Source organism: Hemiscyllium ocellatum, chromosome 12, assembly GCF_020745735.1.
Source record: "Hemiscyllium ocellatum isolate sHemOce1 chromosome 12, sHemOce1.pat.X.cur, whole genome shotgun sequence".
NCBI lineage: Eukaryota > Metazoa > Chordata > Chondrichthyes > Orectolobiformes > Hemiscylliidae > Hemiscyllium > Hemiscyllium ocellatum.
Genome location: NC_083412.1, coordinates 17,893,074 through 17,965,162, shown reverse-complemented (window position 1 = coordinate 17,965,162; position 72,089 = coordinate 17,893,074).

Here is a 72,089-nt window from a genome sequence, read left to right as displayed (position 1 = left end):
CATTTCATCAATGTAGGTTGACTCTAAGCCAAGTAATAAATGTGAACAGCTTGTGCGGATGTAGGGGAATCGCCATTTTGAATTCTGAAAACAAAAACACAAGATTTCATATAACATTAACATTTATATGCAAAATATAAAATTGATGTGCCCCAGATCATTCGAGTACAGGAGCAAGAGATTTCATGCCACAATTATACAGGGCCTGGAATATCGTGTGCAGTTTTGGTCACCCCTTATCTGAAGAAGGGTGTTCTGTCCATGGAGGGAATGCAACAATGGTTTACCAGACTGATTTATGGGATGGCAGGCCTAACATATGAAAAGACACTGGATCAGTTGGGAATATGTTCACTGGGATTTCAAATAATGAGGGGCCTATCTCGGAGAAGCCTGGAAAATTCTAACAGGACTTGATATGGTAAGTGCAGAATGGATGTTCCCAATGACCGAGGAGTCCAATGCTAGAGGTCATAGTTTAAGGGTACCTTAAGGGTAAGTCGCTTAGGGCTGAGATGAGGAGAAATTTGTTCACCCAGAGAATGGTGAGCCTGTGGAAACCGCGCCCACTGAGGGTGGTCGAGGCCAAAATGTTGAATATTTTCAAGACGATGTTGGATGTGATTCTCGGCCTAAGGGAGTCAAAGGTTAGTGGAGAAAGCGAGAGCACGGACTGAGTTGAATGATCAGCCATGATCATATTAAATTGTGGAGCAGTCTCAAAGTTTTGAGTAGCTTATTTCTGCTCCTGTTTTCTGTTTTTATGTTTCTATTTTTGAATAAGTTAATTGTACAAAGACACCTTTAGCCTTAATGAAAGCATGTTGTGAACTTATCAACAAAACTGTCTTAATCAATGATCATCAAATTCATTCTGAATTACTTTGGTGGTGTCATCATCATAAGGTCGCAATCTGGGTCAGATTTCAGAACCATCCCTCCACAACAACACACTTCCTCTCATCCCTCTGAACTGGATGCTCTGTGTTTTGTGAACAATTTGATGATAGTTTGCAAATTAACAGAAGCCCGTGATGTGATGATGAAACCATGCAAAACATCAAATGTAGTAACAAGTATGTTTCCACTGTTTCTCTTCTTCAGTTATTCTCCCATTCCATTTGGACCGGACATGATTCTCAAATGATTCATTGAGACACACGGATTTTAGACAGTATGCCCTCCCTGTATAACAACGTGGGTGTCAATTTTTTCACAGGCATCTTCTGATCTTAGTAGGTATATGGGATCTGGTCATGTCCTGCATTATTTAACTGTATTCTCTACGTAAGTCACCAGGATGACCATTCCGTTCATTATCGATACATTTGTCTCCACCCTAATCCACCCAATTGTTGGCACAGACATATCCAAAATGTCTTATATTTCAGCAGGGAGTTTTGTTTGAACATAACCATGGAATGTAATTTTATTCCCTCAAGTTGGTACTCCATATATTTTGTCTTCTAACATGCTATGGTTTTCACTGGAACTGTCTTTGAATGTTTCCACTCTGTAGTATCAGATGCTGGATACTAGAGTTCACGGGGCTGTTTGGTTACCTATAGCAAAGTGTCCCAATTCAATAGGTTAGCAGCAAGACTTTTGTGAGTTCAAACTAAAGGTAACTCAGAAGAAACGTCTCACTCATTTGTCACACACACACACACACACACACACACACACACACACACACACACACACACACACACACACACTAGATATGGATAAAAGCAAACCATCATAACTCTCCACACACATTTAGTGCTGCAAGTACAAGCCACAACCCTATGTCTATGGCCTGCACAACTGACAACTACTCAACCAAGCCAGCCACACCAACTGAATAGATTAACCCATGCTCACTGATTGCTTCCCTCCATTGCAGGACAAGACGATGCACCATCTGAGGTACCACCAGTGTACTCGCATGCCACAGACCCCCCCCCCCCCCCCAATGGAAGGATACTATGCTGTGATGCCAGTTTTGCCATCAGTGGGTACTGGATGATCAAACATTGTAATACCAACACCTATTTTTGAGGACCATCAGGATTAGCTCCCCTCAGCACAAGCTCACCCCAACCCACTCTCTGTACTCCTCAGAGGAGAAGGTAAGATTCACCAGAGACTTGGCCGTGATTCTTCCCTCAGTCAGCATCATTAAAGCCAGGCTCATAGGCGACTCATTTGGTTTTTGACAGCTTGTTGCGTGCTGGAAATGATCAGGAGGCCCAATGCTGTGGCCAGAGGCTGGCCTGAAACATTTAACAATGATGGGGTGGTCAGGGGAACAGCTAAAGAAGACCACAACAGTAAAGAATTGTCACCATTAGATTTAACATTGATATCACCAGTTCAAACACTGTCTCTGAATGGACCTCTGCGCATTGCTGGAGGCGGGTTTGATACCATTGGGTTGTGGTGGTTACTCCTTGGCTGGGGAAAATGGCTCAGCTTTTCTGTCCCAGGCCCATTCCAGGGATTGTATGGCAATATCTAGGGGATCTCTCAGTCAGAGACCCATCACTACAGGAGGCAGGAGGCAATGCATGAATCAGAGGGCAGGCTGATACAACAGGAATTAAACCTATCACAGCAGTCAGGTTGAGCGAACTTTAAGGATTTGGGACCATTGCTGGATTCTGTCAAGATGTGGAGGTGCCAGTGTTGGTCTGGGGTGCACAAGGTCAGAAGTCACTCACCACCAGGTATTAGTCCAACAGGTTTATTTGAAATCACAAGCTTTCAGACTGCTGCCCCTTAGTCAGGGGAAGGGAAACACAAGGGCCCAGAATTTATGGGCAGAGAGATCAGTGGGCAGAGAGTTCACAAGATCATAAAAATGGCAGGGGTGGGGTGTCAATAGGCTGAGTAATAAATCTCTGCAGGTGATCAGAAGTGTCAGGCGATGTGAGTAAAGTAATGCTGGATAGCAAGTGAAGGGATGACCTATGATCTGATCAACTGAGGCAGAGCGATAATTACAAATAATTAAAAATAAGATGGTGCTGGAGACAAACCAAATGGCTTGAATAACATAATAGGTAAAAGAGTTGCATCCTGAGGGTCTAACCAAAGCAACATGTAATCCAAAACTGTTCAAACTAGTCAACAAACTATACAAACTAAGGTGCCTTGATAACTTGTTATGATCTCTCTACCTTAATTAGTTTGTACAGCTTGGCCTTACAGTTTTCATCCTTAGCCTTTATAGACAGAAGCTCTGCCCTCTTTGTGAGACCATTCTATTCCACTAGAGAAAGCAAGAAAGTCTGCACAGGTAAGTTCATAAAATTAAAAAAAAACCCTCCCTTCTTCAATGAATTTACCATTTGATCAGGTGAGGTACTGCACAGGGATGTGTTAAATGTCAATCCCTTCCAGGGAGCGTGTCAGCTTCTCATAGCGATCAGATCGAAATTCATCAGCAAGGAACAAACATACACTACGTCTGGTTCCTCACTCAGACTTCAATTGGAAAGTGAAGGCACCAGACTAGATACAAAGAGCTTTCTCTGGGAAGATTCTGATTATTCAACATTTAACAAATGTTCTTCTTTTGTTCTGTAGCCCTGGGAACTCTGTGACTACTGGCACCAGACATTTATTTGAAACATCTGCCAGTTACAAGAACCATTTGTTCATCTCAATTCCCCAAGTGCCTTTGGAGCAGTTTCCTGGAATAGATCTTTTGCTTGATTTTCTTATAAATGTATCAATGTGGTCTAACAGAGCCATATTTCCAAATCATAGGAAACACGGAATTGTGCTCTCTCAGACCACAGCTTCCGATATGCGCCCAGGATTTAGAATGGGGTTTACAGAGTCATAGATTACGTCTTTAGCCCAACCAGTCCATGCTGACCATGTTCCCAAACCAAACTAGTCACACCTGCCCGTACTTGCCCCATCTCCCTCCAAATATTTCTCATTCATCAACTTACATAAATGTCTTTTAAATGTTGTAACTGTATCTGCATCCACCACTTCTCCAGGAAATTCATTCCACACATGAAACACTGTCTGTGTAAAAAAATTGCCATGCCCTTTTTAAACCTTTCTCCTCTTTAAAAATATGCCCCTAGTCTTTAAATCCCCCACCCTAGGGAAAAGCCACCTTCTATTCACCTTGTCTATGCCCCTCGTGATTTTATAAACCTCTATAAAGGGTTAATTCACAATCTGAATGTACAGAACTGTGTAAAGATGGCATGAGGCAGAAACTAGGATGTCGTTCAGCCCATTGGCCTCGTGGTCACCTTTTGGAAAAGGGGCAATTAGTCTCCCTCCACCAAAACTTAACAAAGTAGGCGGCACGTTGGCTCAGTGGTTAGCTCTGCTGCCTCACAGCGCCAGAGACCCGGCTTCAATTCCCGCCTCAGGCGACTGTCTGTGTAGAGTTTGCACGTTCTCCCCGTGTCTGTGTGGGTTTCCTCTGGGTGCTCCGGTTTCCTCCCACAGTCCAAAGATGTGCGGGTCAGGTGAATTGGCCATGCTAAATTGCCCGTAGTGTTAGGTAAAAGGGGTAAATGTAGGGGTATGGGTGGGTTGCGCTTCAGCGTGTCGGTGTGGACTTGTTGGGCCAAAGGGCCTGTTTCCACACTGTAAGTAATCTAATCTAATATATTTGTCCAGTTTCACTACGAAGGTCATTGCTGAGTCTGCTTCCAGCAGCCTTTCCAGTTCATGGCTGGTGTTTAATTCAGAGCTTGGTTTGAACTAACCACCAGCAGGAGCAGAGCAGCCCCTCAACACAATCCCTCTTGACTGCAAACTGGAAGAGAATGGATATCCGCAAAGTGGCAGTCCAACCCTCCCTACGATATCTCAGCATTCGGGATGTTATGGCTGATGGGAATGCTGTGAGGTAAGGTGTACGGGTGGGAGGGGGTGCTCGGTAGAGGGTTTGAGACATGGTAATATCCCAATCCTCACAAACTCTGCCTGAATTGTGCCACATGTTTGAACTTTTATTCATGCATGCATGGGAGCTGTAGCTATCGAAGATGGTGCATAACTGAAACTTTACTACCAAAACAATGGTTTTATACATTTTCTATAGACAACAGTTACTCAGCCACGTATCTATCCAATGGTGTACACGTAGTCTACAGGCCAGGTTAGTACACAAGAGTATAGTATCCAATCTTATTAAAACTAATACATGAGATTATATTATCCAATCATATCACAATATGTTTAAATCTTCTAACCAGAAGCCCTTTGCTGGACCTTTTTCTACTCATTGCACACTCTCTGTGGAATTCGAACTCCATCTGTATTTACTGCACTGATTCTGTACTTTCCCCATGTTTGTCTGAATCCGACATCGATTTTGGCTCCCACCAGTTGATCGTGATGCCATTGCCATTGGTTTGAGTTGGGAGTTGGACTCGGGGGCTGTTCAATGAGGCTTGGGATTTTAAATCTCTTGGGCCTCACACTCTTGGAAGCAGAAAGATGCGCTGCCAATTTCCCCCACCACACCCTCGTTTCTCACGTCCCCCACCCCGAGTTAAAATTGACCCTTTTTCATGGTTTTCAATCCAACATTGATAATTGGATTGTGGATATTAATCATGTCTTTGGGGCTTCAACCTTAGACGATTGAGGCATAAGCTTTAAATTTTAAAAAGCCCAGCTTAACAGGGAAGCAGTCTTATTCTGTGAGGAAGAAAGCAAACTGATGTCTCAGACAAAGGTGTGATAGAATATTGACAATTTAACCTTGGCCCTTGTGAAGAATAAGCAAACACCTTCATCGAAGAATGAGCCTGACGTTCTCTTTGCAATAATGACTGGGTTTCCGAGATCACCAAATAGATGAAAGACACAAAAACGCTCTAGCTTGAAATCTCGTCAGAGCAAACGTACAGTTTAAAAGACTGTCAACTCAAATATAGCATTGATTAAAAGCACATGACAAGTGAAGGAAGACTGATGTCAGGCTTTGCAAATTGTATTCCAGATAATAGTTAATATTTTCTGTCTACACCAGAGGGAATAAGACATCAATTGTTAAAAGCACCAAGAACAAAAGACAAATACTGAAGAAATCAAACTGATGACCCCATTACCAAATGGTTTAGAAGCATGCTCCTTCAGGAATGCTCAAGCATTTGCACCAGCACTTTCATTCAACTCAGATTTTTAATGTTGGAAAAAATGCAAAGCTAAAATGAAATTTTGTTCTCATTAATTCCCCAATGTTAATTCAATAATTTGCCACATTTCCGACAAGCAGCCCCTGTTTCGTGTGACTGGAGTGGACAGGGTTATTTGGAGTTGTCTAGTTTCCCAGATATATGCTGTTTTAGCCCATGTGTAATCAATCGCCTGTTATTATTTGCAGTAAAGAATGTGCACCATTGTATCTTCATGCGTACTGCTGCTACCTCCAACTAGATAAAAACAAGGACTGCAGATGCTGGAAACCGGAGTCTAGATTAGAGTGGTGCTGGAAAAGCACAGCAGTTCAGGCAGCATCCGAGGAGCAGGAAAATCGACGTTTCGGGTGAAAGCCCTTCATCAGGTATTCCTGATGAAGGGCTTTTGCCCGAAATGTCGATTTTCCTGCTCCTCAGATGCTGCCTGAACTGCTGTGCTTTTCCAGCACCACTCTAATCTAGATGCTACCTCCAACGCGCCAACTAGCCATGTGGCTCTGTAATCATTGTTCTGTCATCACCATCTTTCAATAAAGTCCCGCATAAGAGATTAATGTGTCAAATTAAAAGCACTGGGGATTGTGTATTGAGATGATTATCAGGCAGTAAGCAAGGAGTAAGAATGAATGGGACTCTTTTGTCTTTGAATGACAAGGAGTGACCCTCAGGGTTCAGTACTAGGACCCCAGCTATTCACAATATGTGCTAGTGACTTAGATGAGGAAACTAAATGTAATACGTCAGATGATGCAGGTGACACGAAGCTGGGTGGGAGAGTGAGCTGTGAGGAGGACACAGAGATGATGTAATGTGATTTGGATAGGATGAGAGGGTGGGCAAATGCATGGCAGATGCAGGATGATGCGGATAAATGTGAGATTATCCATTTTGATGGCAAAACTAGGAAGGCAAATTATTATTTAAATGGTTGCTGATTGATGGAGGGGAATATTCAAATGAGACCTGAATGCCCTTGTGCACCAATCGCTGAAGGTAAGCGTGCAGGAGCAGCAGGCAGTACAGAAGGCAAACTGTATGTTCGCTTTCATAGCGAGACGATTTGAGTTCAGGAAGGGGGACGTCTTGCTGCAATAATACAGGGCATTGGTGAGGCCATACCTGTAATACTGTGTACAATTTTGGTCTCCTTATCTGGGGAAGGATGTTCCTGCTATGGAGAGAGTGCAGTGAAAAGTTTATCAAATTGATTCCTGGGATGGCAGGACTGACGTATGAGGAGAGATTGAGTCGGTTAGGATCGTATTCTTTGGATTTTCAAAGAATGAGGGAGTATCTCATAGAAGCCTATAAAATTCTAACAGGTCTAACATTCGAACAGAAAGGATGTTCCTGATGATGGGACAGAGGTCACAATTTAAGGGTAAATGGCAAAGCTTTTAGGACTGAGGTAAGGAGACATTTCTTCACCCAGAGAGTGGAGTTCATGACCACAGAAAGTGATTTTGTGTTTTCAATAAGACAGTAGATATAGCTTTTGGGGCTAAAGGGATCAAGGGTTTTGGGGGAGGATGGGATTAGGGTATTGAGCTTGAGGATGAGCCACGACCATACTGAATGGTGGAACAGGCTTGAGGAGTGGAATGGCCTACACTCCGCTCTGTCTCTATCATGCATGCTTCTGGTGTCAACCCCATTACACTACAAGTTGCACTCACCTCAACTGTCCCAGCATGCATCCCTTCACTCAGCCTGAGACATGAGATGTACAACACGTGCTATTTGGAAATTGGATCATAAATTAGTAGCAGAGGAATTTTGACCAGTCCTGTGAAGGATATTTTTAAAAGGTCAAAAGGTCATTCTGCCCATGAAGACGTTAAGAAAGTAATTACAGGCCGGTGTTGAACAGGAAATTATTGGAGAAAGTTTTGAGGGCAGGATTTTCTCACATTTGGAATAAAGACTTGTCAGCAATAGCATGACTTTGTGTGGGGGAGGGTGTTTCTCACAAAGTTAATTGAGGGTTTTTGAGGAGGCGAGCACTATTGAGGGGAGTTCCAGCTCACAGGACAGAGGTGGGTGATGGCAGAAGATGATCAGAATGAACCTGGATGATTGGAGGGTTGATGGAAGAGTGTCCATGAATGGATATGATATTATGATCCTAGCTGGTGATACTACAAGGCAAGTCTCATCCCAGGGCAAAACATGGCGCAAAAGATTTCTTTTAAGGTGGTTAATGCACTGGTGAGTCACTGAGATGTAACTGCAGAAGGCAGCAGATGTTCTTAAACAACAGGGGTCCCAGCACCAATCTTTGTGGAACGCCACTGCACACAGATCTCCAGTCAGAAGAACACTCTTCCACTGCTATGCTGTCTTCTTTGACCAAGCTAGTTCTGTATCCATCTGACCAGCCCACAGCAGATCCCATGTGACTTCACCTTCTGTATCAGCCTGCCATGAAGGACCTTGTCAAAGACTTTATTAAAGTCCATGTAGACAACATCTTTGCCTGACTGACTGATTACAGATGTGAAATGAACTGCCAGAGGAAGTGGTAGAGGCCGGTACAATTCCAACATTTCATAGAGACTTGGACAGACACATGAATAGGAAAGGTTTAGAGGGATATTGGCCAAATGCAAGCAATTGGGAATAGTTCAGTTGAGGAAACCTCTTTGGCATGGACAACTTGGACCGAAGGGTCTGTTTCCATGCTGTCTGACTCAATGACTGCAATTCAGAACTCAAAAATAATGTACGCCAGGTTTCATCATGAACAGGAAAAGTAACTTTATTTATTATAAACACTTATACTTTAACAAAATGACAAAGAAGTTGGATTATTATTTTCTAAGCTATTGCTATTAAACTTACGCGATACCCCTTTTATCTAAATACACACTTATTCATGAATAACACAAACAGGTGGTTTGGCACAAATACTACAGGTGGGGAAAAAAATAGATAGTTCTCTGCCACAAATCCAGACCACAAAAGTAGAATGGCTTGTTCTCATAGTCCTCTTCTTGGCGGTGATAATAAAATGCTGTCTGTAAATCAGATGGTCAGTTTTTAACTCACTGGTTGATCAGTTGGACCCAGGGTCTTTTTTTTCTCTGTTTTAGAATTCTTTCATTCAGTGTCTCTGAAGGTTGGTTTTCCTGCTCTTTCGACAGCGAATGGGGGAGAGAGGGGATGTTTCCTCTGCAGGCTTCCAGAGACTTTCTCCTACAGTTTCTCCCATCTGTGAGGCTGCCAATTGAATAGCCAATCAAACGTCTGTCTCTGGGCAGAATTCCCCTGAACAAGCAACATGCATTAGAACAAAGAACTGCCAAGGCTGGAGATCTGAAAATGCTGGAGAAACTCAGCCAGTCTGGCAGAATCATTAGGGAGAAAAACAGTTAATATTTGTGTCCAGTGATCCTTTGATAACAGGTAGTGCCAGATTTTCAGGACACAATTGAGATTCTTTGTTCCACTATGCATGATTCATTCCTTCTTTTTTACCCCCAAGTTGCATACAAACCCCTAGCACTAATTTTTTTCCTTTTTGAACCACTATCCATTTTTCCATTTATAGTTCATGGTCTAAAAAAAGGAGATCTTTGCACTATTGAAAGGACAGTTTAACTCAATTGAGAAAGACAAGTGATCAGATTGCGTGCCAGATTAATTGAACGTATGGTCAGGGCAAAGGCATATTGTCAAAAGGAACACAGCATTTTCTAGTTTAAAGTGGGACACAGTCAACCTTCTAACAAAATGCAAAATGGTTGAACAATGTTTTAAGAGCTATCGTCTTGTTTAGCAATGGGGGAATTTAAGGTCTACATAGACATAGCATGCCAGAAAAAAAATCTGAATAATTAAAGCATCTTCAAAATTTATCCTTCAAAAGACCAACTCAGTGTCCAATTAAATATATATATTTATTGGATAGAATTTATGTCAGTTGGACAGAGGCCACTGAATCCTTAGACTAGACTTAGGGCCATGTGATCGTTATGTGATCTTTTTAATGAGATGCCAACAAACAGAATTGTTGAGTTGGTGATTGCATTGACTGTCATGGTAGCCTTCCAGAAAGAGTTGCTGGACAAAATTAATCCTTATAGTATTGGTTAGCTACTGAACAATCTTCGCAGGTTGATGAAGTGTCAGGTCCCAAGTACAAAATTGACGAACGACACAACCTTTTGAACAGCAAGACATGTGGAAGATGTGGTCTTCTGCACGCACCAAGGAAATGACCAGCTTTCAATCAATTTTGTAAGACATGTGACAAAGAAAGGCCATTGACAGAGGCAGTGCACTGGAGTAAAGACTGGGCCAGATATAAAGAGCTGTGCACTGACCCAGACAGCAGTGTATCTCAGCTACATAAAATAATCAGCATCTGACGATGCCCATGATGAAATAAAGAATGGTGAACACATATTTCACTCTGTCAATCTTGTAGAAAGGAGCAATATCGTCATACTGTTTGCAAAATTTTAAATAATCTGCCCTCAGTAAACTGCTACCTGTTTGTTATTGGCTAAGGTTGACACATGAGCGTGTGAACTTGGAAAGAACTATATCCACAGACATGAGTAGCCATGACACGACCTACAAATGTAAAACCATCTATACTCAACAATTCATAAATTCCATGTGCAGAATCAATTGTACTGGAGTACGAGGATGATCAATCCACCCTGTAGATGTTGCTAGACCAGAGAGTGCAGATAGAGCTTGTACTAATCACAGTTTGAATAGTCAGACATTGGGTACAACACAGAAACAGCAGCAGACTGGTCAAGAATCACTCGCAGAACCATACATGAATGAAGAAGGGAATGGTTCACTTTTGTATGAATTAGTGGAGCTAAAATCTCACTGTTCTACTGTGGAAAGAAAACTTAAAATGCAGGAAGAGAAGGCTGAACAATGAGCTCAATCTAAATCCATAAACAGAAGTTGCTGGAAAAGCTCAGCAGGTCTGGCAGCCCATGACGAGAAATCAGAGTGAATGGCTTGGGTTAGGTGACCTTCCTTCAGAACTGTCCTGAGGAAGGGCGATCGGACCCGAAACATTAACTCTGATTTCTCTTCACAGATGCTGTCAGATCTGCTGAGCTTTTCCAGCATCTTCTGTTTCAGTTTCTGATTGAAAGCAACCACGGTTCTTTCCTGGTCAAAATCCCGACTGGGAGAATACTATCTCTGTAGAATACTATCTCTGAGATGATGAGGTCTTGAGGACTTACCCCCATACAACTCACAAAGACAAAGACAGGAAATAGGTGAAATGCAAACTCTGTATCATCAATCCATTGAAGTGGTTAATAGTTCACAGAGAGTCCATTCTGCTCCCTTGCTCCCACCAAGTGTTGGGAGGATACGGAGGAGCACAGATTCAATCAGCTGAAGGTGGATTGAGGCAGCTGGTAGTTGATAACAAACAGGCTTCCTTGCCCATGTTTGACCTGATGCTGTGAGACTTCACAGGATCCAGAGTCAATGTTAAGGACTCCCAAGTCAACTCCTTCCCGAATGCATCCCACTGTGCCACCACCTCTGCTGGGTCTGTCCTGCCAATAGGACTGGACATATCCAGGGATGGTGATGTCTGGGGCATTGTCTGCAGAGTAGGACTCTGTGGCAGGGTGTTGCTGCGAGACAACGCTCCCAGATAATCGTGAGGGGGACAGTGCAGGATCAACACAGCAGTTATGGTTTCTCATCATTGCCAGGCAGTCTGTCCAGTTTCATTCCTTGTTTTCGACTTTGGAGTGGTCTGTTACAATTGAGTAGTTGATTCGGCCATTTCAGAGAACGGTTTGAGGTAGCTGACAGTGTTGTGGGTCCATTGTCACGTGTCAGATGAGGTACGGATGACAGATTTCCCTCCCTCAAGGGCATTGGCGAAGCAGGTGAGGTTTTCAGAAGAAACAATGATCAAGGACACGGGCATTCTGCTACTGTTGGACATTGACACCCCACTGTACAAAGGGCCTCAAAGCATTAAGGAGCAGTGTATTAGGTTTAAGGGGGAGACAGTGGTGTCATGGTAATGTCATTGGACAGGCTAAAACTCTATGGAAAGGGACATAATTCCAACCATGGCAACAATTAATTAAAAGATAAACCTGAGTATACAGCTGCTGTCAGTGATGGTGACTTTGAAACTGTCATTGATTCTAAAAAAATGCAACTAATGCCCTTTGAGTGGGAAATCTGCCACGCCTACCCGGATCTGGCCTACATATGACTCCAGACCCACAATGATGTGGTTCACTCTTAACAGCCCTCTGAAAAGGCAAACCACTCAGTTCAAGAGCCATAACAGATGGGCAATGACTGCTGGCCTTACCAGGAATGTTCCAAATGGAAAGCAAAAGCATGATCTGGTAGATGTTTGGTGATTGGAGTGAATAAAAGGCAGGGGTGCTGTTAGGAGTGTGCGAACATCTCCACCAGATGGTCTTCTCTGCTCTACCTGAGTGCTATGTAATGCGCAGCTCATAAAGACAAAAGCTACAATCTGTTTAGCATTATGAATGCTGATATGTACATGTTCCTGGTATAAGTCAGCTCAAGCAATTTGTCTTATCGTCTCCCATCACTTCTCAGCCTTCCCCTTCCCAGCTCTTCCTCATCCCTCCCCCATCCATTCCCTGTCTCCACCCTTTTCCTCTGTTCCCTCACTTGCTGTACCTCATTATTATTTATCTCTTTATTCCATATGCCAGGAGCGGATTGTACGTGAGCAATTACGTTATTTATTCCCTTTAGTTACATGTCCTGATTACCTTTAACAGACAAAATAAATTTTGCTCCTTCCAATATCAACATTTAAGTGCTTTCTTTGGTCAGGAGAGTATTGCCTTGTAGCATTCTCACAGGATTTAAACATTTCCACAGATTCCTTGAGCTTGTTAAACTCATAAGTGCTTTGTAATCCACAGTCTCATTTTCCGAAAGTCTTGATGATTCGCTCAGTCTTGCACCAACTCAATTATTGAAACCTAAGGTGATCATTTCAAACTTTATCAAATTGAGCTTTGCCGAAGCGAATACAGGTTTTGCAATGTACAGGGGAAATTCCAGACTGTTGTTCAACCCCTTGCACTTTCTTGAACTAAGGAGGGATGAGTTTAATGTTTATCCTCATTTCCCTCGACCTGCGTTCCCATCTCTGAGACCCTCACTGCCCGCCAAATCAGCCTCTGAACTCTGGGCTCACCAGGTCCTCCTAACCCCTTCACTCCTCCAGCCCTTCGCCTACATGGGGAAGTGATGACCTAACAGTATTATTGCTGGACTGTTAATCCAGAGACCCAGGTAACATTGTGGGAACCCAGATTCGAATCCTGCCATGGTAGACGGTAACATTTGAATTCAATAAAAATCTGGAATTAGAGGTCTGACAATGACCATGAAACAATAGTCAGAAAATCACATCTGGCTCACTAATGTCCTTTGGGGAAGGAAACTACTGTCCTTACCTGGTCTGGGCCTACACGTGACTCCAGACCCACAACAACACGGTTGACTCTTAACTGCCCTCTGGGCAATTAGGAATGGGCAATAAATTCTGGCCTGAGCATCGTCCTGTAAATGAATATTAACGTATTTTTTGATCAGCCTCACACCCAGACCTGAGATAGCTCCTATGTTTATCACAGTCCTGGACTATCAAATTGGAGGAGGAATCATTTCACACTCCAACATCTCTCAAAACTCTGTGCTGGGAGCCTGGATTCATGAGATCTGGTACAAAATGTTCTCCATCTGTTTTTTTGTGTCAGGATATCAAGTATACCTCTCATATTCTTCTCTGAAGTCTTCAACACACTCGAAAGGACTTTTTAGTTCATGAGTTACTTTTGGAAAGGTAGTGACCTGACCTATTGATAAATGAGGCAGACAATGTGCAAGCAACAAAACTTCCCATGCAGGGAAAGCGTTTAGCGCACTTGCCTTCATTGCTCAGACCATTGAGTATAGGAGTTGGGATGTCATGTTGCAATTGTACAGGATGTTGGAGAGGTGATATTTGGAGTACTGTGTACAGTTCTGGTTGCCCTGCTATAAGAAGGGCACTACTAAATTGGAAAGGATGCAGAAAAGATTTACAAGGACGTTACTGGGACTGGAGGGTTTGAGTATAAGGAGAGGCTGGATAGTCTGGGACTGTTTTGCTGGAATGTAAGAAATTGAATGTTATAGACTTTTATAAAATCATAAGGGGCATAGATAAGGTGAATAGCAAAAGTCTTTTCCCTAGACTGGGGTTCAAAACTAGAGGGTGTAGGTTTAAGGTGAGAGGGGAAAGGTTTAAAAGGGACATGGGGCAACATTTTCACATAAAGGGTGGGTCACAGATAGAATGAACTGTCAGATGAAGTGGTAGGTGCAGATACAGTTACAATATTTACAAGACATTGAACAGTTATGTGGATAGGAAAGGAAAGGTTTAGGGGAATATGGGCCAAATACAGGCACATGGGACTGGTTTAGTTTGGGAAACCTGGTCAGCATGGACTGGTTAGACTGAAGGATTTGTTTTCAAGCTGTATAAATTTATGACGAGTCAGGAAAGATTTACAAGGATGTTGTCAGGGTTGGAGGGTTTGAGCTATAGGGAGAGCCTGAACAGGCTGGGGCTGTTTTCCCTGGAGCGTCAGAGGCTGAGGGGTGACCTTATAGAGGTTTATAAAATCATGAGGGGCATGGATAGGATAAATAGACAAGATATTTTCCCTGGGGTGGGAAGTCCAGAATCGGAGGGCACTGGTTTAGGGTGAGAGGGGAAAGATATACAAGGGACCTAAGGGGCAACTTTTTCACACAGAGGGTGGTCCGTGTATGGAATGAGCTGCCAGAGGAGTTGGTAAAGACTGGTACAATTACAGCACTTAAGAGGCATCAGAATGGGTACATGAATAGGAAGGGTTTAGAGAAATATGGGCTAAGTGCTGACAAATGAGACTAGATTAATCTAGGATATCTGGTTGGCATGGACGAGTTGGACTGAAGGGTCTGTTTCCTTGCTGTACATCTGTGACTCTATGAGTCCTAGAATCTATGAGTCTCCTGTTCAACGCTAATATTGTAACTTGTAAATTGTTAAGTAGAAAACAGGCAAATAAACTACTGCAAATTATGTCTAAGTCTTGCTTTAAATATCTCTCCATCTGTTCCTAGAGTTTTAAACATCCTACTCCATTTCTGTAGCCTTCTCTTTGACATCCAACGGCCTACAATCTGTGCTTGCGTTTTCTGCACCAGGTCTACATGCGTCTTGTGCCCCGCCAGTAGCTCCACCTCTGTTTCTTCCTGGGTGTTGTCGATGTAGATATTTGAAACTCCATCCTCTAGGAACGCTTTATGTACCTATTATTTGTTTCTTGGCCAGATGTCCACTCACTTCGTGAGTCTGCCTTCCTCCACTACAACAAACTCTTCATTCCCACCCTCTTTCTCTCTCTGCCTCTTACCACTTGCCTGACATTCATTTTTTTTTACTTGGCCTCTCCTTGTCCAGTTTTTGGGAGGCTGAATGGGAGGGGAGTTAGCTGCAGAAAACAGAGAAGGCAGAAAGAACAGATAAAATACAGAGATGGTGTGGAAGTAGGACTCAAAATACATGCACAGACAAAAGGAAGGACATCAAATGTAAAGAGCTCTTTTCATCACATATGTATAGCAGACCTGTCCCATGTAGTGGCTGACAGGATTGTTAATTGCATCCGGGAAATGCTCCAGGGATTTGCAGCAACTGTGAATCCTCAGATGTCCTGCCAATTATAATCTCTCTGGAGGATAGCCCTGAGAATCGTAGATCCAGACATTGGTATCGAGAGAGAGAGATAAACGTCAGCACATTATTAGCCAGGGGAGATCTAACCATCCCATTCTCATCGGGGAGCTGCTTTGCAGATGGAGGCAATCATTCTTTCGGGAAAATAATGTGATGGCTCTTGGGAGGTCCTGCATTAGCCCTAGAAAACACAGACAGTCATAACAACATTGATATGATCCATGTGTGCAGAGAGAAGCCCAGGTAAGACCTTCCCTAACTATGGAGAGATGGACAGAGGCTGTAAGTTATGAATAAGTGAGTGACAGAGACAAAGATCGACATGCTCAGAGGGAATGGTGGGTGATATAGGGTCAGGGTTTCATGTACCAGGACTTCAAATGGAATCAGTCAGTAGTTGACCTTGCCTTACCTCATTCTAGTTCAAATAATTCTCACTAAGAAACCAGTTGGAAGTGTGAGATGATGACAACATAAAAGACAAAACAGGACAATCAATATCTTTTTGTGCCATTCGACGGTTCTAGCACTGAAGGATGCTTTCCAACCTATCATATCCATTTTAAGCAAGTTGCAAAGCTAGTTGCTCAGAATGTTATTACTAGGAGATAGTTTTATCAGTACAGTCAACTTGAGAAAGAACAAATTTGGACACTTCATGGTCTTGCAGTCTCTTAAGTTAAGCCATAAATGTTGCTGACTCAGTTGGTGCTGCTGTATTTCTTTTTGTGACATAGTCTACAGACTCCCTGGGTCTTGGGGTAGTAAGATTCATCATGTGCAGTCAGAGAGGCCAAATGACCATATAATCATGCTTCTATTCATCAAATCCCTACAGTGTGGAAACACCCAATGAGTCCACACCAGCCCTCCGAAGAGCAATCTGCCCAGACCCCATCCCCCTACATTTCCCATGGCTAACCGACACATTCCTGGACACTATGGATTGTTTCATGCTACGAGATAGCGGTTCTTTGAAGCAGTAATTCTGAGCATCTGTTGAGCCTTGATAAGTTCACAATCAATCAGAAGTGTAAACTTCAAAAACATGTTTTTTTCATCTTGGTACATCCATCCAGGAGAGCCTCCACACCCACAACCATAAATAAGAATCTCCAGAGACTCGGAAATGCTTCAGTCACCTGACCCTCAGCCGCCATCTTGTTAATCTTTCAATGTCCACTTCTGAAAGTAAAAGCCATTGGAGAGTATCGTGCATTGGAACACCCTTGTTTAAAGTTATAGACCTGGCATGCTTTTATAGGGCATGACAAGAGATGCAAAATTAATTGTCCTGTTCAAATCAGTCCCACATTTCTACAGGGATTTTTTTTCTGAAAAATTTGTTTGCAAAACCATGAGAAAGTCCCTAATAAGTGCGAGTATAAGGGCTGGCATAGCTGAATGTAAAATTGGACCCTGGACTCCCAATCTAAGAGTATCTGACCTTCAGCTAAGCTCTTCTCTCTACTCACAGGGGACATGTAAGCTTAATTCAGCTCTATGTGTTTGTGCCACACTCACTTGCACTGATTCTGCAGCTATCACGTTTGCCCTTTGAGTTTGAGGTTCGTTGACAGTAATTAGCTTTGCAAGGCTACCTCAACCATGCCAGTAGTCAAAGGCAGTGCTCCTTCCAAATAACGCATATTGCTATTTCTGAACCCAAAACAGATATCCATGCTCAAAGGCATGTGTAAGGGACAACACAAACAAAACCTGACCTTCAAATGCCAGTTAACGTACATTGAAATAACGTCATGTGAAATAAATCTTAACTTCTGAAAGTCAGATAGTATTTAAATGAACTATTTAATAGTCAAGCCTCAGTCCACAGCAAGAGGCGTCTTCTGAATAATAAAACCCTTCCCTTGCTGCAGTCTCGCTCTCATACATACACTAAGCTGCTTCTGAAGCAACTTCTATACTCCCTGTGGGCTATTTCTTTGCTAATTAACAGTTGCCAGTAATACTGATTATATAACTCATCCCTGGCAAAGCACCATGGGCGATAAATGTGATTTTTCAAAAGAACTGCACCAGTTTGAAAGCTCCAGGGCACGGATTTCCGCTCTGCATTTTTAATTATTGTTACATTTTTAACGTCTTGTTAAAATAACTCCCGTGGATTCTTTGCGCAATTGGGTGCATCAAAATTTTACTTTCAAAGGGTTAAGGTAGACCTGGTGAGCAGCAATTGGTAACACAGGGAATCTTCTTTTGTTTGCCTGGCTCTTAAAATCATTCCTTATCGAAAGGGAGGATGACTGCAGTTTGCCTTCTGAGTTGCAATTTTATTGTTCCCATGGTGCCATAGTGTCCTACAGCCCAGAAACAGACCCTTTGGTCCAACCAGTCCATGCCAACTAGACATCTCAATCTGACCTTATCCCATTTGCCAGCACTTGACCCACATCCCTGTCAACCCTTCTTCATATACCCAGCCAGATGCCTTTTAAATGTTGCAATTGTACCAGCCTCCACCACTTCCTCTGGCAGCTCATTCCACACACACACCACCCTCTGCATGAAAACGTTGCCCCTCAGATCCTTTGTAAATCTTTCCCCTTTCTCCTTAAAGCTATGCTATCTAGTTGTGGACTCCCCTGTCCTAGCAAAAAGACCTTGGCTATTCACTCTATCCATGTCCTTCATGATTTTATAAACGGCTGTAAGGTCACTCCTCAGCCTCCAACACTCCAGGGGAAAAAGCACCAGCCTCTGTCTAAAAGTCAAACCCTTCAGTCCTGGCAACATTTTTGGAAATATTTTCTGTACCCTCTCAAGTTTGACAACATCCTTCCTGTAGAAGGGTGACCAGAATTGTATGCAATATTCTAAAAGTGGCCTTACCAATATCTTATACAGCCAAAACTCCTCTACTCAATGTTCTGACCAATGAAGACAAGCATGTCAAGTGCCTTCTTCATCACCTTGTCTACCCACAATGCTACTTTCAAGGCACTATGCACCCATACCCCCAGGTACTCTTGTTCGGCAAAACTCCCCAGGGCCTTACCATTAACTCTATAAATCCTGCCCAGGTTTGCCTTAGGCGTGTCTTCAGAGTGAGGCTAACAGTCATACTGCCCCTCTCAATACTGGCAGTGGTGGCCTGCGCCATTTACAAAGGGCCTACTGTTAGGTGTCCACAACTCCCGCCTGTTTTAACTTTGAAATGAGGTCCTTTCAGAATGCTCCCCATACACGGGCTGCAATGGTTCAAGGAGGCAGCTCACCACCACCGTCTCAACGAGCAACCAGGGGACAGGCAATAAATGCCAACCCAGCCATTGACTCCCACGAATGATTTTTTTAAAAATCATCCAAAGATTCCACAGGTGAAGGAAAGGAAAGCTTAAAGGTTATTCTGCTGGTTTATTTTTGTGGGAGAGGAAATATTCTCCAGGGATATAGCTGTCCTGGGAGTTCCACACCCCTCTAAGATGACAATTAAATGCCCCTAACACTGCCCCCCCAACCAACTCCTTCCCTGGTGATAGGCCTCACTAACTTTTGGTGGCCTGCAGTTTCACTTAGTGCATGTAAAAAAGGCCAGAACCTCAAAGGGGGTAGCCTTTCTTATCCGTCCAAATAGACCAGATTGTCTCTGTAATCTAGCTCCGTTTCCTGAGCAGCGCTAAATCATTTTTATGTATATACTTTCATACCAGCCCGACTGTTATTACTTCGCATATAAAATAGATATATTTCCAACTTTAAATCATGAGCACTTTCACAGGAGTGATCAAACTCAATGTCAAGGGGTTGGCCATTTTCTGGCAACATAGCCACAGTGGGACCAGCTGCAAAGGACTGAGTATTCTGGCTCAGATCCATATAAACCAAATTTACGTCAACTTGTTGAGGACTTTCAAGGACTGTTTGAAAACAGTCTTGTCGAAAATTATCCCAAAGTTCTCTGAAATGTCACTGCTGCATTTTACATAATGCAAAATGCACTGTTCATGAACGTGGCCGGATATTGGTATCTGTGTGGAGTTTACACGTTCTCCCCGTTTCTGCATGGGTTTCTTCCGGGTGCTCCGGTTTCCTCCCACAGTTCAAAGATGTGCAGGACAGGAGGATTGGCCATGCTCAATTGCTCCATAGTGTGCAGGGATGCGCAAGCTGGACAGGTTACCCATGGGAAACATAGGGTTGGAGGCTAAGTTTGGGTGGGAAACACTTAGATTTAATGGTCTGTACGGCTGCTTTCCACAATGTAGGGATTCTACCATCCAGAGGCCCAAGCAATTGCTCTTGGGTCATGGGTTCAAATCTCAACATGGCAGATGATGGCTTTTGAATGAAATTAATAAATGGAGATTTGAATGCTAATTAGTTGTTGTTAAGACCTGTCTTACTCACTTACACTCTTTAGGGGAGGGAATCCATCATCCTTACCTGGCCTGGACTACACATGACTCCAGACTCACAAACATATGGTTGATTCTTACCTGTCCCTCTGAAGTGGCCAAGGAAGGCCACTCAGTTCAAGGCTGATTAGGGATGGGCAACCAGTGCTGGCCTTGTCAGCAATGCCCACATCCCATGAAGGCCATTCAGTCGATCGAGAATCTGCTAGCCCTTATACTTCCCACAGCCCGCCTTGCAGCTGACTTCATCTCAGCACATCTCATTTTGGGAAAAAAGGAACTGGGAAAAGGTGAGTACATTTTCAGGCCCATTGTCTTTTCCACTGGGCCTCTGCCTCTGTCAAAAGTATCAAATCAAAAACATTTTCCAACTCATGATAGTTCTGCACAAGTGGCATGCTGGCCTTGAAATATAAGCACTGTTTCTCTCTCTTCTTAGGTACTGCCAGACTATATTCATCGAATCCCTGCAGTGTGGAAACCTGCCATGTAACCCAACAAGTCCACACTGTCCCTTCGAAGAGTATCCCAGCCAGACCCATTCCCCTAACTCGTGCACCTAACCAACACATAGCGGAACACTATGGGCAGTTTAGCTTGGCCATCTCACCTAACCTGCACATCTTAGATTGTAGGAGGAACCCCATGCAGACACAGAGAAAACATACAAACTGCACACAGACAATCACCCGAGGCTGGAATCGAACCCTGGCGCTGTGAGGCAGCAGTGCTAACCCCTGAACCACCATGCCACTTGCTGAGCTGCTGCAGCATTTTCTGTTTTTATTTCAGATCTCCAGCATCTGCAGTGTTTTTTGTTTCATGGCCAGGATTCGACTGGACCTTCAGCTCCACATTCTGTCATTCAGGCAGCAGCACCATTGCCCTGTACCCCTTGACTCCCTCGTCAATTTGAAATCTCTCTAACTCAGCCTAGATCATATTTAATGACCCAAACTCCAATGCTCTTTGGGAAATGCATTCCAAAGCCCAGCAGCCTTACGAGACAGGCGATACTTCCTCATTTGAAGCAGTTAGTTTATCCTCTGACTTCCTGAGTGTTATGTGGGTCTGCCTGATGCTTTTTTTTTGAGTAGATTCTTGAATGAAACTTGACCTAATTAACCCATTCATCATTTAAAGAAATGGTGCTACAGCTGCCTTTGCATTGTCTGAAGAACAATGATTGGTTGAGAGGAGGAGAGGATTCTGAGGGACTGGTGGATTGTGAATGGCTGCCGGGATTGCAAGAGTCGCAGTGCTCTGTGTCTCTTTCGGTCGAGTGGAAAGTCAACGGATTTGGGAAAACTTTTCCGTGGGAAGCTGGAGTTATTACCAAGGAGGTCATTCACCGTCTCGTTGCTTGCAGCTCCAGGTTCAATGTTCAGGCTTATATCGTTCCTCCGAGCTGGATGCTGAAGGAGTCTGCACAGTGAAAGGAGCCAGCTCCTGCTTTAAGATCTACGTAAAGAACCCATGGGAAATGGATGTAGACGTTTCCAACTATGGGGTCTAGGTGTACAGCTTGTGTCCTGCATTATTGGTTCTTCAGCCCAACCGTACTGTCTCTATTCTGAGTCCATAAGAGACCATAAGACCATAAGACATAGAAGTGGAAGTAAGGCCATTCGGCCCATCGAGTCCACTCCACCATTCAATCATGGCTGATGGGCATTTCAACTCCACTTACCCGTTCTCCCCGTAGCCCTTAATTCCTCGAGACAACAAGAATCTATCAATCTCTGCCTTGAAGACATTTAGCTCCCGGCCTCCACTGCACCCTGTGGCAATGAATTCCACAGGCCCACCACTCTCTGGCTGAAGAAATGTCTCTGCATTTCTGTTCTGAATTGACCCCCTCTAATTCTAAGGCTGTGTCCACGGGTCCTAGTCTCCTCGCCTAATGGAAACAATTTCCTAGCGTCTACCCTTTCCAAGCCATGTATTATCTTGTACGTCTCTATTAAGTCTCCCCTTAATCTTCTAAACTCCAATGAATACAATCTCAAGATCCTCAGCCGTTCCTCATATGTTAGACCTGCCATTCCAGGGATCATCCGTGTGAGCCAGAGGAGCACACCTTCTGACTCAGAACAAGGACATGGTTCCTGCAGATGCTGGAGATTAGAGTCAAGATCAGAGTGGTGTTGGAAAAGCACAGCAGGTCAGGCAGCATCCGAGGAGCAGGAAAATCGGCATTTCGGGCAAAAGCCCTTCACCAGGAACCCCCGTCTCCACCACCTGATTCTTAATGAAGGTCTTTTGCCTGAAACATCGATTCTCCCACTTCTCACTTGCTGCCTGACCTGCTGTGCTTTTCCAGCACCACTCTGATCTTGACTCTAATCTCCAGCATCTGCAGGAACCATGCCCTTGTTCTGAGTCAGAAGGTGTGCTCCTCTGGCTCGACCCTACTGTAAGGGACTACTGTCTGCCTCTCGGGTGTTCCTGTGAACTGGGTGTTCTATTTTCTCTTGGAGGACTGTGTGACTTTGGAACTCTCTGCCTCAGCAGCTGGTGGAGCCGGGGGAGGGTTTTTCGAAGAGTTTAAAGACAGAGGTGGATAAATTCCTGTTCAACGGGGGATCCAGAGTTATTGGGGAATGTGGAATCTGAAACAGGTCTGCGTATTGGATGGTGGGGCTGAATGGCCTACAGCTCCTGTTTTGTATGTTTGTAGGTTTATTGACATCCAGCTGGATGGAATATTTGAAATAACTGCACAGAGCCTGCCATCCCATTACCAAATCACCCTTTGTTCACACATGCATGGCACTTGACACATAGCCTAGAGGCAGCTCCTGGAGTGAACACAACCTCTGACATTCCTGTTTACATCTGTCAGCCAAGGATCCCCGATTGGACAGCCCCAATCAGGAACTCATATTCCATGAGCTTCACCCAGCTGACTTCATTACAAAAGCTGCAATAGTGATTCCAGCTCTCCATTCCAACTCTGTCATTCCCCTCTTCTCTGGGCCTCTACAGCATGTTAATGTCAGAATTGCCCCCCATTCTTTCCCATTATTGTACGGAGGTTCCTCCATCAACCCCCGACCCCATTCCACGTCACACCCTGTGGTGTACAAATCCTGGCAGACCGGTGTGTGTCATTTGCACGTTTTACTGCTATTCCATTCTGGGAGGCTGACCTGTATCGCGTGCTCCACTGGCCAGTTTTGGCTCCGTTAACCTTAATGGCCCTTCCTAACTCAAGGCTATCAAACCCTGATTTACAATTTTCAATTAACGCCCAGCCACATTGCCGCTTCTGACAATGATAGGGCTGCAGATTTCGGCTGCATTTTCTGTGAAGTTTTTCCAATGATCACCCTGAAGAGCCCAGATCTGGGTTTTGTGCTTTTATCCCAAACTTTTCCACCAGTGGAAATAATTTAAGAAGGCATTTTGTATGCTTGCATTGAGTACAGGAGTTTGGGAGGTCATGTTGCGGCTGTATAGGACATTGGCCAGGCCACTTTTGGAATATGGTGTGCAATTCTGGTCTCCTTCCTATTGGAAGGATGTTATGAAGCTTGGAAAGGTAATAAAAGATTTACAAGGATGTTGTCAGGGTTGGAGGGTTTGAGCTACAGGGAAAGGCCGAATAGGCTGGGGCTGTTTCCCTGGAGCGTTGAAGGCTGAGGGGTGACCTTGTAGAGGTTTATAAAGTCATGAAGGGCATGGATAGGGTAAATAGACAAAGGTAAAAACAATGACTGCAGATGCTGGAAACCAGATTCTGGATCAGTGGTGCTGGAAGAGCACAGCAGTTCAGGCAGCATCCAAGGAGCAGTAAAATCGATGTTTCGGGCAAAAGCCCTTCATCAGGAATAAAGGCCGAGAGCCTGAAGTGTGGAGAGATAAGCTAGAGGAGGGTGGGGATGGGGAGAAAGTAGCATAGAGTACCTTTCTTTCAGGGCAGAGAAAATGACCTGGGAGTTGCAGTGGGACAGGGACTCCCTGAGATTCTTGTAGAGAGAGGAGGAAAACTCCTTCAAGACAGGCATCCTTGTAAGAGGATTTGCAGTAGGGTTAAAATCAACGAGGTAAAAACAATGACTGCAGATGCTGGAAACCAGATTCTGGATTAGTGGTGCTGGAAGAGCACAGCAGTTCAGGCAGCATCCGAGGAGCAGTAAAATCGATGTTTCAGGCAAAAGCCCTTCATCAGGAATAAAGGTAGAGAGCCTGAAGTGTGGAGAGATAAGCTAGATGAGGGTGGGGGTGGGGAGAGAGGAGCATAGAGTAAATAGACAAAGGTCTAAGGGGCAACTTTTTCACACAGAGCATGGTGCGTGTATGGAATGAGCTGCCAGAGGAAGCGGTGGAAGCTGGTACAATTGCAACATTTAAAAGGGAACTGAAATGGAAGGGTGTAGAGAGATATGGGCCACGTGCTGGAAATGGGACTTGATTAGGTTAGGATATCTAGCCGACATGGACGTGTTGGACCAAAGGATCTGTTTTCCTGTTGTAGGACCCTTTGAGGTTCTGGCCTTTTTCACAAGCTCAAAGTGAAACTCCATGAGAACAGTAAAATTGCAACTCAGAAGGCAAACTGAAATCATCCTCCTTTTCGATAAGGAATAGTTTTAAAAGCCAGGCAAATGAAAGAAGATTCCCTGTGTTATGAATTGCTGCTCACCAGGTCTACCTTAACCCTTCAAAGGTAAAACTTTGATGTGCCCAATTGCGCAAAGAATCCACAGAAGTTGTTTTAATAATAAGATGTTAAAAATGGAACAGTAATTAAAAATGCAGAGCTGAAATCCAGTTGTAACTATGCCATGGAGCTTTTAAAGGGTCTGCTTCAGTGCTGTTTATCTCTGTGACTCTACGTCCCCCATCCAAGATAGATTCTGCCCCTCTGCCACCCCTAATGCTTCAATAAGGAGGAGAACTGATCTATCAGCTGAGGGAGGTCATCAGTAGGAGCTTTCCTTGTCCATGTTTGACCTGAAGCCGTGAGACTTCCTGGGGTCCGGAATCAATGTTGAGGTCTCACAGGGCAACACCCCCCTGACTGTATATCCATTGTTCTGTCTCCTCTGCTGGGCATGGCCTGCTGGTGGGACAGGACATATCCAGGCATGGTGATGGTGGTGGCTGAGATACTTTCTTGACGGTATGATTCAGTAGATACAACCATGACAGGCTGTTGCTTGGTCTGTCTGTTGGACAGCTCTCCCAGTTTTGACAAAAGCCACCAGACCTTTCAGGGTCAACAGGCCTGAGTTTGATGTCACGTGTCTGGAGTCTCAGGTGATCTATCTGCTTTCCTTCCTTTGTTTCAACTTGACAGAGTTTTGGAAAAGCTGAGCGGCCTGTTCGGCCATTTCTGAGCACAGGTAAGAGTCAACTTTATCGAGTCCCGACAATGTGGCAACAGGCCATTGACCCTGCGAAGGGCACCCCACCCAGACATTCCCCAAGGCTCACCCACTTAGCCTGCACTTCCCCGAACACTATGGGCAATTCAGCACGGCCAATTCACCTAACGTGTGGGAGGAAACCAGAACATCGACACAGAAAGGATGTGCAAACTGCGCACAGACAATCACCCAAGGCGGGAATTGAACCCAGGTCCCTAGTGCTATGAGGCAACAGTGCTAACCACTGAGCCACTCCTCTTCATTTCTGCAGGCCATACTTTGAGCAGACCAGTTAAGGAGAGGCGAGTTCAACACCATGTGGAATTTTACCACAATCAACATTGTAGTAATTTAGCCTTTAATATCCTCCATTTCACTGAAGCAGCATTTCCTCAGCTGCTGTTGTGGGATTTGATCTCCTGTCCCTCGAGCATTCACTGGATAACCAACCCTGTGAAAGTACCGTGATGCCACCACCTCCCCACTCAGCACACCACAAAGAGTCGAGGTCAAATAGGGATGTTAGTGGCTCACCTTGGCCACTAATACTCCTGAGGGTGCGTGCCCAGTTTCCCGTGTCAGGCCGATGGGATAATGCAGCCTGGGCTCTACTTGTTCTCTCGTGTCAAGAGCAGCAGCACATCCACTTCATTCATCAATTACCCAGCAGGGCGCTGGGCTGGCCAGATTTACCCAATCGCTTCGTCATTAACTGTCTCTATTGTAGTTTGACATTCTTTTGCATTTCTTCAACTCCATTTTTTTCACCTTGTGTAGCATTTCAAACATTGAGGTGGCCCAGTGGTTAGCACTGCTGCCTCACAGCGCTAGGGACCTGGGTTCAATTCCACCCTCAGTCTGTGTGGAGTTTGCACATTCTCCCCTGTGTCTGTGTGGGTTTCCTCCCACAGTCTAAGGATGTGCAGGTTAGGTGAAATGGCCACGCTAAGTTGTCCCATAGTGTTCAGGGATGTGCAGGTTAGGTGGATTAGCCATGGGAAATGCAGGGAGACAAGGTAGTGGGGTGGGTCTGGGTGGGATGCCCTTCAGAGGGTCAGTGTGGACTGAATGGCCTGCTTCCACTCTGTAAGGATACTATGATATTACAAAGCTGTGCAATTCATGTGGTGTCTGAAACAATTTTCGAGGAGAAAGTGAGGTCTGCAGATGCTGGAGATCAGAGCTGAAAATGTGTTGCTGGAAAAGCGCAGCAGGTCAGGCAGCATCCAAGGAACAGGAAATTCGATGTTTCGGGCATAAGCCCTTCATCAGGAACCTTTCATCATTCCTGAAGAAGGGCTCATGCCCGAAAAGTCGAATTTCCTGTTCCTTGGATGCTGCCTGACCTGCTGCGCTTTTCCAGCAACACATTTTCAGCTCTGAAACAATTTTGCCCCCTTGCAAACACTTTTATCTTGAGGCGATCGAATCCCTTTAAGATCTGGCTGCACCCAAGTGCAGTACCAGGCTTCTTTGAATGTGGAGATTTCAACTTCCCATCAATACAAAGATTGAGCACAACTTCAGTGATTTCTATAGAAATGGTTCATTTGGGTTTTAACTGGGTTAGTTCAGTTTTTGGACAAGTTTTATCTGTCAGCAATTCCAATGACTGGGAATGAGCCATTTTGGAGCACTCAGGGTGTAGGTAGCTTGTGCTGGGTAGCTGGCCTTGGTAATTAATGTATAATGTCAACCAATTACTTCCCACAGCAGCTCATCCATCCCCTATTTCTAACGTCTTGCCAAACCCTGATTTGCATCACACCACCATCAGCTATCTCGACCCACATCTCTTCACATTTCTCCATATTCTCTTCCCCATCTCTGTTTTCCCCTTTAACTTGCTCATTGCAAAGGAAGGAAGGTTTATGGGGGAAAGGCAAGAAAGTGCAGATCAGGCCTTTCAGAATGTCAGAGTCGATTCAATGGACTGAATGGCTTCTGGTCTTAAGGTCTGAACTCTCTTAGATCAATGTAGTTACCTGAACTATCTGCGATGTCTTAGGTCTGTTCACTGCCAAAAAATGTGTTGCTGGAAAAGCGCAGCAGGCCAGGCAGCATCCAAGGCAGAAGGAGAATCGATGTTTCGGGCATGAGCCCTTCTTCAGGAGGGTCCATTCACTGCCACCAACCTTTCTTGCTAACATTAATCTCATTTATTAAGAAGGATGGCTTTCTTAGACAGAAAATAGGTGCACTATTAACAAACTGTAAATAGGATCATTCCGTAGGACTTGATAACTAGTTATGATACATCTGAGATACACGAGGATCTCTTGTACAACATCAGGTTCAACATTACTATGTCAACATGATCATCACTGGTGGTCCCTCGCAGACAAGGGTGCCTCTCTTCCACTCTCAGGGTGAGTCTGCAGGTGGCTGTAACAGACTGATGGGGTGACCGCAGGCCCTGTTACACTTGGAGCAGAAGTTGGATGTGGGAAGGGTTGGGTGGGGCATTGCTGCGGTCGCGCGCTCCTTTCACTATTTGCGTCCGGCTTCCGCTTTCTTGCGATGACAAGTCTCGAGGTGCCTGATCCTTCCCTGATGCTCCTCTTCCACTTGGGATGATTTTAGGCCGGTGGTTCCCAGGTGTCTGTGGGAATGCTGCACTTCCCCAGTGAGGCCTTGAGGATATCCCTGAAGCGCTTCCTCTGTCCACCTGGGGCTTGCCTGCAGCTTCAGAGCTGGGAGCAGAGCACCTGCTTGGGGAGGCTTGTATCAGTTGTGCAGATGACATGCCCAGCCCATCATATCTGATCAAGGTGGGGGTCAGTGCCTCAATACTGGGGATATCTGTCTGGTCAGAGACATTGGTGTTGGTGTGTCTTTCTTCCCAATAGATTCACGGGATCTTGAACAGGTGTATAGTTCCAGCTGTAGATCTTCCACGACATTACGACAAGATGGTACCAGCTACGCATCTGTACCAACTCTGGTTAGTGCCTTCTGGGCAGAATCTATATCACGATGCCAGCTAACATTGCCAGCTCCTAACTGGCTTATATAACAACTCACAGCTTCTGTTGCTCATCTCAAACAAAAACAGAAGTTATTGGAAAAGCTCAGCAGGTCTGGCAGCATCTGTGGAGAGAAAGCAGTGTTAACATTGCAGGCCCAGTGACCCTTCTGTTGCTTACCCACCGATATGCCTTACATAATTCGGTGTTAAATTTGTCCGTTCAATTTGTGAGATGCCTTGGGGTGTTGTACTGAGTCAAAGGCACCATAGAACTGCAAGTTGTAGCTATTATTTGTCCAGGCTTAATGCAGCTATTTCCAAATAAACCTCAGTGTTGCAGAAGTCAGGATTGGAGTGGTGCTGGAAAAGCACAGCAGGTCAGGCAGCAGCTGAGGAGCAGGGAAATCGACGTTTCGGGCAGGAGCCCTTCATCAGAAAAGCTCAGGCCCAAAACATTGATTTTCCTGCTCTTCGGATGCTGCCTGACCTGCTGTCCTTTTCCAGCACCACACTCTCGATTCTGACCTCACTGTCTCCTTAAGTTGCAAGTGCTCAACATATTCTGGTGCATGGAAAGAACAGTGAGAATTCGGATGTGAAAGAGTGTGTGGGCCCCAAAGCTAGTAATGGTTACAGGAAGGTTCTGTTTATCCTGGAGTGTCTGTAGATGTGAAGTCAAACTCTACCAGACTTCAAAAGAGAAAATGCTGGAAAATCTCAGCAGGTCTGGCAGCATCTGTAAGCAGAGAAAAGAGCTGATGTTTCGTATCTAACTGACTTGAGTCTAAAGGGTCAGTTAGACCCAAAACGTCAGCTCTTTTCTCTCCTTACAGATGCTGCCAGATCTGCTGAGATTTTCCAGCATTTTCTCTTTTGGTTTCAGATTCCAACATCCGCAGTAATTTGCTTTCTTCCAGACATCAGTGTAGATCCCCTGACAATACTGCTGGAAAGTCTCCTTGCTGGGTGTTGACTCTTTCATACTTGGAAGGAATATGCACACAAGGTAGGCTAACGCATGGCTCAATGTCATAACACATGCTGATAACAATGGATTTCACTTTTCCCAGTGTGGGCGCCTCACGGAATGGAAACTTCCCTGGTCACTCAGGTGAGTGATGGGGGTGCACCTCTGCCACTTTGAGGAGGCTTGCTGGTTTGTGGGCTAAACAGACAATGGCACTTGAGAGGGCAAACAGCACCCAGAGGGCCAGGAACTGGTCTTTGGACTTTCCACGTCTTAAACTGGAAGCGAGGCCTCGGTGAAGTCAAATACTGAGCGGGAGTGATGGAGGAAACATGGGGAGCATCGCAGGGCCTTGAGGGTGTGGTCTGCCTGTCCCTGACGGGTAGATATGCAGGTTTCTGGAACCTGAGGAAGATGCCTGTTTCTGTGAGTCAACACTACTGAGAATTAGGCAGGATTCCCAGCACAGCAGCAGGATATTCAGCCCAACTAATTTATGCTTCCTTTGAGCCTCTTCCATCATTCATCATCTAAACCTGCCTCCTATTCCCTTCTCCTGCGAGCACTCTCCAGCTTGCTTTTCAACGCATTTATATTGCCCGCTTTCACTACTGTCATGGGTTCCACACACCCACCAGTCTTCAGAAGAATTCCTTTTCTGGTGACAATCTTATAGTGACAGCCTCGAGTCAAGCTATTCATCAAACATTCCCCCTGTACCCACCCTGTTGTTGCTCGGAGATGGGCAGCCACACATTTCTGGTATGACCCTGATATGATAGCCCTGGCTCCCGGTCAGCAGTAATGCTCTCGTTTGATATCACTTTGACAGAAGCATTTCAGTTCTTCAGGGAGGTAAGGGATGGACTCGAATCAGAATCCCTGTCAACTAGGACAGCTGGGTTCCAATTGTGCGTTCCCTGTGCCATGTGGGATCTCTGAAACACATTGTACATTCTGGAAAAAAAACTACACATGCAGGGAGTGCTGCCAGCACATAGGTTACTGGGCTTTATAAATAGAGCCATGGACTGTAATAGTGCAGAGATCAAGCCAGGGCTTTATAATCCGCTGGTTAGACCTCAACTGGGCTATAATGGAAAATTCCTTAGCTACTGCGAATGAGGCTTACCAGGGATGTGGGACTAATGTGAGTGACTGGAAAAATTAGGATTGCTCTCCCTGGAACAGAAAAGATTGAGATGTGACCTAATCACAGCTCTTCAAGATAAGGTGGCAATCTCTCTCTCTCTCTCTCTCTCTCTCTTTTCAGAATGGATGCAGAGAGAGCAAAATCGATTCCCTCTGGTGAGTGGATCAATAACTAGAGGTCGTGGATTTAATATCAAAATATTAAGAGTGAGGAGAATGTAGATTTACTCAGTGCTGTTTGGATTGGGAACGCGCGGATGAAGTGGAGAAGGTGATTCCACAATTAATTTCCAAAGGGAGTGGTACAACTACCTCAGGATTACAAACATATCCAGTAACAGACAGGAACTGAGATGGAGAGATGTGCACAACTGCTTTTTTTTAAGAGCCCATAGAGACACGACAGGCAAATGGCCTCAGATCGCAGCATAAATTGCAATGATTCTATAGGATGTTCCAGCTCTGAATTTAGCAAAGATTAAGACAAACCAGAAAAAGGTTTGTGCAAACTACAGCAGAAAAAAAAAGGATGGGCATGTAAACTGAAACAGGATAAAACACAAATAACCTACAGCATGTGCCTTTAGTATGTCGCATTATCCCAAGGTCCTTCACAGAATCACAGAAGTGTTAGGACACAGATGGAGACCATTTGGCCAGTCGTACCCATTCTCCAAGTGGGCATTATTACATTGACCCAGAAACCCTGAAGGACTGGTGACATTGTTCCAAGATAGTAAGGTGAGTGACTTGGAAGGGAACTTGCAGACAATGGTGTTCCCATGTATCTGCTGCCCTTGTCCTTCAGGATGGTGGTGATTTTAAGTTTGGAAGGCACAGTCTAAAAAGCTTTGATGAATGTCTGCACTGTATTATGTAAATGATACATATGGCTGCTGCTCAGTGGAAACTCACTGACACCGCTAAAGCTGAACACCTCTAGAGGAAGATAATGTTTTATAAGAGGCTTATGACTGTCATTGTTGATATCTGGGTGGGTTGCTGAGAAATTCTTGGGATCTATCTTTGTTTTGCCTGCCAGCTAATGTGGTGGTCTGTTCAACCACATTTAATGTATTAACCTTATGTGGATTCTTCATATTAGAGTATATGCAAGCCTTGCCTGCTTGGCAGCATGGTGGCCCTGTGGTTAGCACAGCAGCCTCACTGCGCCAGGGTCCTGGGTTTAATTCCAGCCTTGAATGACTGCCTGTGTGGTGGTTGCACATTCTCCCTGTGTCTGTGTGGGTTTCCTCCCACAGTATAATTTAACTAGTACAATGGTAAGGAAGGGGAAAGAGCAGAGGGCTGCATTCAGAAAGCTTTGAAAACAACAGGGAACATGTGAAAACAGAAAATAGTAGGCCATTCAGCTCTTCAGACCTGGGCTACCATTCAAAAAGAACATGGCTGATTTGGTTTGCTCTTTCAACTCCATTTTCCTATCTGCTGCCAATATCCTTCGAGCTCCTTGTCCATTCACAAAATTAACTGAGTCAGTCTTGAATAAAGTCAATGAATAGCCATCACTTCCAGAGGAGAGAATTCCATGTATTATTAATCCTCTGTGAAAACATAACTTCCTCTCACCTCCGTCTTCAAGGGCAGAACATGCACTCTGGAACTGTGTTCCTCCAGTCTTCATCTCCATCACAAGAGGAAACATTCTTTTGCTACCCACCCAAATGAAGTCTCCTCATGGTCAGCGATATGTTTCAATAAGATCATCTTTGTGAAGATGCTGTCATTTTAAAAAGGTTATTTGGCCCTTGGTATTTACAAAGCGAGGTCATAAAGGCAGAGGTGCAGAAGAATCTAGAAATGTCTAATTTAACAATGGAAGGGGAGTGGCCAAATCTCCCCGTTCAGGCTTTTTTTTTTGGTTGGATTTCAACTGTAGCAACCACAAGGTGTGAGAGTCCAAGGGAGTTGCAAGCTTCAGAAAAGAATTCCTCTGATCTTCTTCTGAGATCTCTCTCTTTCTCGCTGCTGTCCTCTCCTACCTGCAAGCATCTGTGTTTGAGCTTTCCTTTTTGCCAGGGGATGTGTTTATGGGATGTTACTGTTTTGGAACAGTTAATTAGTAACAGTTACTGTATCGGGTCAGTTAAGTTTTCCAATAGTTAAATTACTCTAAATTCAATTTTCCTTTGTTCGCATTTCAATTGTAATATTTAAATAAGTTCTGTTTTGCTTAAAGCCGAGTGGTTTGACCAGCTGTATCACACCTGGAACACCCACTTCACATCTACCTTTAAAATAAGAAGTGTTAGTGTCTAGGCTACTTTCTTAAAATATCTTGAGGGGGTCTTGCCTGGTCTTTAACTCCTCTCATTCATCTAAACTCCACCAACTATTGCCTCAACCTGTTCAACCTTTCCTTATAAGATGAGGCTTTTAAACTAGGCATGAAGCGAGTGAAATAGCAAAAGAAATTGCTAGAGAAATTCAGCAGATCTGGCAGCATCTGTAGAGAGAAAACAAAGTCAATGTTTTGTGTCCAGTGACTCCTCGTCAGAATTTCTCCAGCTCTGAAGAAACATTGGCTCTGTTTCTCTCCACGGGTGCTGACAGATGTGCTGAGTTTCTCCAGCGATTTCTATTTTCATTTTACATTTCCAACGCCTGTAGTTCTTCGCTTTCTATTTAATGAACCTTCCTTGCACTGCTCCTAACAAAGTTGGATTTTTACTGGATAAAGTGACCAAAACTCTCCATGGTATTCCAGCCGTGGTGTCACTGATGCCCTGTACAGGTGCAGTCAAAGTTCTTTACTCTTATATTCCATTCTCTTTGCAGTAAACACCAACATTCTCTTTGCCTTCCTTACCACTTGCAGTACTTGCAAACGAAGGTCATGTAGAGCATTAAGACTCATGTATCAATGCATCTAGATCCTGCTGTACCTCTAGTCCATTCTGTGATCTGTCTCCATCTAAATCATATACAGCTTTTCTATTCTTTCTATCAGTGTCAACTTCATATTCTTCCACTTTACACTCCTTTTTCTAAATTTCTGCCCACTCATCTAACCTGCATATTGTTCTGGACCAGGCCAGACCCCCTCGAAACATTTCAAGAAAGTAGCCCAGACCCTAACTTTGCCAGTTGTTTAAAGCAGGTGTAATGTGGATATTCCAGGAGGGATACAGCTGGTCAACCCACAAAACAAAATTTATTTACAAGATTACCGAATGAAGCACAAACAAAAGAGAACAGAATTTCGCATAACTTAACCTATCCAAAAACCCAACAGATTATCCCGATATAATGATGCTGTTCCAAATACTTGCAACAATCCCCGTAAACACACCTTGGCACAAAAAAAGATGTTATCAAACATAAGGTCTTACAGGAGAGAGAGAGAGATGGCAAAATGGAACACCTTCTTCCATGTAGCTGTGTCTTGGATCGCAACCTCTAGCTGACTGTTTGTTTCCTGTGAACAGCCAGACTACTAAAACCAAACCAAACCAGAGAGCAGCTGAGCTGGGAGAACTGGCCTCTCCCCTTTCACTGTAAAAGTGCTTTCTTTTAAACTTGAAAACATTCTCAAGTAGATCAACCTTAGACATTCCAGAGTCTATGTCTTTACGGTTCTCCTGAAAATAAAACCAAGGAAAACCTAACCTTGTTAACGGAGCAACATCATCACAACATATCCCTCTGCAAACTCTCTACCTCTTCTCAATGACTTCCTTTCTACCCATCTTTGTCTTAATGCCAAAGTTAGCTTCAAAAGGCAAGACATGAAAAAAACAAAGAACTTCCGTTGCTGGAAAGACAAACAGAAATTGCTGGAGAAACTCAGCAGGTCTGGCAGCATCTCTGGAGAGAAAGCAGAGTTACCGTTCAGATCCAATGACCCTTCTTCAGAGCTGATTGTAGCTGGGAAAAGGTGATATATGCTGTAGATGGAAGGTGGGTTGGAAAGGTAAAGGAGTAAACAGTAGGTGCAGGTGGACCCCAGAGGGAGAGAACAAATGGATGGATAATGGTGAATCAGGGAGAAAGTACATCTGTTAATGGGAACTATATGTGGGTGAAGATGGGGCGGTATGGTGGCTCAGTGGTTAGCACTGTTGCCTCACAGCACCAGCGTCCCAGGTTCGATTCCAGACTGACTGTGTGGAGTTCAGGCATTCTCCCTGTGTCTGTGTGGGTTTCTGCCAGGTGCTCGAGTTTCCTCTCACAGTCCAATGATGTGCAGGTCAGGTGAATTGGCCATGCTAAATGGCCCACAGTGCTAGGAACATTCGTCAGAGGGAAATGGGTCTGGGTGGGTTACTTCTTCGGAGGGTCTGTGTGGGCTTGTTGGTCTGAAGGGCCAGTTTCTACACTGTAGGGAATCGAGTCTAAAAAGCAGCCCATGTGATGACAGGGCCTGAGGTCTGGGCTGGGTGAAGGACATGGAAGAAGGTGCTCAGATCCTAAAAATATTGACTCCTTTAAGCAATTGGACACAAAATGGAAGATGGATTAATATGCGGTATCAGATTTAGATTGTTAGCTGTAGATATAGGGTTTATTACCATGTATTCAAGTACGGGGTACAGAGTACACTGAGAAATGTACAATGTCACCACACACAGCACCAACTTAGGGTCAAAGTAACGAGGTACAAATCTTAGCTACAGAAATAAAGAAACAAAGATATAAGTTAAAAGGTTCAGCATTACAATCTTCTTAGTGTAAAAGTGGAAAAACAAAGAAAACGTTAAAATGTCAAACAGTACACTCTGTTCTTGAGCCATGGGCCAGCAGATGCTGCAAGTGGGACTTCCCCAAAAGAGCTCGCTCTCCCACACACTGGGGATATTTCCCCCCGCACTGGGCTAAGACCTGTCACGGCACGCTAGCCTTCACCACCACTGACAAGGCTCTGGGCCTGACCACCCCTGACTAAAGGTGCGGTCATCACCCTTCGTCATCACCATCCCATCGTTGTCACCATCCAGGCTCAGGCGGTACACCAACCACAACCAGGCTCTACTGCCTCCCACTACTCACCTCTACCAGAATCTGCCATCACGGACGCCTCCCACTACTCACCTCTACCAGACTCTACCATCACTGTCGCCGTCCCTTACTCACCTCTACCAGACTCTACCATCACTGTCGCCTCTCCCTACTCACCTCTACCAGACTCTACCATCACTGTCGCTCCCCCTACTCACCTCTACCAGGCTCTACCGTCACTGTCGCCTTCACTCTACTCACCTCTGCCAGACTCTGCCGTCACTGCTTCCTCCCCCTACTCACCTCTACCAGGCTCTACCATCACTGTCGCCTCCCCCCTACTCACCTTTACCAGGCCCTACTGTCACTGTCACCGCCCCCTACTCACCTCTACCAGGCTCTACCGTCACTGCTTCCTCCCCCTGCTCATTTCTCTCAGACTCTACTGTCACTGATTCCTCCCTTTACTCACCTCTACCAGACTCTACCGTCACTGTCGCCTCCACCTATTCACTTCTACCAGACTCTACTATCATTGCTGCCTTTGCCCTACTCACCTCTACCAGGGTCTACCATCGCTGCTTCCTCCCCCTACTCACCTTTACCAGGCTCTACCGTCACTGTCGCCTCCCCCTACTCACCTCTGCCAGACTCTACCATCACTGTCGCCGTCCCTTACTCACCTCTACCAGACTCTACTGTCCCTGTCGCCTCCCCCTACTTTTATCTGCACCGGGCTCACTCAAGATCCCTTGCAAAGTCATTCAAACTGAAGAGGAATGTAAGATAGAAAAAAAGCCAGGGAAAATATTATCAGTTGTAGTTGAGGGCCTCCAGGTCTGGTGGTCTACTCTGCCACCATTGTGGTTACCTCGATTTATGAGGTAAAAGTTCCAGCTGGGACTGAATTTTCATCTCTCCCCATGAGTTGCTGCAGGTACGGTGGGTTAAACCTCCTGTGGTTTAACATTCTTTTATTAATGGGCCTATAACACGCAAAGCAATAGCTACTGCAACAAGAACGAATGAAAATTGGGAGCTATATGAGCCAATTCTTGCTGAGTGAAACATCTTATTCTTATTTTCAAACAAGGTCTTGTTGTAACGCGAATCTGTGAGAGAAATTCAGCCAAGTGGAACAAAGGTGTATCCAGACTGCTGGAGGACCAGCTCAGGATGAGATATATTGTAAAGGTAAGAGTAAGGTATCTCTTAGAGATATGAGTAAGGTATATCATAGAGAAATGGGTCGGGTATTTTTTAGAGATATGAGCAAAGTGTATATTAAAGATATGAGTCAGGTAATCATAGAGAAATGAGTATGCTTTACCATAGAGATGTGAATAAGATATCTCTTGGAGGAATCTCTTCAGGTATATCGCAGAGGATCAGATGCTTTGGGGAGTCTTAATGTGTTTTGATTGCGAGTGTTGCTTTAATTGGGAAAATTCCCAACCAGCTCCAGTTTGCTCAACTTCTACATTTTACTGGGTCAGGAATCTACCTCGTGCCCCATCCCCTATTCCAGAGGACGGTTGGTGTATTAAGCAACTCATTGAGAAGCTTGAAGGTATAGCTTCAGCCCCGTACATCTGGATCTCCCCACCCTCAGCTAACCAGGCAGCTACAGCACGCCATGGGAAAGAGAAATGTCCTTTTACAGTGCTCCTCTGGGCCAGAGTAACTTCCATTTTGAGAGATTTAACATACTTGTTTGTTTAAAGTCTGGTTGAAGATTTGTAGCTCGGGTGTCCGTTGTTGTGGTTCTGTTCGCCGAGCTGGAAGTTTTTGCTGCAAACGTTTCGTTCCCTGGCTAGGGAACATCATCAGTGCTATTGGAGCCTCCTGTGAAACGCTGCTTTGATGTTTCTTCCGGTATTCGGAATACCGGAAGAAACATCAAAGCAGCGCTTCACAGGAGGCTCCAATAGCACTGATGATGTTCCCTAGCCAGGGAACGAAACGTTTGCAGCAAAAACTTCCAGCTCGGCGAACAGAACCACAACATACTTGTTTGTCTTTGAAGAATGGTGTGGGGTTGAGGATAACTATTTTCAATCTACCTGCAGCATTCCAGGCCTGCCCACAATGTCAAGGGGGTCTTGCAGAGAGATATGTCGCTGCAGAATTCGAGTTGGAAATGGAAATTCCCTGATGGGGTTCTGCTCAACTGCATGAAATAGTGTAAAAACAAAGACCTGCGTGATTAAATAATATTACAAGTATAATATTACACTGCTCAAGGATCAAAACACATTGCAGAAGGCAGGCTTCTGAAATCTGAACACTATCCTAATTTCTTGTGCCGCACAGTTCAATTAACACCACACTCCAATCACTTACTCAATCATGTTTCAAACCACTTTGAAAACTTCTTCTTCTAGTTGGAAGACGAATAAAACTTGATAAGAGAGCTACACACCCCACCCAGCAGCTGATCTTACGAATTTGCTTTAATTGTGAAACCTTCCCTTTAACGTTTCCAGATTTGTTCATCTAATTGGAGTTGAGTCCCACAATGGATCAGCGAGACCAAGTGAAGGACAATTTGCCAGCATTAACTCTAGCAGCTGGAAGTCTGCGATTTTCTATTCATCTGGGAATGACCTTGTTTTCAAGTCTAATGTGGGCACGAACTGAGGCAATCTGTCGATCAGTAAGCAAGAGCAACAATATCGGAGCATGTCAGGGTCTTAAAACTGAATTCCAGTGAATTAAAGCAATTTACATTCCTTGAAGATAGCACAGTAATGTTTCCAGGGAAGCAGCAGAACTACCCTAGGCTATACAGCATTATCACAGGCACCATTTACTTTTAAGTGGCTTGATTCATTTTCTTCCAAACATGCGTTAGCATTGAGAAAGGGATGGGAATCAGATGATTCTTAGCACTATGAGCTGTGGTGTGTGATTCAGTTCACTCAGGGTTGCTGTGATATTTTTCACCCATCTTGTAGACTGGAGTTATGGCAGAGACTGCAATTTCTCATCAGCCAGGCCTGTCTGCCATTGGAGCGCATTGGAAGATAGTGCAGGTTGATACTCAGCTTGAGTAATTGCATTGATAATGCACCTTCCTTGACCATCTAGTCCTGGGATGCTCCACAAATGACTGCTGTTGCGAGTTGAATTGAACCTGTGTGTGGTTAGACTAGACTAGACTAGACTTACAGTGTGGAAACAGGCCCTTCGGCCCAACAAGTCCACACCGACCCGCCGAAGCGCAACCCACCCATACCCCTACATTTACCCCTTACCTAACACTACGGGCAATTTAGCTTGGCCAATTCACCTGACCCGCACATTTTTGGACTGTGGGAGGAAACCGGAGCACCCGGAGGAAACCCACGCAGACACGGGGAGAACGTGCAAACTCCACACAGTCAGTCGCCTGAGTCGGGAATTGAACCCGGGTCTACAGGCGCTGTGAGGTAGCAGTGCTAACCACTGTGCCACCGTGCCGCCCATAACTGTGCCACCGTGCCGCCCATAACTGTGCCACCGTGCCGCCCATAACTGTGCCACCGTGCCGCCCATACTGTGCCACCGTGCTGCCCATAAAGGCCATTAGGTCTTATCTACCTAATGAAGTGTCATATCATGGGCAACTCAAAATGAGGAAATGGAAACGGACCAAATTTGCTCCAATCTCATTGTGTATTAGAGCTACACTTATATAGAGTTAAAAATCACACAACACCAGGTTATAGTCTAACAGGTTTAATTGGAAACACTAGCTTTCGGAGCACTGCACCTTCATCAGGTGGTTGTGGAGTATAAGATCATAGGACACAGAATTTATAGCAAAAGTTTACAGTTAATGCAACTGAAATTACATGACCTGGATTGTTTGTGAAGTCTCTCATCGAAAAACTAGTGCTTCCTAAAAGATGAGAAACTTAACATGTTAGTTGGAACTCCCAAGAATCAGATAATAATCACCCTGGTTAAGGCACAGATTGAGATGCAACAGACTATGAGTGAAGAGAGTCAGCAGTCGGGCACATTGCAGGAGAGAATTTCCTAATGTCACACCTCAGGGCAGCTCAATCCATCAGGCTCATTCATCTAAGGGTCACAACAGTAAAGACGAATCAAACCAACCTACAGTGCGAAGGGCAAGGTGAGAAAGGGGGATTAAACCAATCTCATTCGGATTTTGTTCGAATCCCATCCAACATTAACACTGATCCTCAACATCCTGGCATAGACAAGCAATCCACTATCTGGCAGCTAATTTGGGAATGTTTTGGGAGCTATCAGAGATCACCGTTGCTTATTCCTTCTCATACTCAGACTAGCTTGGAACTTTAAAATGGAAACACCCTCTTCATTCAGGAACTTTTCAAATTCTCTTTGTAGAAATCTTACAGCACTCATATGTTCAGGAATTGTTTTTCCACAGGTTAAAGACTGAGTGAAAAAAGATGCTTTATGAAGGCGTGGGCACCAGAATCCCCAGTCCTCATGTCCTTATCGTTCTCAAGCAACCTATCCTCAAAAGCTAAATCCAATCCCTTCGCTGTTTGAAAGAAAAGTCCCAATCACAATGGAACCTGCACTTCTTTACAGCAAGTAACTTCAATGCTTTCAGCCCACTACGATGAAATCTTCAGGTAAACATAGTTTTATTATCCATCATGTGTACCTTCTCGAGGGTCTTGGTATCCTTCAAGAAGCAAACATGGGGCTTAAAAACCCAGTGGCCAATGCATGAAAGCCTTCTGCAGTAAAGCAGAAAGAACTGGCTTTGTAAAAAGTATGAAGAATTTATACTTATTTCAAGACCTCAGGGTGACCCAAAGTGCTTTACTTTCACTTGAATGCATCTTCATGTGCAGTGTGCTGGACAGATCATAGCTAGCTAGCTTGGGTTACCACAGTGGCTCAATGGTTAGCACTGCTGCCTCACAGCGCTATAGACACTGGTTTGATTCCAGCCTCGGGCGACTGTGTGGAATTTGCAAATTCTCCCTGTGTCTGCATGGGTTTCCTCCGGGTGCTCCGGTTTCTCCCACAGTCCAAGGATGTGCAAGTTAGGTGAGTTGGCCATGCTAAATTGCCCATAGTGTGAGGTGCTTTAGTCAGAGGGAAATGGGTCTGGGTGGGTTACTCTTCGGAGGGTCGGTGTGGACTGGTTGGGCCGAAGGACCAGTTTCCACACTGTAGGGAATCTAATCTAATCTAATTTCAGCCTTAACTCTCTGTGTGGAGTTTGCACTTTCGCCCTGGGTCTGCGTGAGTTTCCGCCAGGTGCTCTGGTTTCCTCCCGCAGTCCAAAGATGTGCATTGGTGGATCGGCCATTCTAAATTGTCCACAGCATCTATGGATGTGTAGGTTAGGTGGATGAGCCGTGGGAATTGCAACATTGTAGTGATGGGTGTAGTTGTTGGTCTGGGTGAGATGCTCTTCAATGAGTCAGTGTGGACTCGAAGGGCCGAATTCCACACTGTCAGGGCTCTGTGTTTTTTTGCTCCTAAGCTCAAATGATGTAGAAAGTTGAGTTGCTCAACAATTCAAAACACATTTGATTGTGTTATCTGTTTGTGACTCACCCTCCAGTCCATTATGTCGACCTTGCTGTTGAAAGTGTACAAGCTTTGAGTTGCAATGAGATTAAACAATTTACAGACATCAAATCCCATTGGCATCTGAATTGTATGCATCGTGCACAGTGTATCAGATTTTAGCAAATAGGTTTTCTTTTCAAAATTCAGAATGGAATCACTTTTTCTGATTTCCCACCAGATAGGACTTTGGGAACTTAGCAACGAAAGTCATCAGAACCTGATCTTAAAAATCTCTCAGAACTGTCAAACCCGGAGCCTCCAATCCTAGATATGGGAGTGAAACGACTGGCAAGGCTGAAGGTGGGGGACTGTCCGGGGTCAGTAACCTCCAAGTGGAGACAATATTTGATGGAGTGAGGCACAAAGAAATCGAGAAGAAAAGAAATTGGGAATGAATGGGCTTCACAGGAGGAAACCATCCATTGAGAGGCATCAGATCTGACATGAAGAAGGATGGTTTTAGCTGTCAGAAGCCAATTGTTACAGTGAAAGGACATCAATCTAGCATTCCTCAGTGAAGAGTCTGTGACCAAACCTTGTTCAGTGCTCCATCACAAACCTTTTTTGCTGTCATAAGGTCAGGGTTGGTGTTGAAAGATGGCGATTCCATACAGTTCAGTCCATTCACAAATCCCCTGCTGATGAAACGCTGTGCGAGCTGACAGCAGAAGCTGAATAAGGCTCTGTCTGACAAGTGACAGGTAACATTTGCATCATTACAGTGTCCAAACTCTCTGAGCCTGTTCACTTTACCTTCAGCAGCATGTCATTGTGCAGACCTCCATTAGCATATTGGATGGGTGTTATAATGAACCGAAACTAAAAATGTGTCAACAATGCCAACCCTCTGGCTTCAAGAGCAGGAGAAAGGCAGAGTACGTTGTGATGAGTAACTCACTCCCTGAAACCTCAAAGTCCCTCCTCAACAGCGGTGAAAATCCATGAGTCATAGAGTCTTTGATTCATGAAGTTACACAGCACAGAAACAGACCCTTCAGTCCTACTCGTCCATGCTGGCCAGATACCCAAACTGATCCAGCATTTGGCCCAAATCCCTCTTATCCTTTCCTATTCATATCCACTGTGATAAATATTCATCGGTCACCTATCCCTATTTGTTCATGGGATGTGTGCATTGCTGGCTAGGTCAGCATTTATTGCCCATCCCTAACTGTCCAGAGGGCTGTTCGGAATCAACCATAATGGGTCTGGAGTCACGTGTAGCACAGACCGTGAAAGGGTGGCAGGTTTCAATAAAGATGGGTATTAAATGTTGCCAACATTGCCCCCAAAGCAAATTGGAAGCGCACTTACTCCTCAGACCAATGTTCAAAACATTTTTGTTATCGGTGTATTTCCAGCCACTTCAACTGGCATAGGAAATCCCCCACCCTTAGTACATCCCTCCCTTAGTGCTTCCTCCAAGTGTTGTTCGACATGGAGGAGTACTGAATCATCAGCTGAGGGAGGACGGTACGTGGTAATCAGCAGGAGCTTTCCTTGCCCATGTTTAGCTTGAAGCCGTGAGTCTTCACAGGGTCTGGGGTCATTGTTGCGAACTCACAGGACAATTCTCTCCCGACTGTATACCCAACGTACTGCCTCCGCTGCTGGGTTGGTTCTGCAGGAGGGGCAGGACATATCCAGGGATGGTGATGGCGGTGTCTGGGACATAGTCTGTAAGCTATGACTCTGGGAGCATGAGTGTGTTGGGTCGTTGCTTGAGACAGCTCTCCCAGTTGTGACACCAGGCCCCAGCCGTTAGTTCAAAGTATTTCCTTTACAGAGCCGACAGGGCTGTGTTCACTGTTGGTGTTCGTCGGGTGGAAGTCGATTCTAGGTGTTCCACCCAATTCCTTTCTTTCCATCAGACTCTGTAATAGTTTCGTACAACTCAGTGGCTTGCATGGCCATTTCAGAGGTACTTGAAGGGTCCATCACATTGCAGTGAGTCTGGAGTCCCATGTCGGCCTGACCAGGTGAGCATGGAGATTTTCCCTCTGTATTAGTGAATAGTGAGGCAGCTATTGACATCGAGTCCTGCCTTTATGGAGCTTGCTGTCGGTTCCTTTAATAGGGACAATGTGTCATATAAATTGACGGATACAACAGGGGTGAGATTAGACTCAATATTACCTATTAAATGGAACTAGGAAGCCTCTTTTATGTACGGTGTGGTTGGTTCCAGATGTGAGTGGCCCGTGTAGGCACATTGGACTATTGAACATTGAGAATGAACGGAATTCCTAAGGATTAGTGGTGCTGGAAGAGCACAGCAGTTACTGAACAGAGAGGACAAGTAAAGGGGAGATTTCACAACAGGGGGCCACATCCTCAGAGGGTTTTTAGGGAACCAAGAGCTGCTGGAGAACCGACTGCAGGACCTGTTGGGAAGTCTTCAAAGCCCCTTTCAGAAGCAGCATGCAGAGCTATGTTGGAGGATCAAGCCTTTTTTCTGTAGCAAGCCAGGAGTCTGAGGGGGAGCTGCAGCACTGAGACATTGGGCAGCTGTCGGAAAGCTGCACCACCCTATCACGCTGGGCGCTGTCGGAGCGATGATGAAGTTCCCCATCTGTCCACGTTGCTCAGATCATGCTCCAAGGGCTGGTGCAAAGCCCTGCACAAACTGAATGCTAATGAGACCATAAACCGATCAGCTGCAGTGTTATTGAATAGCACAGTATATTCAAAGGGATGATTGGGAGTAGGTGAGGTCGGCAGATGCTGAAGATCAGAGTCGAGAGTGTGCAGCGCTGGAAAAACACAACAGGTCAGGCAGCACCTGAGGAGCAGGAGAATTGACATTTCAGGCAGGAGCCTTTCATCAGGCTGTGCTTTTCCAGCACCAGACACTCTCGATTCAATGAGATGATTGGCCTATTCCTTACTCCCAAATCCTATGTCTGTATGAGACGAGTATGTATGATAATGAAGAGTGGATTTCCATCAGGTACTCTGACTTGCTCCCACAGTGTAAAGATGCACAGATTCGGTGGGTTGGCCACAATAAATTGTCGTAGTGTGCAGGGATGTACAGGTTAGATTTATTGGCCATGCTACATTGCCCATAGTGTTCTGGGATATGCAGGTTAGTTGGATTGGCCATGCTAAATTGTCTCTAATGTGCAGGGATGTGCAGGTTATGTGGACTGGCCACGCTAAATTGTCCAGTGTGCAGGAATGTGCAGGAATGTGCAGGTGAGGTAGATTGGTCATGCTAAATTGTCCGTAGAGTCCAGGGATGTGCAGGTTAGATTTATTGGCCGTACTAAATTGCCTGTAGTGTCCATGATGTGGGTGGCTCGGTGGATTGACCTTTGTAAATGCAGGGGATGGGGGATAGGGTGTGGAGATGGGTCTTGGTGGGATGCTTTTCAGAGACTCAGTGCAGACTCAATGGGCTGAATGGCCTTCAACTGCACTGCAGGGATTCTATGATTCAATCATTTATAAGTTCATATAGGCAGAAAAAAACAAACTAAAATGCAGCACTGATACACTGACCGTTATGTAGCCTATGGGAGAGTTGTCGTCATCCAGAACGCTACTGTGTAACTGAGAGAAACGAAATCCAGTTCTGATAAAGTTGCCTTTTTTTTGCAAAGCCTCCTAAATTCAGTCACAGTCCACAGCATTGCAGCATGCTGTAAGCAGCAGTCACTGCAGTGGCCTTGATTCTGATTGGAGTTTGCCATCAAAATGAAGGTCAGCTACAAGACAAGCTGAGCACAACAGGCATGTAATGGACATATCCTTCATTATTAATGAAATTCAGTGTCAAATGCTGGGGATTCAACGTGGCCCACTCTGATTATAATGACACAACATCTTACCACCAGAAGCAGAGTAAATTTAATTATCCCATGTAAACCACGCAAATTAATTTATAACCAGTTTGGACTGGGCACAAATTGCAGAACCATTCACAGTCAAAGGAAATGTGAGTACAATTGATTGCTCGCATTCATTCCAGGCTGTAGTGCAGATTCCAATGAGCAGCCCGTACTAACGGCTCGACTTTCATTCCATCATGATGATTATTAATACGCCTCCAAATATGACCATAATCTTAAACTGTGACTTTTTTTATGGTAGCCATGTGTGGACTGCCTAAACTTAATAAGGAGGAAGTGAGCACTGCAGATGCTGGAGATCAGAGTCGAGAGAGTGTTGCTGGAAAAGCACAGCAGGTCAGGCAGCATCCGAGAAGCAGAAATATCGACGTTTCAATTCGGAGCCCTTCATCAGGTATCTTTTTTCTCTGAGGAAGGAGACATGGCCGTGGTCATGAGTCTGCATGCGGACATGGTTGAAGAGCTTCAGGGCAGAGCTTGGGGAGTACAGTGAGAGAGGGACTCACTGAGATCTTTGTAGAGAGAGGAGGAGAAGTTCTTCAAGGTAGGCATCCTTAGAAGAAGCTTCGCAGTCAGGTTATAACCAACTAGGAGAAAGGGAGGTCTGCTCCTTGGATGCTGCCTGACCTGCTGTGCTTTTCCAGCACCACACTCTCGACTTGGAACCTATTAGCAATCAATTCCTGCAGATAATTCTTCTGGATCATTTGGGAATATCTTATTCCGTCAAAAAAGTATACCTTCTCTATTGTTTTAAAGGTAAAGTCTATCCCACATTGTGACAATTTTAATTAATTATGAATTACGTCTTTCGGCAAGCATTCGGAACTGCATATGTAGCAGCAGTCCCCAGCTTTAAGTTATCAGGCTGTTCAGCACGAGTTAATATTTTTTCACAATTGTTGTATGAGTGAAACAAGAATATTCCCCAAATATTGAATTGATGCTCTGAAACTTGTTTTCTATTTATTGCTAAAACAATCCAAATGTAGCCAACATTTCCACAGGTTCAGCAAAGTAGCACCAACATAAAAAACCTAGCATGTGGGCACGTTGTCAAATGTTGCTAATTATTGCAAAGCTGTAGTGTTCGGTAAATGCTAAGGCAGCCAAAGGAAAAAGGAAAGCAAAGGAAAAAAGTTGCATTTAAGTGGCACCATTCACAATTTCAGGCTGTCGCGAAACACTTCACAGTCAACACGATGCCTTTGAGGTGTTGCATTGTGGGAAACATGGCAGGCAATTTGCACGCACCCATGATCCAACAAACAACAATACCCCGATGACCAGGAAATCTGTCTTTAATGATTTGGATTGAAGGGATAAATATTGGCTAGGATACTGAGGAAAAACGTCACAATTCTTCTTTGAGAGAAAGACACATGTCCGCACCTGAGAGGGCCTCAGTTTCACGACACATCCATAAGATGACACCTCCAGAACGGATGTGTGGGCCTGGAAGTCGTGTTCAAGTTAAAATAAACAGATCAGATGGGTGAGGATTTGTAGTTAAGGGCAGAATAATAACAACTAATTTTGGAATTAAATGGGAGCCAAATTACTCTTTCAAAGTGAGTGGTTGTTTGATGAGGATGCCCTGCTTGAGAGTGGATTGAACTATTCTCCTTCACTCATTTATGGCCAGTATATCCCCCACCCATAGCAGCTTAATCCCAGCATCCTTTGTATAAACATTTCACTGTCTGTGATTATTAAAGGTTATTCAGATATCTTTTGCCTTGAGGTTTACTGCTGCAGAACAGAAGTCTGCAGAAGAAGAAGTGCTTTATTACATTTTTCAGGGACAATATGACAATCAAATAATAATTACTAGCACCAAACATTCCTGCTTTGCAAACCGAATGAAGCTTTACAAGTTGCTTTCCTTTGCTTTCGATTCATTCAATTAAAGGGAAATTAATAAAATCTATTGACTTCAAGGCAATTTAATTGGATGGTATTTTCAACATGATGAATACAAGGCAACAGTTTTTGATGATAGTGTTAAAAATTATTCTAATGAGTTGCTCAGTTTGTGTAGCTGGCAAATAAAATCAGGGAGGATATTTTGATGGGGGTTGAAGAATATAGGTAGGAAGACGCCTGTGTGGATCCAGGTTAGACTAGTGGGTATATAGTTTCACAACTTGCTGGGGTAGTGCACTGGAAACCAAGCCCCACTATTCCCAAAGTCATCATAAATCTGAAAGGACTTTGTCAAACTATCCAAAGTCACCAGCACTGCAGTCTCACAGTGCCAGGTATCCGGGTTTGAGTCCAGCCTCAGGTGACTGTCTGTGTGGAGTTTGCACATTCTCCCCCATGTCTGTGTGGGTTTCCTCCGGGTGCTCTGGTTTCCTCCCACAGTCCAGAGATGTGCAGGTCGGCTGGATTGGCCATGCTAAATTGCCCACGATGAATTGTCCTGATGAATGCCCGAAACATTGATTTTCCTGCTCCTCGGATGCTGTGCTTTTCCAGCACCACTGTAATCTAGACTCTGATCTCCAGCATCTGCAGTACCCACTTTCGCCTAAATGGCCCATAGTGTCAGGTGCATTAGTCAGAGGGGAATGGGTCTGGATGGGTTACTCTTCGGAGGGTCGGTGGGGACTGGTTGGGCCAAAGGGCCTGTTCCCACACTGTGGGGAATCTAATCTTGACTTGACTGATGATCTCATATTGATATTTTAGAGGACGTTGGTGAGTACCACATCTAGTTTTGGACCCCCGTTATAGGAAGGATATTATTAAGCTGCAGAGGGTTCAGAAGAGACTTACCAGAATGTTGCCAGGTATAGAAAGTTTGAATTATAAAGATAAGCTGGGACTTTTCTCATTGGAGTGCAAGAGGCTGAGAGGCGACCTTGTAGAGGTTTATAAAAGCATGAGGGATATAGATAGGGTTGATGGTAAGTGCCTTTTCCCTAGGATGGGGGATTTCAAGATTAGTTGGTATATTTTTAAGGTGAGAGGAGAAAGATTTGAAAAAGGCATGAGGAGCAAATGTTTTACACAGAGGGTGGTTTGTGTGTGGAATGAGCTTCCTGAGGGAGTGGCGGTTGTGGGTAGAGTTACTATGTTTAAAAGACACTTCAAAAAGTACATGAATAGGAAATGTTTGGAGGGACCATGGGTCAGGAACAGTCAGACGGGTCAAGTTCAGTTTGGGATTATGTTTGGCATGGACTGATTGGACTGAGGGGTCTATTTCCATGCTGTATGACTCTATGAAAGCACTCATAAAGTTCCTGTACTTAAGAAAACAAAGTGACTGTTTATGAACAAGAAGTCATCTTTAACCACCGGCATTTGGAATATATAAATTGCTAACTTATAATTCTCTGTATCTTAAACTCTACCCCTTTTAAATCCTCTTCCACTCCCTGCTTCACAGACAAATACACAAAGACAGATGGACACTAAGGTTGGACCCTGACTCTGCTTTGAGCAGATTTCTAGATGTTAGTCCATGTAGCACATACCACAAAGAGTCAGGTTCTTGCTGAGACAGGTCTCATGAAGTTTATTAACACTAACCATTTACATGGCTACAGTACCACAGCCTTACACACACATTCTGGACTCTGTGCTTACTGAGGTCACTGGGCAGAAGGTAGCCGTACCTTGCAGACAATTGCATTGCATCACGTTCTGGTGTAAAGATGCCCGCTTCGGCTCTAGTCACTCTACGTGTAATAGATAGAGCTGTGTGTGTCTAATGCGCAGTAACCTCAGTAAAAACAGAGGTTAGGATGTAAGTGTAAGGTTGAGGGTATTAATGCTCTGAGTAGTTGGACTGTTTTGTATCACCTGCCCTTTGTGGAGAAGTTTATAAAGAAAAACATCTTTGACCACAAATTCATCAGGAAGTGATCAGCATGTAGTGTCCTTGAGACCCTTTGGGAAAAGGAGAGGGCAGATCCTATTGAGCGGTTCCCTGAGGAGACTGTCAAAACCATTTGGCAGAATGCCTCATTGCCAGAACTTTCCAACAAGCACCAAGACATGGCTTGGCTGGTGGTGAGAGGGGCTCTGCCTGTGAGATCCTTTATGCACGCCCGGACTCTCAGCCACACCGCACCCTTGAAGCGGCTGCGGGGGGGACGAGACTGTCACACACCTCCTTCTGGAATGTGCCTATGCAGAGGAGGTCTGGAGAGGAATGCAGTGGTGTTTGTCGAGTTTCGTCCTGAGCAGCGCCGTGACGCGGGACTCCGTGCTCTACGGCCTGTTCCCCGGGACGCACACCGAGACGAACATCAACTGCGCCTGGAGGATCATCAGCTCGGTGAAGGATGCTCTCTGGGCGGTCCGAAACCTGTTGGTCTTCCAGCTGAAGGAGTTGACCCCGACTGAGTGTCGCAGACTGGCACATTCCAAGGTACAGGATTACGTGTTGAGGGACGCGCTGAAGCTTGGGGCAGCTGCCGCCAAGGCGCGGTGGGGAAAGACCACCGTTTAACATCTGCCTGTCTAAAGAAGAACAGGGGGCCCATGCAGTCATTTGGGCTCTGCTGACGCCTCATCTAATTATATGGATGTAGGATTGATAAACCTACAGACCTGTATATGCAAATGATAAATTCTGATCTCTGTATGCAAATGTTTACGTATGTATGGCATGACCAACTGTACAGACTATCAATTTATTTTATGAATAAAGTATATTTTTGAAACAAAAAAGAATGTAATGGTTCAGAACTAACGGTAGGTATGAAAATGTGATATATTGTTAAAAACAGGGCTGTTGAAAGGTATAGATAATGGTAAGCCAGGAAGAAAGAAAGGCTGATAAAGGGACAATGATTAGGTGAAAATGAGTTGGATGTGCTGAAAGAGGGGTGGCTAGGTACCCACTCGGGCCTAAGTTATGTCTGTCTTTTTGTGTGGTACATGGAACATTCCAATCCTACCTCATGTACTCACTCTCAACTCTCCAGTATCTCAGTCAGATCAATGGTGCTACTTCCCTCCCTTGCCCGGAATTGGAAAAGTTTATCAGTTTTACTTCCAATTTCCCACCCTGCCCTCATTTCCATCTGATCCATCTCTGACTCCTCCCTTTCCTTCCTCGACATCTCCAGTTCCATTTCTGGGGATAGGCCGGCCACCAATCTCCAGTATAAACCCATTGCCTCCCAGAGTTACCTTGACTATACATCCTCACGCCCTGCTTCCTGTACAGACTCCATCCCATTCTTCCACGGTCTCCGTCCCTGTAGTATCTGTTCTGATGATACCAGCTTCCACTGGGGAAACTGAAATATCCAGCTTTACTTTAACTGAGGATTCCTCACCACCCTCAACCATGTCCCATCCATTTCCCAGAGTTCTGCCCTCACCCTCTTCCCTCCCACAGCAGCGATAGGATCCCCCCGGTCCTCACCTACCACCCCATCAGCTTCCCCAGCAAATGATCATCAGCTGCCATTTCCACCGCCTCCACTGAGATATCACCAACAGACACATATTCCCCTCCCCTCTCCCGTCAGTGACCATTCCCTCCGGGACACCCTGGTTCACTCCTCCTTCATGCCCAACACTGCCCACACATTCACGGCACCTTCCTCTGCAATCCTTTGCTTCCTCCCTGCTGGCTATCCAAAGCCCCAAACACACTGCCCAAGGTGAAGCAGGGATATACCTGCACGCCACTCAACCCGGTTTACTGCATTGGCCGCTCACAATGTGGCTACACTAGGGAGATGAAGCGCAAACTAGGCGACCATTTTGCACAACGCCGATGGTCTGTCTGCAGCTTCCTGTTGCCTGTCACTTCAACATCCCCACCCTGTGTTCCCTGGCCAACATCTCTGTCTCGGGTTTGCTGCAGTGCTCCAGCGAAGTTCAGTGCAAGCTGGAAGAACAGTGTCTTCATTTTACACTTGGGGACCCTACAGTCTTCAGGACTCAGTCTCAAGTTCGATAATTTTAGAACCTAAACACCTTCTTCCGTGTCCTTTAACCACCTTCACATGCCAATCCTTCTCAAGGCATGGACTGTGTTTAGTATAGCAAACCCATTTTCTCCTCCTTATGGTCCCCAACATCAGCTTCCTTTCTCTCTGGCTTATCCTTCCCTCTGTCTGTCCAGCTATATTTCCCTCCCTCTGGCCTCCATATCCCCCTATCCCTGGCTTCTGCCCCTCCCACCCCTGTTTTCAGCCTCTGTACCATCTTTTGCCGGCTACTGTCAGTCCTTAAAGAGCATCATTGGACTGGGATGGTTGACGCTGCTTTCTCTCCACAGATACTGCCACACCTGCTAAGTTTCTCTAGCAATTTCTGTTGTTGTGACAAATTCCGGCTAGCACCTAATCTATAACCCAGAATTAAAATTATGCCCCCTTAAAGTCACACGCACACTCAACAAACATCTCTGCAGAGATGATGGGTTTCTGAATGAAAAAGAGACATTGACCGAAGCTGTTATGAAACAGTAACCTGACAGTGTGTCCATTCTAATTCTGTAAAACTTGGATTTGAGTGGTTGAGAATTGACCGTAGTCCATAGTTTCAGATTGTTTTAGGTAGACAGAAATATGAATATTTGGAAAGTCTGTCCAAGTTTCGAGGAACATCTTCTAAGGAACAGGGTTTCAGGAGAGATGCTGGAGCATCCTAGTGTGTCTTATTTCCAAGTTCTTGAACAGAATTCTGAGAGTAGAGTGCACTGCTAGGCACCAATTAACATCGGCCCGTCATGCTCTCAAAGCTAGTTTATCCCTCCTCTAATTACAACAATAAACCTCATTCTGTAGTTTCTTGAAAGCTATATTTATCTACTCCTCCAAAGTCACTTCACTCCCAGAAAGGCAGCAGGCTTTCAGCATGAATTAAGCTGGGAGTTCACCTCCGAGAAACCATGTTGTACAACTCCACTTGATTCAGAGAATGTCCTCAGAAATTAAAATTTTCCAGTTTTTGACAAATATTCTTTATATATATGTAATGTGCTCCCAACAACACATTGAATGTCTTATTTAGTATATCCGGTGTCCTTGAATCAATTGTGTCTGATATAAGCCCACAGTACACTTGTGCTGAAAATGTGTTGCTGGAAAAGCGCAGCAGGTCAGGCAGCATCCAAAGAACAGGCGATTCGACGTTTCGGGCATAAGCCCTTCTTCAGGAATGAAAAAGAGACATTGACTGAAGCTCTTATGAAACAGTAACTTGACAGTGTGTCAAGTTCAGGAATCATTCCTGAAGAAGGACTTATGCCCAAAACGTTGAATCTCCTGTTCCTTGGATGCTGCCTGACCTGCTGCGCTCTTCCAGCAACACATTTTCAGCTCTGATCTCCAGCATCTGCAGACCTCACTTTCTCCCTACAGTACATTTGTGAACACTACCAGCATATGTGCAAGGAACATGGTATTTAATGTGGATATTTTAACAGTGGGGTAGTTAACATAAATTCCCCATTTACAATGAGGTATTTATCCTAACTACCTTTAGTTGAAAGGTCTCACATATTGTAGTGTTCATGTAATCCATGATCATTTACTTGCTACGATTTTCAGATGGCTATATAAAATTTATGTGCTACCCCTCAAGGCATGCTATGCTATGCCATGGATCCTAGACAGATCTGCAACTTTAAGACAATTATATAACATTACAAGGTGTGAAATTCTGGCATAGAGCTATCAACCTTCACTTCAGACACTCCCCCTGTTGTGGAGTCAGAGCTCACTCATTCGGCTGTGTGAATCTAGTGTGCAATAATCTCAGCGTACAGGACATAGACTGTGTGTGTAAGGCTGCAATATTGCATCCATGTGCACACTTAATGTTGTTAATAAACTTCAAGACACCTATCTCAACCTGTGGTTTATGTTACATGGGCTAACATATCGAAATCCACAAAGTGCATTACTCTTATTCGCAACCATTTCACGAGAAGGGACAATATTTTTCTGTCTGCTCTGTTCAGCTCTTGGAATATCCTTATTCAATTCTCCGGTCAGTGTTCTTGTTTCAAAGGAAAACATTCTCAACTTCTCCAAGCTATCTTCATAACGGAAGTTCCTCATTCCTGTCAGTGTCTTCACGAAGCTTTTCTGCATTCTCTCCAACCCCCCCCACTGTAGTGTGACGCTCAGAATTGTGTGGTGTTCTCCATCTGAGGCTGGTCTATTGTCCAATACATGTTCAACACAACCACCTTGCTTTGGCACTCCATGCCCCTTTAATAAAGCCTATAATACCGTCTGCTCTATTAATTGCACTCCCAATCTGTTTAATAACTTTTGTAAGTACAGCCATGCCCCTCTGCTCCTGCATCACGTTTAGAAATGTACCATTTATGTTATATTGCGTTTCCATGTCTTACATTCCATAATATTTCTCATCACATTTCCCTGCGTTGAATGTCACCTGATACCTGTCTGTCCATATCACCAACATTTCTACATGCTTTTGAAGTTCTACACAGTCCTCCTTACAGTTTGCCAGCTTCCTAGTTTTGCAGCATCTACAAATAAGCAAATTATGCCCATAAACCAAAGTCTACGTCTTTAGCATCTGAGGAAATATGTGAGGGTTCAAATATTTATCCCAGGGAACTCCATGACAAACTGCCTTAGAGTCCAAGAAATATCATTAACCATCATCCCATTTCTCTAGCAGTCAGCCAGTTTCAGGTCCATGCCGTCACTGTCTCTTCTATTTCATTATGTGCTCCAACTTTGCTCATGAAGCTCAGCTGCAGAAGATAATCCTGGTCTTCTGAGTAATCTTCTGTGGTCAAAGGCGTTGGCAATGGGGCAAGAAACAAAACGCGGAAGCAAATGTGTTTCTAACAGATAGAAAATCAGCACACAGCGCAACCAAAGAAAAGGGAATGGAATGGACAAAGAGATTACAGTCTGAAGTGGTTGTCAGGTATCACCATTTGAAATAGGATCGTAGTGTGGAAGCAGGCCACTCGACCCATTGGGTCCACAGTGCCCTCCGAACAGCATCCCACCCAGACCCATTCCCTCTATCTTATCCCTGTAACACTGCATTCCCCATGGCTAATCCACCTAGTCTGCACATCCCTGGGCACTATGGGCAACTTCCCATGGCCAATCCTCCGAACCTACACAACTTTGGACTGTGAGAGGATACCAGAGCACCTGGAGGAAACTCGCACAGACGCAGGGTGAATGTGCAAACTTCACACAGCCTGAGGCTGGAATCGAACCTGTGGTGCCATAAGGCAGCAGTGCTAACCACTGAGCCACCACACTGGTAGTAAAGAGTCTAAATGAAAGGTGTGGCCTTTCAGTACAGTTCGGCATAGCAAGCCGTGGACAGATGTGTCAGCATGTGAGTAAGGTAGGGAATTAAACTGACAAACCATGGGGAGATTAGGATAAGTGTTACAGACTGAATGTAAGCATTTCACAGAGTGGTCACCCTTTCTGAGTTTAGTTTTTGCAATGGACAGAACATTGTTCAGTCCATCTTGTCTTTACCTCGACTCAGACCTTCCTCTGTCCTTGTCCCACTCTCGTCTTTCTCAAATCCCATGTCATCTCTGGCTCTTCCCCGTTTTCATGTCGTGTGCTGCCTGCCCTGATGAACCTCTCCACCATTCCCTGGTTTGGTCAATGTTTATTCCAGGCAGACACCGGAGCAGGCAGGTCACCCCAGCCAGTCAGAAGTTCAACGGTCACTGCAGCCTGTAATCAGTGCCTCTGAATGAATGCTCCATCATCCATTTGAGATCAGAAGAGCAAATCCTTACTCTATCACAGTGGAACAGGGAGTATGAGTCAGTGAGTCAGAGCACTGGGAATTAGTCACCACTATCAGACACTAAAGGCCATCAAAATGCAACCAAAGCTCAGGAGCACAGTTCCAAGTACAAGAACATAAGCGTAATACATTTATGTTAAATATACACAGAATGCAACTTAGATCACACTGAGAACTATGCACCATTCTAGCCTCCAGGATGGAGAAGCACTTTTCAAGAGTAAAAACAAAATTGACATTGATGTTACCAGAGCTGAGAGGGTGTGATTATCCAGAGAGATTGAACACTCAAAAAGAAAAAACGGAGAGATCATCGAATCCTAGAAACACACAGTGGTGAAGAGGCCCTTCATCTCATTGAGTCTATATGCTGGAAAACACACTAAGTCTACATTAGTCACACTTCCCCACACCATGCCCATCGCTTCAAGTGCTCATCCAAGTACCTTTTAAAGGCCATGAGGTTTCACACCTCAATGTCCCTCCTAGGTAGTGCATTCCAGGCCCCCACCACCCTCTGGGTGACCAGATAGAGTGCCTTAAAATTCTGAAGAGGCTAGACGTAGAAGATTTCTCCACTCATGGTAAAGTCTAAAACAGGGGCTTGGAAGAAAAGACCTTTGCTAATAAACCTACTAGGGACCTCAGGACAATTTCTTTTCCCAGCAAGTGATTAGAATGCTAAAGTTAAGGTAAAACTGATAATGGGTGGGTATTCGATGAATTGTCAGTGCTTAAAGTTGGCAAGGCATCTGGACCATATCAGATGCAATAAATTGGATATTGAGAGTGAAAATCACAGAGGCACTGATAATAATCTTTCAGTCTTCCTTTGATTTGGGGGTAATGCCAAAGGATTGGAAAATTGCAAACGTTACAGCCTTTTTCAAATAATGTTGTAAAGATCAGCCCAGATGTATAAACCAGACAAATAACTTTGGTGGTGGGGAGCTTTGAAAAAAAAATTATTTGGAAAAATAGTAATAGTCACATGGAAAAGATGTGGATTGATCGGGAAGAGTTGGCACTGATTTGTTAAGGAAAAATCGGATCTAACTCACTTTCTGGAGTTTTTGTTGAAAGAGGTGGTAGAAAGGGTTAGTGAGGTCAATGCTGTCGATGTGGGATACTTGGATTTCCGGGAGGTATTTGATACAATGCCACATGACAGACTTGTGAAGGATAGTTATAGGTCATTGAATGAAAGGGTTGGTAACAACATGGATATAAAATTAGCTGGGATAGGAAATGGAGAGTAATAGTTGATGGAATTCAGTCTGGAAAAAAATGTCCCTGGGGCGATATTGGGACCTTTGCTTTTCCTGATTATTAATGATCTGAACTTTGGCGTGGAAGGATTGTATACTGTGAGGAAGAAGGTACAGAACTCTAGAAAGAACAAGTTGATGGCAGATGCTGTTCAATGCAGGGAGGCGTGACAAGGTATATTTCAGTACAAAGAACATGAAAGACAGCAGAATGTAAAGGGCACCATTTGAAATGATGTTCAAGTGCAGAGCTTTAGGTGTGTACGTGCATCATTGGTAGAAAATTGTTAATAAAGCATTCAGTATCCTAGACTTCATTCATCATTACGTAGAGTACAAAAGCTGGGATGTTATCCTGAATTTCTATATGGGCCTGGTTAGACATCAGCAGGAGTACTGCCTGTAGCCCTGGGAACCACAATACAGGAAAGATGTGAACATGTTCGAGAGAGTGCGGAAGAGATGCATGAGGATGGTATTCGCAATAAGTAAGTTCAGTTATAAGGACCAGTTGGGGCTATCTTTCTTGGAGAGGAGACACCTGAGGAGAGATTTGACATAAATTTACAAAATCATGAGGGAGCTGGATCAGACAAAACTGTTTCCACTCAAAAATGGATTGAGAACCAGAGAATGCCGTTTCAAAAAACTCAGCAAAACAGACAGGTATGAGGTGAGAGAAACACTCAGTGACTAATGAGTACTTGGGAATGACTGCCTGGAAATGTGGTGGAAGAAGTTTTAACTGAGGCACTCAGGGTTATTTATATTGAAACAATATGCAGGGTTACTGGGAGAAAGGCAGGAGATGGTGACTGAGTGAAAATGCTCTAAGAGCTGGTGTCAAGGCGATGGGTTGAATAGCCTTCCTGTGCTCAGTAATGGTTCTGCGCTTCTGCAATCCTGCACGTTTTGAAGAATAGACAATGGGGGAGATCCTGGTTGGCTTCCCAGTGGTAAGTAATGATCCCGTGACTCACTGTGAAAGCCAACCCCAGGAGAGAGCAACATTCCTCTCTCAGAACATGCCAAGGTGGAATCCTTATCCCCTCTGCCCCAGTGGTGAAATTGGTAGAAGATTGGGGCTTATAAATGGGCAGTTGGGTGTTTGGAAGAAGGAGACACCAACACCTTCCCAACTCTGCTCTGGTTATTTTCATGGGGACTGTATTCTTGAATGATCACTGCACGCCACTTCCTTCCTTAAGTGAGCTCTATCCAGCCACACTGGTATTAACCGTGTGTCAGATGAGGGACTCGCCATGTGGGGAGCGTGGCAAACAATCCTGGATGGTGTTGTCTTCTGGCTCCTGGCATAGGGTCTCATCCAAAGGCACTGAGGTCAGGAAAGGGCATGTGAGGTGCCAGCAGAAAGCACCTACCCCCACCTCCCTATTGCCTCGCTGGCAAAACTCTGTGAACCATGCCCCCTCCCCTCCTCCCTTAACATACTCTATCATTCACCTCTAGCATGGGATTCAGCGAGAATCCCAGGCCTGGAATGAGTTTGGTGCCAGGTAACCTGGTAGATGGACCTTACTCTCATCTCCCTCTGGCTGGAAACTCATTGTGGATGGCACTTGCCCAGTGAGGGAGCCCACCCCATGCCCTGTCATATGACCAGACGGAGGAAGACCCAGTAAGCTTTCCTACAAAGAGCTGACACAGGGCAATCGCTGACTCTCCAGCTGGCAGGCAGGGGAGACCACTCCTGTCCCTGCCCTCCCTCCGTCACCTCCGCAAGAGGCTATCACATGTCTGCTTTGTTGTTGTTGTTGAGTGTTGACGCACGTTAGAAAGTGACAGTGGCACGAGCAGTCTCTGTGAAGACGGAAGCAACATTCTGTACTCCAGGGGATGTCCAGTCTTACAGTATAGTCCGTATTCCCTTGTAAATCCAAAAGGCTGTGGAGAAACCTACCTAAATAAGACCACAGGCACTCCGAGACAAAGGAAATATGCATCAGATCACACGGTACCTGCTGAGGAATCCAACTAGGACCCAAACCACCAAGCAGTTGTGTGCAAATTAAATGTTGCATCTCCCTGTGGAGCATTAACAATGCATCGAAGGCAATAATTTCCATTGAAGCACGGTAATACACAACAATGTAGACTCTTTTAGATTAGATTGCTTACAGTGTGGAAACAGGCCCTTTGGCCCAACAAGTCCTCACCGACCTGTCGAAGCGTAAACCACCCAGACCCATACCCCTACATTTACCCCTTACCTAACACTGCAGGCATATTAGTGTGGCCAATTCACCTAACCTGCACATCTTTGGACTGTGGGAGGAAGCCGGAGCACCCGGAGGGAACCCACGCAGACACGGGGAGAATGTGCAAACTCCACACAGTCAGTTGCCGGAGACAGGAATTGAACCCGGGTCTCTGGTGCTGTGAGGCAGCAGTGCTAACCACTGTGCCGCCCGCAACTCTCTCTTTGACTGCTCATCACAGTGCACTGGGTGAGGTTGGGATTGGGATGTTAAAGGCTGCACGGTGCTCCATGCCTTCATTGTCACTGTGTTTCACTCAGAGATCAAATGTGGCATTTGAAGGACAGACCCAAACTAAGATCATCACCAGGCGGCACATTGATCAGGGACACCTCCCATTCTCCCACCCGCACAACAACTGCCGAAGGCACAGGAGTGGTAGCTCAGGCATTTGCAACTGCACTAGCATTATTAAGGGAGAGTGACAGGGGACACTTGCTCTCTTGTTACCTCATTCAATCTCATTGACCTGATCAGAGGCAGTGAGAGATAAATGATTGACCTCAAGCTACGTTGGCCGGCCTTTCTAATTTATATGTACAATTCGTGACCTCCGAGAACATAATTATTTTCACTCTGTCCCCAAGATTTCCTGAGCTGCTGAAGCACCAATTAACTCTCGAAATCGGAATTGTCATTTCATTTTAGCAGGGCGTCATTTAAATCGACATTGTCTCCAGTGCGAAGAGGGCTGAGCTAGCTTGGCTCTGTGTTTCGCTTCCCCTTTTACTCAGCAGCTCCACGGGCACGCTGCAACTTTTAACATGATCCTCTATCTGCCTAATCTCAATAAGACGCAGACACGTGGAATGCCCAATCTGAGGACTTGACCTGTACAGCACGGTGGGTGGCATGGTGGTACAGTGGTTAGCACTGCTGCCTCACAGCACCAGAGACCCGGGTTCAATTCCCGCCTCAGGCGACTGACTGTGTGGACTTTGCACGTTCTCCCTGTGTCTGTTTCCTCCGGGTGCTCCGGTTTCCTCCCACAGTCACAAAGATGTGCGGGTCAGGTGAATTGATCATGCTAAATTGCCCGTAGTGTTAGGTAAGGGATAAATGTAGGGGTATGGGTGGGTTGCGCTTCGGCGGGTCGGTGTGGACTTGTTGGGCCGAAGGGCCTGTTTCCACACTGTAAGTAATCTAATCAGCAGTACCTCAGCAAAAACAGTTGCCCCTTGGACGCAACTTTCAAAGGGCTTCAGAGAATAGTGGTGGTAGCATTGTTCCTGGGTTAATCATCTCGATGCCCTGGTCACCCCTCTTGGGAGACCAGTTCCAGCCCCACTATGCTAGCCAGTGCCATTTGAACTTGATTGACAAATCTAGAATATGTCTAAGTATAGGCACTCATAGCGCAGCGGTAGTGTCTCTCTCTCTCTCTCTGAGCCAGGAGCCCCCCCAGTTCAAGCCCAATGGCTCTAGCAGACATCTCTGAACAAGTTGCTTAGAAAATATTGATGATGTCTCACTCACAGTGAACGAGAGAGTGTTGTAGATCATTGTAAAACCTCATTTTCCTCACTCGCATGGTTTAGGGAACTGAATCTGCCATCCTAAATTGGTCGTAGACTTGTAGAGATCAACAGCACAGGAAAAGGCCCTTCAGCCCATAGTGTCCGTGCCAGTCAAAAACAACTCCCTAACTATTCTAGTCCCAATTTCCAGCACCTGGCCCATTGCTTTGGCATTTCAAGTGCACATCTAAATACTTATTCAATGTTATGAGGGTTTCTGCCTGTCCTTCCCTTATGGGCAGTGAGTTCCAGATTCCCACCACCCTCACTAACCCTTCTACCCCTTGCCTTGAATCGATGTCCTCCTACATCATTAATCGCTCCATCAAGGGGAAACGTTGCTTCCTCTCTACCCTATCTACGACCCCCATGATTTTATACATCTCAATTAAGTCCCCTCTCAATCTAAGGAAAACAATTGTAGTCTGTCCAATCTCTCTTCATAACTGAAACTCTCCGGCCCAGGCAACATCCTGGTAAATCTCCTCTGCACTCACTCCAGTGCAATCAGATCTCTCCTGCACTAGCTGTGGCTTAACCAACATTTTAGACGGTTTCATCATAACCTCCCTGCTCTTAAACTCTGTGTTTGCCTAATAAAGGCAAGTATTCTTCCTTCTTAATCACTTTATCTATCTGCCCTGACGCCTTAAGAGACAAATGGACATGGCATGCCAATGTCCCTCTGATCCTTGTTTCTTCCCAGAGTCTGACCATTCATCATGCATTCCCTTGCCTCTGCTTGGCTCCAGACCCACAGCAATGTGGTTGTCTCCCTAACCGCCCTCTGAATCGGTCTCACCAGCCACCCGATTCAAGCACAATAAATGCTTGGTTTGCGAATGACACCCATGATCCTTCAAAGGCAACGAGAAAGAAGCTGTGACTGTGCATGGAGCCCCATGGAGCCTATCCTTATTAGGAAAGGAAACATTGCCTGGAAGTTGACCTTCTGCATTAATTGCAGAAGATCCCATTGGAAACCTTGCACCAGTCAAGAAATACTTCAGCAGGTGCCCCCCCCGCTGCCTCTTGGTTGTCACCAAGCCTCCATGTTTAACAACGCCAACCTTTACCAGGCAGTTCATCAATGCAGCATTATCAGCTCAAGTATAGGAGCATGGAGGTCTTGCTGCAATTGTACAGGGCTTCGGTGAGACCACCCCTGGGGTATTGTGTACAAATATAACTCGTTACTTGAAGAAGGATGCTCTAGTGATGGAGGGAATGCAAGGGAGATTTACCAAACTGATTCCTGGGATGATAGCGCTGACATATGGAGGGAGACTGGATCAGTTAGGACTGCAGTCACTGCAGTTTCGAAGAATGAGGGGGGAGTCTTATAGATGCCTAACTGAATCTGACAGGGTAAATTCAGGAAGAATGTTCCCAATGATTGGGGAAGTTCAGAGTGAGGGGTCACAGTCTAAGGATATGGACTGAGACGAGAACACTTAGGACTGAGATGGGGAGAAATTTCTTCAATCTATAGAATTCTCTGCCACAGAAGGCAGTTAAGGCCAAAACATTGAATGTTTTCAAGAAGGAGTTAGAAATAATTCTTAGTGCTAAAGGAATCAGTGGGTGTGGGGAAGAGGTGGGAACAGGGGACTGAATCGAATGATCAGCCAGGAGCAAACTCAAGGGGCCGAATGGCCTCCTCCTGCTCCTAGTATCTATGTTTCTTGCTCAGTCTTTGGGGGACTCCATCAATGAAAGATAAAGAGGTCCCTTCTAGCAACTCCTAAAACCACAGATTTTGAGAACAATAGCCAAGGGATAGATCATAAACCTTCCCCAACTATCACAAGGTATGATGCTACTCTGAGGTATTGAAGATGTGGTAACGAATCCATTAGGAAAGTTGCTTTGTGTCTTCTGTTACTGTTTTCCAGTTTTATATCTTCATTTCTTACTATTTGATTACCTTCAGTGCAATTTCTCTTCTTTCTCAACTCATTAAGCCATTGCTGTCTAAAAATTATTGTCAGCACTGAGACTAATACCAGCGATGTTTGAATGGTACTGAATAATTTAGTGAAGTCTGGATTTAATGCTTATTTCCTAAATGATGGAATATCACTGCAGAGTCAAAATTGAGACTGAGTGTTTTAACGCTCTTAATGTTCACTGTCATCGTGAATCATAGTCCAACCTGTATTCGGTTTGTTAAAAGTGCACAGCTCCTTATTTCATTGTTAACTCTCAACACAAGCAAGACTTCGTAATTCCAGAGAGCTGCAATATGACAGCGAAAGTCTTCAGGTCAAAGCAAGCTGTTATGTACTTTTGCTTTGCAGACATGGGATTATAGTTTGTGAATTGGATGGGGGAGCTGGATGTACTGTTGCTAAATTTGCTGAAGGTACAAAGATTAGTAGCAAGATAACTTGTGAAGAGGATACAAGAAGTCTACAAAGGGATACAGACAGGTTGAGTGAGTGGGTAAACATGTGAGTAAAATGTGGCAAAATGGGAAATTGTCCACTTTGGTAGTAGGAAGGATGCAAAAGCACACATTATTGAAATAGAGAGAGATTGCAGAACTTTGATTTAACAAGATATCTAGGCATCCTGAGACATGAATCACAAAATGTCTGGTTGCAGACACAGCAAGTGATTATGGGAAATACTGACGCTAATTTGGAGGGGGGGGATGGAATCTATAAATTGGGAAGTTTTGCCGTGATTGTCCAGATATGGTGAGACCATATCTGGAGGACTGCATCCAGTTGTGGTCTCTTTCATTCAGAAAGAACGCAGTTGCATTAGGAGAAGTACAGGGATGGTCACTCAACTGATTGCTGCGATGTACAGATTGCCTTATGAGGAACGAATAGGCAGGTCAGCCCATTATTCATCACGGTTAAGGAGAACGAGAGCTGAACTGCTCGAAACTAAAAATGGTTCCAAAGAGGATTTGAGTGAATGAGTGGGAAAGAATTGTGTAAGTGTGTACTGAGGGAAAATGAGATTCATATACATTGTGTATCGCTCTGACATTAGTAAGACAGAAGACTCCAGTCTAGAATGAGCATGTGAAGAGTGAGAGGTCTTAGACACTACACAAGAGAGCTGTTTTTGATAACCCACTATGTACAACTGTTAATAAAGGAGTGTTGTAGTATGTTAGGAGTTAAAGTAAGGAGCAACCAGCCTCAGGGCAGTGTATGTTCAGACACCTATAAATTGGAGATATTCTAGATTGGTACTTATAAAATCCTGAGGGGCATGGATAGAATAAATAGACAAAGTCTCTTCCCTGGGGTCGGGGAGTCCAGAACTAGTGGGCATAGGTATAGAATGAGAATGGAAAGATATAAAAGAGACCTAAGGGGCAATGTTTTCATGCAGAGGGTGGTGCGTGTACGGAATGAGCTGCCAGAGAATGTGGTGGAGGCTGGTACAATTGCAACATTTAAAAGGCAGTGGATGGGTATATGAATAGGAAGGGTTTGGAGTGATATGGGCCGGGTGCTGGCAGGTGGGATTAGACTAGGTTGGGATATCTGGTTGGCATGGACGAGTTGGACCGAAGGGTCTGTTCCCGTGCTGTGCCTCTCTATGACTCTATTACTCTGCAGTTAACAGTACAGAATAACCTTGGTTATCCGAACATCAATTATCTGAATTTCGGATTATCCAAACAAGGTCCCGTAAAAACATTATCTGTTATCCGAACAATCAGTTATCCAAACAATCGGTTATCCGAAAAAAATGTACTCTCCATCCGTTTCATTCAGAAAATCGAGGTTGTTCTGTATTCGCTGAAAGAGCAAGATAAAGCAATTGGAACTAGGGGGTGACATTTCAAAATATGGGGTCTTCCATTTAGATCAGAGATAAGGAGATATGTTTTTCTCTCAGAGGATTTTGGTATCCTCTTGTCAAAGGCTGGGTTGGATACATTTTTGATTGACAAAGAAATCAAAAAGCATGCCAGAGGGGAAATAGAAAATAGTGTCCAGAATTGGTTCAGCCATGATCTTGTCAAATGGCGGAACAGGCTTGAGGGGCTGAATGGACTCCGACTTGATTGGTTTGAATGGCAGGGACATCCCTTTAAGGTAAGGGGCAGGAGGTTTAGGGGAGATGTGAGGACAGCTTTATTCACCCAGAGGGTGGTGGGAATCTGAAATCACTTCCTGTGAGGGTGAAACCCTCATCACATTGAGCAAGGATTTCGATGAAAGCAAGGCAGACAAAGCTATGGGCTAAGTGCTGGGAAATGAGCTGAGAACAGTTGGGTCGTTGTTTTGTCTGGTCCAATGTCGAAGCGCTGAAGGGTCTTTTTCTGTGCTGCAGACCTCAGTGACTCTCCATTTTACCATGGCTACACGGTAATGAGAAATGAACGGTTGACAGAGATTATTTGCAGTCAATATTTGAGAAGCACCTCATGGGTTTAATTGGAAAAGCCTGAGAACTGAACTCCAGACTCCCTGGTTGGCAGGAGTTCAGTTTGATGGAGTTGATGACATTGCTAATTTCCTGTGACCATGTGAATCGCATCAGCCTGCCTGCCAGACACTGCAAGTAACCTAATCTAATCTAATCTAAAACATAAAGGGGATTTTTCTGCCCTTGTCATTTCTTGCACTGAGGGTGGTCTCTGCTGCTGCTCCCAACTCCCTGTTCTCCAGCCATTCTTAGTCTTGGCTCTTACAGGTCTACAACTCTCAATTTCCATGTATCTGCCCCCTCCTTCCCCTCTACTCCTGGCTCACATTTCTCTCTCCCTCTCTCTCTGCAGATTGTCAAAGGCCCTGCTCAGAGCACTGAGGGACTCCACAAGGCCTGATCAGTTCTGCCCAGCCCTTCCTATCTCCACGTGCTACTGGACACCACACTCACCAACAACTCCCCCATCCCCCACTGCCCCCTTCTTCGCCGTGTCAGGGAAAGAGAAATCAACTGGAAAAGCTGTGTGGAGTGGTGGCTCAGTGGTTAGCACTGCTGCCTCACAGAGCCAGAGACCCGGGTTTGATTCCAGCCGCTGGTGAATGCCTGCGTGGAGTTTGCATGTTCTTCCTGTGTCTGCGTGGGTGTGTTCCGGCTTCCTCCTACAATCCAAAGATGTGCAGGTTAGATGGATTGGCCATCCTGAATTGCCCCATAGTGTTCAGGGATAAACAGGCTAGGTTGATTTGTCATGGGATATGTGGGATTAGAGAGATTGGGTGAGATGCTGTTTGTCAGATAGGGTGTGCGCTTGATGACTGAATGGCTTGCTCCCACACTGTAGGGATTCTATGATTCTCCTCAGTGCTGAGCAGGCTATAAGGAAACTTAGCAGAGCTGTTTAAAGTGCTCACATTAAGAAAACAAAGCGAGACTGAGAGAACACATTTTTAGATTAGATTACTTACAGTGTGGAAACAGGCCCTTCGGCCCAACAAGTCCACACCGACTCGCCGAAGCGCAACCCACCCATATCCCTACATTTACCCCTTACCTAACACTACGGGCAATTTATAGCATGGCCAATTCACCTGACCCGCACATCTTTGGACTGTGGGAGGAAACCGGAGCACCCGGAGGAAACCCACGCAGACACGGGGAGAACATGCAAACTCCACACAGTCTGTCGCCTGAGTCGGGAATTGAACCCGGGTCTCAGGCACTGTGAGGCAGCAGTCAGACAATTGGCTAAATAATTGATTCCTGAAAAAGGGCTTATGCCCGAAACGTCGACTCTCCTGCTCCTTGGATGCTGCCTGACCTGCTGCGCTTTTCCAGCAACACATTTTCAGCAGTTGGCTAAATAAGCAAAAATGACACGAAGAAAACCATTTTTAGGCAACAAATTTAGTGGGTTTGATGGAGTGAAGTCAATAGCAAGTTTCCAAAGGAAACTGGATATATGTGTTTAATGAAAGGATTTGCAGGAATATGAGTAAAAAGGGCAAGGTACTGGTTGGATTACTCTTCTGAAAAGCAGGCGCACAATCAAAGGATTGAATTTCCCCTTTCTTATTAAATTTTGCTGCTCAATTCTTCCTTCGTATCTTGCGGCTTACCACCACACAGCCCAAGGTCCAGAGATTGGCTGACAAATCTTCCAGCTACTAATCTTTGTACAGTCTCTGCCTCAGCCACTGTTTAAAACCAATCTTAAGAATATCCAGTGAAGCTTAATTTGCCAGAGTGGACGTGGTGCCCTTTGAGATACCGTGAGAAAGACGAAAAGAGAGCGCTGGGCTAGAAATTTCTTCTCGAGCAGAAATTCAGGTCAGGTCAGCACTACTGGAGGCCCAGAATAATGTCTTCATATTTGGAAACCTGATTTATTGAAAGGTTCTGCCAGTTATCACAGGGATGATTATTAATATTCAACAGAGCAGTCAAACTCTTGAAGAAAATGAGCGTGCGGAAAATAAATGAATACCAATAAACTCCAAATCAATGAAAAGAACAAAAAATGAAGAGGAGCTTGATGAATAAGTCCATGATGTATTGCTCACTACCTCCTCCCTGTCTATGCTGTCATCCTGACGAGAAAACAAAGATGATTAGTGTAATCATGGTAAAAAGGGAGAGACACGACATGGCAATACTTCACTGAGCAGAAATGCAGAAGAAATATTTTAAAACCAAACAATATAAATGCAGCTGAACTGCACTTATAGCTGCAATAGCCCACCCGCTGTTAATCAAATTGTCCATGAATCAGGGGGGGCTTCTTCACGCTCCTGATCCCAGTGCGGGGGGCTATGGACAGATCAGAGGGGCCTTTCTTGTGGGCCTGCTCCTGGGCCTAGCCAGGCTGTCCAGAAACAGGCCCAGGCAGTGGGCCATAAAGTGGGCCATATCCGTTGACTACCTGCCTCTCTTCCGTGGTTATGAACAAGCCCGGAGTTGGTGTCCATTGATGCTCTCAATGCTTTTAGAGAGAGGTGTGCACTGCGGAAGATGGAGAACTTTATTTCCTTTGTTGACTCCATTTGGATTTAGTCCCTTCCCCCTCTTCTTACCCATCCATCCACCTTTGTGGACAATGGACATTGTTTGGAAACACAGTCAGTTTTGCTATAATGCGTTTTTCATTAACACGAATTGCTTGTAGTGCGATTGGTGAATAGGGAATGCTGTTTCGAACATTACTGCAGAGTCAAAGTTGAGACTGAGTGTTTTAATGTCCACTGTAATTGTAAAACGTATTACAACAAACTTGTCAAACGTGTGTTGGCTATAACGTGATTAGATGGCCAACACTTTAAGTGTTATTTGTATTGTGCAATATTTATATAGCATGGGGTCACAAAGGAGCATAACTACTGTGTTACAGAAGAGATGACCACATTCAGTTGGAAACAATTGGATGTTTTTACTGGTGGTGGTAATGAGTTGAAAACAAAACCTCACGGTGGTGGCTCAGTTGTGTGCAATAACATTTCTGGGTAAAAGTACATCAATGGGTTTTCAAATGTGTTAGCTCAGTTGGTTGGATGGCTGGTTTGCGAAGCAGTGTGACACTAACAGTGTGGGTTCAATTCCCGCCTTGGCTGAGGTTATCATGGAGGAGATTCCTTCTCAGCCCCTGCCCTTGCCTGAGGCAATGCTGATCCTCAGGTTAAACCTGATTGTCTCCCTCTCATAAAGGAGCAGCCCCATGTTGAAAGGTTTGGTGGGAGCTTCACCATCATGAGGACTGTGCGGTGGTCACCCCGACATGGATTTATACATTTGCAACAAGATCCAGTGGATATTTCCCACTCGACTGCTTCATCACTTGCTGAGACCCAGTCTAGCAGCAATATCCTTAAGGAATGGCCAGATGTAGAATGTAAGCAAATAGATGGTGACATCTTGAAAAATATCCATACTACAGAGGAGGATGTGCTGGATGGCTTGAAATGCATAAATGTGGATAAATCCCCAGGAGCTGATCAGGTGTACCCGAGAACTCTGTGGGAAGCTAGAGAAGTGATTGCTGGGCCTCTTGCTGAGATATTTGTATCATTGATAGTCACAGGTGAGGTGCCGGAAGACTGGAGGTTGGCAAATGTGGTGCCACTGTTTAAGAAGGGTGGTAAGGAAAATCCAGAGCACTATAGACAGTGAGCCTGATGTTGGTGGTGGGCAAGTTGTTGGAGGAATCCTGAGGGACAGGATATCCATGTATTTGGAAAGGCAAGGACTGATTAGGGATAGTCAACATGGCTTTGTGCGTGGGAAATCATGTCTCACAACTTGACTGAGTTTTTTGAAGAAGTAACAAGGAGGATTGATGAGGGCAGAGTGATGGACATGATCTAAATGGACTTCAGTAAGGTGTTCGACACAGTTCCCCACGGGATCCTGGTTGGCAAGGTTAGACCTCATGGAATACAGGGAGAACTAGCCATTTGTATGCAGAACTGGCTCAAAGGTAGAAGACAGAGGGTGGTGGTGGAGGGTTGTTTTTCAGACTGGAGGCCTGTGACCAGTGGAGTGCCACAAGGATCGGTGCTGGGTACTCTACTTTTTGTCATTTACATAAATGATTTGGATGTGAGCATAAGAGGTACAGTTAGTAAGTTTGCTGATGACACCAAAGTTAGAGGCATAGTGGACAGCAAAGAAGGCTACCTTAGATTACAATGGGATCTGGACCAGATGGGCCAATGGGGTAAGGAGTGGTAGCTGGAGTTTAATTTAGATAAATGCAAGGTGCTGCATTTTGGGAAAGCAAATCTTAGCAGGATTTATACACTTAATGGTAAGGTCTTAGGGAGTGCAGGTTCATAGCTCCTTGAAAATAGAGTCACAGACAGTTAGGATAGTGAATAAGGCATTCGGTATGCTTTCCTTTATTGGTCAGAATATTGAGTACAGGAGTAGGGAGGTCATGTTGCGGCTGTACAGGACATTGGTTAGGCCACTGTTGGAATATTGTGTGTAATTCTGGCCTCCTTCCTATTGGAAGGATATTGTGAAACTTGAAAGGGTTCAGAAAAGATTTATAAGGATGTTGCCAGGGTTGGAGGATTTAAGCTACAGGGAGAGGCTGAACAGGCTGGGGATGTTTTCCCAGGAGCGTCGGAGGCTGAGGGGTGACCTTATAGAGGTTTACAAAATCATGAGGGGCATGAATAGGGTAAATAGACAAAGTCTTTTTTCTGGGGTCGGGGAGTCCAGAACTAGAGGGCATGGGTTTAGGGTGAGATGGAAAAGATATAAAAGAGACCTAAGGGGACAATTTTTCACACAGAGGGTGGTACGTGTATGGAAGGAGCTGCCAGAGGAAGTGGTGGAGGCTGGTACAGTTGCAACATTTAAAAGGCATTTGGATGGGTATATGAACAGGAAGGGTTTGGAGGGATATGGGCCGGGTGCTGGCAGGTGGGACTCGATTAGGTGAGGGTATCTGGTCAGTACGGACAAGTTGGACCGAAGGGTCTGTTTCCGCGCTGTACATCTCTATGACTAATTTCAAACCGTTCAAAATTCTGCACTGAATTCTCCTATCGTGTCCAAATTTAAAATCATTGCCATTCTGCCTTTACACCTCTCGGTGGGTACACTCCAGCCTGTTAATAGCACATCCCTGACTCTCAGAGTCATCTGCTGCATATCCGTTCTCTCTTTGATGTACTAATGTATTTTTTTTTGTCTGAAGGTAGGAAGCGCAGGCTTGCACACTGTGTTCCAAGTGTTCCAGATGGACCTTAATGCGAATGCAAATTAAGCTAATGAATGAGCTGTGCACATGGTGATGTGATTTCCATTAGTAAAGGCTGAATAGGGAAACAATTTGTGTGAGAGTTGAACAGTGGCCACTGACTTTCGCAGGAATGCAGAAATGGATCTCCAAAGCACCAAAATTCTCAGCAGCAAACTGAATTTCCCACAACCAGTGCCTTATACTCTTTGGAATCTCAGTGCTACTGTCACATTAACTGTCAATGATTGTCCTGGAGAGGTGATAGCTGAACAGTAGCAGCCCACAGCTAATGTTGCTGTGAGGTAGAGGGAGCTGGTCTATGGCTACTTGATCCATCGTGCAGACTGGCAGATTCCAAGGTCCAGGACTACGTGTTGAGGGACGCGCTGAAGCTTGGGGCAGCTGCCGCCAAGGCGCGGTGGGGAAAGACCGCCATGTAACATCTGCCTGTCTAAAGAAGAACAGGGGGCCCATGCAGTCATTTGGGCTCTGCTGACGTCTCAGCTCAATATATGGGCATATGATTGAAAAATGCACAGACCTGTATAAAAATGATAAATTCTGATCTCGGTATGTTAATGTTTACATATGTATGGCATGACCAACTGTACAGACCATCAAATTATTTTATGAATAAAGTATATTTTTGAAATAAAAAAGAAAATCTGCTCCATCTTGCCTGCACAGGTTCCATGATCTGATGCTAATCTCCTGCCCTTTTCCCCATACCTCAGCATTAGAAATTAGGATCCCTACAATGTGGAAACAAGCCCTTCAGCCCAATAAGTCCACAGCAACCCTCCGCAGAGTACCCCGCCCACACACAATCCCCTATTCTACGTTTATCCCAAACCTAAGCACGGCCAATCCACCCTAACCTGCACATCCTTGGACTGTGGGAGGAAACCAGAGCACCCGGAGGAAACCCACGCAGACGCGGGGAGAATGTGCAAACTCCACACAGTCAGTCACCCGAGGCTGGAATCAAACCCAGGCCCCTGGCGCTGTGGGGCAGCAGTGCTAACCACTGAGCCACCCTGACGCCATCCATTTCCAGCCAAATATTCACTCCATGCCTTCCAAATGCCTCAATTTAACCCTCCTCCTGCAGATTTCCGAGCAGTGCATTCCAGACCCTGACTACTTGCTGTGAGAAAATGATTCTCCATTTTAAATCGATGCTGTCTCTTTGTTTTCTTTGTCTTTTTGCAAGCTGGGACAGCTAATTCCTATCTATCTACTTCCCATCTATCTCCTCTTTTGTCATGTTAATATCCAGGAGACTGCTCATCCAGAGGCTCAAGTTAAGATCTCTGGGGCCTGGGTTAAAAAAGTACACCTGGGCCCAATACTTATTGCCCGTCCCTAGTTGCCCCTTGAGCTGCCTTCTTGAACCACTGCAGTCCATGTGCTGTGGGTTGACCCACAATGTCTTCAGGGAAGGATTTCGAAGATTTTGACCCAGTGACACTGAAGGGAACAGCGATATATTTCCAAGTCAGGATGGTGAGTGGCTTGGAAGGGAACTTGCTGATGGTGATCTCCATGTGCTGCCTTTGACCTTCTAGATGGAAGTGGTTGTGGGTTTAGATTAGATTACTTACAGTGTGGAAACAGGCCCTTCGGCCCAACAAGTCCACAGCGACCCACCGAAGCGCAACCCACCCATACCCCTACATTTACCCCTTACCTAACACTACGAGCAATTTAGCATGGCCAATTCACCTGACCCACACATCTTTGGACTGTGGGAGGAAACCGGAGCACCCGGAGGAAACCCACGCAGACACGGGGAGAACGTGCAAACTCCACACAGACAGTCGCCTGAGTCGGGAATTGAACCCGGGTCTCAGGCGCTGTGAGGCAGCAGTGCTAACCACTGTGCCACCGTGCTGCCCAAAGGTGCCATCTAAGAAGGCTTGGGGAATATCTGCAATGCATCCTATAGATCATAAACATTGCATGTACTGTACGCTGATGATCGGGAGGGAGAATGTAAAAGATACTGAATAGGTGCTAATTGATTGGGCTACTTCATTCTGGATGATGCCAAGCTTCTTGAGAGTTGTTGGGGCTGCACCCATTCAGGGAAGTGGGGGGTATTCCCTCACACTCCTGACTAATGCCTTGGAGATGGTGGACAGGCTTTGGGGAGTCAGGAGGTGAGTTACTCACCGCAGTATTCCTGACCTTTGACCTGTTGTTGCAGCAACTGTATTTATGTGGCGGATCCATTACAGTTTCTGGTCAATGGTAACCTCTAGAATATTGCTAGTGGGAGATTCTGTGCAGGAATGCAATTTAATGTCAAATGGAGAGGGCTAAATTCTCTCTTATTGGTGATGGTCATTGCCTGGCATTTTTGTGATGTGAATGTTACTTGTCACTTGTCACTTGTCACTTGTCAGCCCAAACCTGGATATTGGTGCATTTAAACATTGTCTGCTTCAGTG